We start from the raw sequence: 72,089 nt of genomic DNA on the forward strand, positions 1-72,089 counted from the left end.
TTGAGCGCGCTTTCCTTTTAAGGCCACTAATTCTGCCGAATCCATCTTCCTTTTCTGCACTGACCAAAGCACTGTAAAACAGAGGGGTCTATTCGGCCTGTTCCTCTTCCCTTGGTGCTCCTTCACTGGTCAATGCTGATAGGCCAGTGGCAAATTTGGCTTAACGCTCTCGGGCACTTGGTTTATTACTGTTCCGTGTTCTCCCCACGGAAAGGGCAACCCAGTGTTTAGGCAACCCAGTTTATTTTTCTCACCAATAAATAACCAGGTAATAAACCTGAGAAAATAAGAAGAATACAACATTTCAATTTTCATGTGTATTAGTACAAACACAATTCAATAGCCCAATAATAATAATAATAATATGGAACAATAAGTAACATTAATCAAAATACTAATTATAACAATATTAATATGCTATAATAATAATTTCACAATTATCATATACACGTTTCACACTTTACATTATACACCATACTCAAATCCTACCAAACCTCTACAAGCAAGAAACTACATTTCCCAGAATGCTCCGCGGCAAACCAGGAAGAATAACATTACTCACATTAAATACCGTTCCGCAATTCATACTTCAAACATTTATAAATTCAAATAAAGTAAACAACTGGACATGTCTAGTATAGCGATGTTCTAAGTAAGTCTAATGTTAGCTTTGTCTCACGGTTACCTCGTCAACTTATAACTTTGAAGCATAGCGATATATTTATCAGTCAACTAACGTTAGATTGTTTAGATCTACTGGAGCATAGCATTATCTTTAACGTGAAACGGACAAACGCAGACAACAACATAGCATGGTGACAGCAGACAACATGAAGCGTACATCATAAAGCAGACAAGAAACATTTAAAATTAAGAGAGCTCACCAAGTGGCTGCACACCGGATTGAAGTCATTATAGATTCAATGAATCGCGCTTCCTTTTCACACAGTGAACTCCGGTCACATGTTCCACAGCACACTCATCTCTTAAAGAGGCACTACACCATTAGGCTACTAACCTCAAACATTCCTTATAACAGTTGTAACTTTAGTTTAATGTACACATTTGAATTAAAGATAAATAAATAATAATAAAAAATAACAAAACTCCACAGAAAACACAACAATCACTATAACAAGAGACATGTGTTAGGGATAATTGTGAACCAGGTGACGAGGCTTACTGCTCTCTCTCTCCCGCAGACCGACACATGACCATGCCACATGCCCCCACCGCTGACTCAGGCCGGGGCAACATCCGGCCTGCCTACTCCCCCCCCACAACCATCTGAAAGTCAGCCACAACCATCTGCACCCCTGGTCTGTGGACCACCCTGAACTTAAAGGGCTGGAGAGCCAGATACCAACGGGTAATCCACGTGTTAATATCCTTCATGCGATAGAGCCACTGCAGAGGAACGTAATCGGAACAGAGGGTGAAGGCCCGCACCAGCAGGTAGTAGCGGAGGGTCAGAACAGCCCACTTAATTGCAAGACATTCCTTGATGGTATTATATTTTTTCTCCCTGAAGGAGAGCTTGCGACTAATAAATAGCACTGGCCGTTCCTCCCCCCAACCTCCTGCATCAGTCTGCAAAATAAAGGGGAGAGAGAAGTCAGGTGCATGTAAAAGCGGCCCCACACACAGTGCAGACCTTATGGAAGGCTTGTAGGCACGCCTCTGTCCACTGGATCGGATTGGGAGCACCCTTTTTAGTAAGGTCAGTCAGCGGGCTGGTGACATCAGAATAACTAGGCACAAACTTTGGTAGTAGCCAGGCAGCCCCAAAAACTGCCTTACCCCCTTTTTGGTCTTGCCCGCACACAAATTCGGCAAGCTGATATCTTGGCGATAGAGCCCAATTTGTCCCTAAGTTATCGTACCAGCGGAGACACACGTTAAACGGTCAGATGCCATTAACCCGTCTCCGCCCACATTTGGGACCACATTCTTTAGCCAGAAACCCCGCGTGATGTACTCCATGTCTGCCATTTTGTGCAATCCACTCCTTACACACACACACACACACACACACACACTTGTTGTGTTTCCATGTTTTATGGGGACTTTCCATAGATATAATGGTTTTTATACTGTACAAACTTTATATTCTATCCCCTAAACCTAACCCTACCCCTAAACCTAACCCTCACAGAAAACTTTCTGCATTTTTACATTTTCAAAAAACATCATTTAGTATGATTTATAAGCTGTTTTCCTCATGGGGACCGACAAAATGTCCCCACAAGGTCAAAAATTTCGGGTTTTACTATCCTTATGGGGACATTTGGTCCCCACAAAGTGATAAATACACGCTCACACACACACACACACACACACACACACACACACACACACACACACACACACACACACACACACACACACACACACACACACACACACACACACACACACACACACTGTTTAGTTTGTTGTTGGAAGTCGGAAGTTTGATGAGTTTATCAGCAACGGCGGCTTCCAGTATCCTTGCGAAAGGCTCGTCCTCTGTCTCATGTCTCCTGTGTTTAAACCTGATGTCACAGTCCTCTTAATGCTCAAATAAATGTTCTATTGTTTTAACCCTGTCTTTTCAAGATTTCCTCTGTTTATGAACCTCAGGGGAAAGAAATTATACAAAAATGCATGATATGTCCCCCTTTAATCAGGCTACAGACAGGATTTTGATGTCTGATAAGCAAGCATTGACTGTTCTTAAAACAATACTAATCATTTTGATACGTTTTCAGAGACACGATGTTGTGAGAACTTGTAGCTCTGTGAGTTCTGGCATAGCTTTCAAGTGGTCAACTTAATATGTGTATAACACACTCTAAACAACAAGTAAACACTGCTCAAGGCCACATTTCATATTTGTGTTAATAACCATTCCGATTTGTTCTGAAACCACAGTCTCATTTGCACTGTTTTAGCTGTGGCAAAAATCATGGAAGAGGAGGACAAAATGTTTACCATCACTAATAAAACAACAGAATCTCCAAGAGTGAATAATCTCTGCTTATTTTCTCAGTTGAAAGGGTACACTCTTGTTTGTGTGTTTATTGTGTGTGTGTTTTAAGACTCTTGGATGCAATCTTATTTCAGCACTACAAAGACACTGAAAAGATTATGGTATACAGTATATAACTGTCTAAAACACACAGACAAGTTATTTTTATTAAAAGGCAAAATCAAGATAAGCAACTCTGCTCAATTATATCTAAATCCTATTTCTAAACAGATAGTTTAGTTTAGAAATAAACCACCAAATTAATGTTTTTGTTTTCTCTCAAAAACAATGTGGGAGTGTAATCAAAATGTTACAACAAATATAGACGTGCCACACATTTAATTGATGCATTAAAAATTGTTGATTTAAGTTGATGAATGTTTTTATTCAAAGCAAGCATATCAAAGCAATTCAGTCAAACAACACATCTGAGGTTGACAGAGATTTGCCTGTTGTCCACCATTGCAAAGTTGGATATAGGAATGTAGTGTTTTGGGGATTTTGAAGAGTTATGTTTGTGTGTGTCCCCAAGACAGAAAAATTGATTGCAAGCTATAATGAAATCTGCTCCATTCCATTATCAATAATCCAGCAATAGCTGCTTGTACAGGCCCAAAATATAATATATTGTCCTTGTTTCCCTCCCAAATACGTTAATTCTGATAATGACATGACTAGAGCTATTTTGACTTAAAGACAAAACATTTTAATTTATTATCAGACAATAGGTAGTATGCTGTAGGGACGATAACATATCATCAGCTAATGTTGATTCTAATCAATGTTCTATTGTTTTAACCCTGTCTTATCAAGGGTTCCTCTGTCTATAAATCTCAGGGGAAAGAAATGGCAAAAAAATGCATGATATGTCCCCCTTTAATCAGGCTACAGACAGGATTTTGATGTCTGATAAGCAAGCATTGACTGTTCTTAAAACAATACTAATCATTTTGATACGTTTTCAGAGACACGATGTTGTGAGAACTTGTAGCTCTGTGAGTTCTGGCATAGCTTTCAAGTGGTCAACTTAATATGTGTATAACACACTCTAAACAACAAGTAAACACTGCTCAAGGCCACATTTCATATTTGTGTTAATAACCATTCCGATTTGTTCTGAAACCACAGTCTCATTTGCACTGTTTTAGCTGTGGCAAAAATCATGGAAGAGGAGGACAAAATGTTTACCATCACTAATAAAACAACAGAATCTCAAAGAGTGAATAATCTCTGCTTATTTTCTCAGTTGAAAGGGTACACTCTTGTTTGTGTGTTTATTGTGTGTGTGTTTTAAGACTCTCAGATGCAATCTTATTTCAGCACTACAAAGACACAGACAAGTTATTTTTATTAAAAGGCAAAATCAAGATAAGCAACTCTGCTCAACTACATCTAAATCCTATTTCTAAACAGATTTAGTTTAGAAATAAACCACCAAAACCACTAAAAACAATGTGGGGGTGTAATCAAAAGGTTACAAAAAATGCATAACAGCACATATACAGCACAACAATAGCCGCTAGTACAGGCCCAAAATATGATATATTTTCATTGTTTAACGCTCAAATCTGTTAATTCTGACAATGACGTAACTAGAGCTATTTTGATTTAAAGACAACATTTTCATTTATTATCAGCCAATAGGTAGTATGCTGTAGGGAAATTTACATATCAGATACTATTGGCTTAATAAGTAAACATAATGGGAGGCACTATGCATAAGGAGCAAAAGGGCTTCACGTGAAGATATACAATAGCAGCCAACCTGACATGCAAACCTAACTAATGCTAAGGTTAATAGTTGTCCTCTATGGGTGCTGTGTAATGATATACTAAAGAGCTAGGTGAGAAGAAGTATCAGGTCATAGCTGTTACTTCACTGTGTATTTTAACACTGCTGGAATGCTGAGCAATCAGTATCTGGAACATTTCAATAGATTCTAAATTCATCAAAAGGAAATAGAAGGAACTCTATGCTTGCTTGAATGTTTTTATTCTTTCAAAGCATCAGTGCAATATTTTCATTGTTATCAAACAATGTGTTTTCATAATTTCAAATAATTTCAAATAATTCAAATAATAATAGTGCCAACATTAAATATCATGGAAAGGACAGCATGGTCAGCAAGATTTGTACATAAATATATTTTAAATGTAAAGGAAAAAAGATTTACATTTGAAATAATGAATTTAAAACAGAAATATGTTTGAGTAATGTTGGCTTTAATGAGAATTTATTAAATAATTGACTGCATTAATAAATATATTTTTTAGAACTCATAATATAAAAAGCCATGTTTTAAACAAAAACAATTTTAAAGAGTATTTTAACACAAATAATGATAAAAAGCAAAAAAAAAAATTACTATTGTTATAAAAAACAAATAAGGTGCAATAAAAACAAAAGGACAGTTAACTGCAGGGATTCGAAGGCACTTCCATGGAAAAATATTTACTCTCACATCTCTGGGGTATCTTCTTTTATATCCTTATGACCTGTGGCACATAATTGTGTTACTTAACATTACATGCTGATTATAGCTTAACTGTTTAAATGAATCTTGAAAATATTCCATTACATTTTGTCCTCTTTCCTAAAAATCAACACTGTTACAATACAATTACAGTTGGAAACAAAACATCATACACCTAAATCTGGCAGTAGTTTTACAAGTGAGCCTCTAAAGATTATGAAATTAGGCATGCAAAATAGTTTCCAGCATCTGTCATGCACAGAATCAATGAACTTCATCTTTCTCCACTTTAATGGAAATAACATATTCACATAATAAAAGGCAATTTAACCATTTTAATTGATTCAGAAGAAAACCAGTCTGGAAAAGAGTAATCATAACCTAATAAAATCATCATAATTCACTCGCCCCACCATTAGCCATTCAGAACGGTAATGGATTCTTTCACCTTTCACTAACAAGTTCTCTGAATATCTAATAGCTGTCATCTCTGATTCTAGCATCACAGTTTGGTGTTGAGCTATTCTGACTGCTAAAATTCTCTGAATATGTTTCTAGGAATTAAATGAATATTGTGTGATTCATTTGATTCTTGAGTGCTGTTGTGATTAGCTCTGAATGACAAGATTCTTAGGTAATTACTTTGTTATACAGTCTAATACACAACTATTAAATTATACAGTGAGTCTATCACAAACATGAATTGAATAATAGTATCTCTCCCATAAAAGGTACCACTTGGAATTTTATTTATTTTTCTTTTTCTTTGCAGATCAATGCTTGTGCATTAAATGTGCAAACAATACAGTTGTTGATTTAAGGATCTGAGAATGCTGATAACAACATACATATGAAAAGACAATTGGTTTCTTTAAAACATTTAGCTTTTAACTGCCATTTAATTAGCCAGGACTTGAACTTCTGAGATACTTTGTACATAATTTGCTGGTTCCATTTTGCATGTGTATCACAATCCAAATGTAAAAATGGAATTTAAATGTGACTGGCTTGAGGTTGTTTTCTGCCTGCATGCCTCAAAACATACCAGATGGCCATGATTAAACTGACATTATATATTACTCAATATTTTTTCTAAGGTTTCAGTCAAAGAAACGTGCAAAGCTTTCCTAACAGTAACCGAGAGCAGGCTTGACTATCATATTACAAATGTCTCTCTTTTCTTAAGTCAGAAAATGAGTAGAGCTATTCAAAAACCGAATTAGACTTACTTATAAAAATTTATTCTGAAAGTGTTCTGATTCCATATAGATTTATTACAGCACATGCATCATGGCTATACAATATATTATAAATGACAGTCAAAATTATGTAGATTAAGTGAAGAAATTCAACATCGTTTAATGCTCCGAACAAAATATATTCAACATCAGAAGTATTGCTTTAAAAGGGTTCAAATAGCTTAAATGCTTGTACTTACATGCAGTTTCTATGACTGTGTGCAAAGGGGACTCATAGCTAGTCTCGTTAGCAGTCGTGCACATCTTTTATAATCTGTGGAATAGGAAAAAAGTACATTCAGAATGTCTAAACAGGCAGTCACACTTTGTCTTATGTTGTAACATGATGCAAACATAACCACTTCAAACACATTGATGACATTCAAGGTTTTAAGTGGAGCTCTCATGCCACCATGGCATGACGTATAGAGTGTGAACAAGCTGAGGGTGAGATGGATCCCTGTAAATAGCTTTATCTCTCTGCACCCATAATGTACTTGATGGGCTAAAATGACCTGGTTCAAGCACCACATGGGTCTATCCTTAATGGTGTTTATGAAGTCTGAACATCCCATTGCTGTCCTGTTCCAAGCACTGTTGATATCATTCTCTCTCAAGGTACTAACATGATACATTAGTATATCCTATTAAAAAGTGATATGGCCACAAGTCCAAAGCAGAACATATCAAAAACAAACATGTACCTTTAACAAGCAAGAATTTGGCTGGAATTGCTTTTGATTATCTATTACATGAAAAGTTGGCCTTTTTCAAGTTTACTGCAGTTTAGGGAGCATTCAAGTCATAAAACGGTGAAATAAATGCTTTTGACATAAAGTCTGATTTAGTCATGAATTATTGTGCTTTGGTCATTCCAAGTGTTTCTTGTGCTGCCAATTAATCAAACGCAGCCGGTCATTTTTTTCTCCTTATGCATGAACTTATATTTACAAAGCCAAAAGTAATTTCACAGGTGATTCCTTTGCATAGCATCTCATAATATACATGATGCATTTTGTTTACTGCTCTATGCAATAATTGATCACTTAAAAATCCATTTTTGCATCTTGTTCAGTTTAGTTAGTTAAAATGAGCTAATGAACATGATATTTGAACATTTTGATACAACTCAATATCATTGAGTGAATATACATGCATGATCGTATACCGATTATGCTTAATAAGCCGGCAACGTGTGTTGTCATGTAAACACCTTAAATTTTTTTTTTTTTATTGGGATAAGGTCATAAGTGGCTTCAGCAAAAACGTCATAAAAATGCATAAAAAAATGTGTAATGGTATTTCATATATATATAATATAGAGTGACTTAATTCCCACTCAGTCCATTTTATTTTCACTGCATAAGCATATCTAAATTAATATAAATATAATATAACATAAGAAGATTATAAAAAACCTGTTCAAGCTAGTTGTTTTTTTCTTTGAAAAGGCTTAATGTTATTGGATTGAAAAGTTTTCCTTAATTTAATTAAGTTCATTGAATGTTTTTATTGTTTGAGTAGATCATTGCTTAGAAAAGTAGTATCCAGTTACAGAAGCTAATGTAGAAAAAAAGACAGAGTCTGTTTAAGCAAATAATTTCACAACCATTCTTTCTTTATGAAGAACCACCCATGGGGGCCGTGGAGCAAGTCTAAGAATCAAAATAAATGCAAACGGCTCAGACCGCAACAAGGCAAGTGTTTCTACTTAAAAATAAATAAAAATGATAATAAAATAAAAAACGGAAACAGACAATGTCTAGGAGAAAACAAAAGCATAAATTGTGACCCACAATATAAATCTGATCACCAGTTTCTTGTTGTGAAAAAACAAAACTGAATTTGATTACTTTTGACATGTTTTGCAAGCTCTATATTGAGGAAAAGTTAGAGTAACACTTTAAATTGGCCATTAGATTGGTATTATTTTATGGAAAGGTCCAATCCTCTCCTGAATACTAAAGTCCATTAGGACTTAGGGTGGAGGAGCATTCCTGATGAGTGAAATGAAATGTTTTTTACTACAGAGAAATGGAAACAGGCAGCCTATTTAATATTAAACATATAAAGTACAACAAACATAATCAGTTTAGATCACAACAAGTATGTGGTGAGTTTTTGTCAATTCCAAATTGAATCTAAAGGAGAATCATAAACATTTTACATCACAACTAAAGGTTATGTGTCAACTGAGGTTAAGTCAAGGATATACGTACATGTTGGTTGGGAGCAATCCCTTGTGTTGTAATAAATTCTATGGAAATGTATTCTGCATTCAGATGGAAACTTGACTGGTCCTGCTTGGGGAAAAAAAAGTTTACAGTCATGATGGGGATTTTATAAGATTAGTAACTCTGAAACCACACTGTCATCTTTATCAATTAACTTTTCATTTCAAAATTACTGTTCAAGCATTATGCCTAAACTCAGAGACTCACAGTTCAAAAAAAAAAAAAAAAAGATTATGAAGTTTTTAGTGTTTAATTTAGTGTTTAATAATAAGCGTACATGTGCAATTCCTACCACAATTTGGCTGGAGAGAGAACTCTATTTCACATCCCAGATGCTTTAAAGCACTTTACCAAGGTTAACCTACTGCTGGCTTAATACAGTATATGTGACTGCCCGTTAATGAGATAACAGTTCTATAATGAGCATAAAGTCTGCCAGTGGTTCTCAACTGGTGGGTCGGTTTTGATAGAGCCATGGCAGCTGGGAAAAAACAATGCAACTGCAAATAATTCAATATTTCTTTTGTTATTGACATCAACAGCAGTGTGTCCAATGTAACTCTACAGTATTTTGGCAAAAATGTTATCGTTCACTAGGATAAACGTTGTATGTGCTACCCATAATATGTTTAGTGTAGTGAATGATTTGCTGCCGAGAGCGTGAAACATAAAAACGTAAAAGACATTTAGAAACTCTCAAACAATATATACAGTACATATATTTTGGCAATATTAATGAATTACTATTAATGAATTTAAGGAAGTGTATGACAAACAATATTGGTAATGTGTTGGGTTGCTACTTAATGTCCAATGTAAAATCTGGGTCTTGAAATAAAACCAGTTGAGAACCACTGCTGTACACATTAAAAAATGGATTCACTCAAGATGAAGAATATATGTACTAAAAGTTTATTTTTTTACCTGTAAAATGTTCTATAAATTTGTCTTTCATGGTGTCTCTTGGGACAATCTCTGCAAGAAACAAAAACAAGAAGACAGTATTAAAGTTGACTTAACAATAAAGAGCTTGATATATTACGTTAGAAAATGAAAAGACTTCTACTGTATATCTGATCTATATGACAATCTATACAATATAAGTGTGGAATAGAACAGAAATAAGACACATTATTACAACTTCATTGTCATTGTATTCATTGTGTTTTGGTAAGGATAAAATTATTTAAAATTTAACACAAGCATTTGGGCAGGATATCATTAACCGTAATGTATTTCTAGAATAAAATACTGCTAAGTGTATTTCGTCTGAGAATGATTACATCATCAATCTGCTTCCAGCTGAGTCATTGTATGAGTCTACTTTCCACACTTACTGTGTCTATAAAGGGATATCCTACAGACATCTATGTAATTAAATTTATAATTATAATGACTACTGAGGAACCCTAACCAGAATCCTAACCCTAAAACACAACTTTGGCATTTTTAGAAGTCAATAAAGACATTATTTAGTGTTTTCTCTTAACTACATTTTTAAGGACTTGCCCAAAAGGCTTTGATTGGAAGGTGAGTTTGCAAAACTGAAGATGTAACTTCAATTTGTGACTGCCCACAATTCATGATGAATTTTCAGTGAGTGTTTAGACTTTAGGAACAAATTCTGGTAACAACCTGTTTGCATTTCAGATTTCAAATCTCATGCCTGCATAATGTGCAAACATGCAACAACCTCTCTGAAAATGTCACCTTTCTAGATTATTATAAAACTGATATCAATCACATATGCCATATGCTTGACATGTGTGATGAATACATGCTTGACGCAAGAAAGAAAGACAAGCCCATTCACAGCGTACTAAATGCAATCCCAGACTGATAATCCAGGATTGGGGTCTTTGCTAATTATGTACAGTCTGTGGCCTGCCCGACCCTGAAACACTGTCCCCACATGCAGACTATATCAGTTCCAGCCTTTTGGAGTAAGGAGATTATTTCACACAACGTTGTAATGCCTATCAATGTCAGGTCCACAAATCCATGCTGCAGCTAATTTTAACCTGCTTTAGAAAAAGGGATGACTGACATGTTATGAATGAATTTGAGTTTCCCCTTTATTGAAAATACAGTGGCTTTCTACATGTATATATACAAGGACGTTTATCCTGTAGGTCATTCTTTTGTATTATTAATATGAAATTGTACATAAAATGACTTAACATCTATATTAATGTGCTTTTCTGTTCAGAAGGATACAGTGTGTAGACTGTTTGGATTAAACAAATGTCCGTGATATCAGCATTACCTTGGTTTTCAAATTGATCATGTTTTCATTGTATAAGTCTAGTCAAGTCATTTTTATTTGTATAGTGCTTTTCACAACACACATATTTTCAAAGCAGCTTTACAGAAAATCATGTATTAACAGAAAATGAAACTGTAATATCTATAAAGTGTTAAGTGTCATCATTTTGTAGATTGATTCAATATGATTATAAATTATGTATAAAAATAAAGAATTAAATAATAATTGGATTTATAGCCCCTGTAAGCAAGCTGAAGGCAACTGTAGCAAGGAACATAAAACTCCATAAGATGTTGGTTAATGGAGAAAAATTACTTTGGGAGAAACCAGACTCACAGTGGGGGCCAGATCCCCTCTGGCTAACAACATGAATATAATGCCAATATTAGTTATTTATGTGCCGTGTAAGTCATGGTTTAAAATGAGTATACTATGTGTTAAGGGCCAATATTTAAACAAAGATTTTGTATGAACTGTAAGATTAATGACTAATGTCTTGGAAGTCCATCCTGGATTAAATGCAGAAGTTCACATAGATGCAATTGTCCTTTGTTATTTGGCTTATGAAGGCTTTTGTTGGCAATTAATTGATAGTCTATTCCAGTCTCATTCCAACACTTGAAAGAGAGTAAATAATCTCCAATCAGAGGCCACCCAAATCAGCAATAGCAGATGTTTGTAGGTGTAATGAATTACTGATTTGTGTGTAATACTGTAAATATCAAACAGTTATACATTTGGGTTAGGTCTGAGATGTTTAAATGGCCAATTCTGAAACAACCCAACCAGAAAATTGTCAAAAATAACAAGAAGTCCACAATTGCATGACAATTATTTTTTGCTTTATAATCAAACTAAGTAACAGTGTGAAACCACACAACAGCACAAATGCATGAAGTTAGTCTGCCTTGGTTCAGTATATTTAAATATTCTCTTTAAATATTCATTTAAAAATGCCAAAGTGTCTATAAACACATCAAATAATTAACTTACTAGCTAGGTAGGTAGGTAACAGAACATGTCATTCCATGGATCATTCAGTAGTCGCTGGAAATATACTGTATGTAATTATCTACAAAATATATCAGTGATACTGTACAGTTTATTGCAATTTTCCATATTAGCTATTTTTGGTGCTACCCTGATGTCTCCAGCCTTTAAAGCACAACTGGTATCACTCTTTTGTCAATTATTCACCAGGCATAACCTCTATTATACATAATCATTTAATGCAACTAATCTTCATTGGGTTCAATGAACTTCAACCATATCAAATATTAGCATTTTTTGTTGTTGTTAATGATGATGATGACTGTACTGAACGCCGAGATCATCTCTGTTACAGTTGTCCATTGTTCTGCTGTATGATTGGGCTTTTTATGGCAAGTCTGATGTTTTTTTTTTTAAATAGTAGGAGACTTATTTTATTATTTTCGTACCATTCACAACTGACTGCCCTGAAAGGACATGTGGCACTTCTGTTCCTTAATGGTATCCTTGTGCAACAGACACCATTTCGTTTAGAGAATAGAACTTTCTTGCTTAGCATTACAGAATTGTAGATAAGCCTCTTCACAATCTTCAGGGTCACTCCCTAATAGTGATGGATGTATAATGCTGTCTCAGAAAACAAGAAACTAATTTACAAAGAGGAACGATCATCTGGCTATCTACACCGATGATTTTAACATTATATGATCTGTCTTACAAGACTCTGAGCACTTATTCTACATGATCCTCTGCAGATCAAAAGAGTATCTGAGCAAACTCAGAGTTGTCTTAATATTATTTCATGTCTTTCCAATACTTTTTACAGGACTTTTCATAATGAACCAAAATAATGTCATGTTATTTGTTGCTGTTAATGTAATTCAGACCTGAACATACAGTTATGCATGGACAGGAGACAGCTGTTCATATTTGTAATTGATTATAGGTTTAAAAGTGCTCTAACAGCAGTTAATATGCAGAAAAACTCCCACCAACAGGAAGGAGTTAATGCCAAGGATTACATTAGTATCATCACCTGATCTCAAATCAGCTTACCTATTGGTCTGCGTTTGTCCTCCTTGGACATATGTGCAGTCTTTTCATGTGAAGATAACTTCACATCTTGAGATACAGAGTAGAGGCCACTGGTGATGTGCCTGGATGCAGGCTTGTCCCGCTGGTTGTCCCTGATCACTTGCAGGATTAGATTAAGCAGAGTTTGTCTTTCTCTCTGCTTTACCTCCATGCTGTCCATGCAATGGCTGGAGGTGGTGAGCAAAATGATCATACTCAATAATATGTGCCATCTCTTCTCAGCCCGCATGGCTTTGCACCCTGATAAAACGAACAAAACAAGAAAGAATAGCTGTTAAAAAAAAATCTAAAAATTGAAGTTGAAAAAGTGGTAAGCTGCTATTGTTACCTTAAGGACCTATTTCTACCTGATCTAACCCTTAAAAATAACATTTGTTGGTGCAACCCAGTGTATTCAGGTCGATTAAATGATGATTAAGGACTTAAATTAAACCAGTTAATGTAGATGATACCCACATGAAGCACATTTTTGGGTTAACATATTTTCAGTGTTATAGAACAGCTCTTAAATGAAGAGGACATGCATATTACCTAAATCAATATAAGTAATATATATATATATATATATATATATATATATATATATATATATATATATATATATATATATATATATATATATATATATTTTACTATAACCATACACTTATAGCCTATATCCCATTTACTTGAGCAAATAGGTCACTTACGTAATAATGTTTTGGTAGGTGCTTCTACCTGGAATGATGTGGACTCAAAGTTGTCAGAGAAAAATATATCTTCCAACAGTTCCCGATGTCACGCGTGAATAAGAGCCCGTTGTCTCGCCTCTTTCTTGAGAACATGCGTCTTGTTTTTATACGTCAAGTGCCAAGCTTCTTGAATGTAATACAATCGATTTCGGGTGGGTGGCAACAATGTAGACATCTTTCCCTTGGATTTTTAACTCGTGGTAAGTTCCTTTGACAGTCTCCCCTCCTTTCGTTTCAAAGTCATCACAAAAAAAGTTAAAATAACTTAAAAGTGTAGCCTACCTCAAAACTCTTCTGTCCGTTTTTTAAAAGAGTCAAAGCTTGCAGAGAGTTGGGTGCGTAAATGTTCCTGGAGATACCCATTGCACAATATGTCCCTTGAAGGAAATTATGGTCAACTACAAATACCCATATACACAAGCACGATTTAAATGCACTAGCATAAATGTAGCTATAAGAATAACGTCTGGATGTTTTTTGTTCATGGATGTTTGCGTCTTATGACTGCTCTAAGCGCACTATCCTTGTAAGCCCTGCTTGTTTCCACCTCGCGACTCAAGTTTGTACTTGGCTCTGTGCTGGTCTTACACGCTTGACGCATAGATTCCATGGTTCTTATTTATCTTATAACAAACAAGTAGCCTACAGATCAATCGCCTGATTGGGAATGAATATTCTGAGTTCAATACTAGTTAAGCTCCATCGACAGCATTTGGGGCATGATGCTGATTACCACAAAAATGTATTTCGTCTCGTCCCTCCTTTTCTTTAAAAGAAGAAGAAGAAGGAAAGAAATGAAAAGAGCTAAAGGTATTTGAAAAATAATTCTGGTCATAATGTGTATCAAGATTGAAAATAATAAAAAAAAAATATTTTTTTTATATATATATATATATTCATTGTAATTGGATCAGTCAATGCTTTAAACATTCTTCATAACAAATCTTTTCTGTGGCAACACTGGCTGCACTGCTGAGCGGCACCTGTGAGAAACACAAGGGAGAGAGGAAAACACAGCACATGGGACATTATGAGAGATGGGCTGAGGGAACTATCTCAATCCTGCCAAAACAAGAATAAAACAAGACAAAAGAGGCAGGATCATTATATTTAGAAAAACAATGTGTTTTATTAGGGCCTTCAGCCCCTGCAACAGGGTTTCTTTTACCCCAAATACAATCCTTACACTTATTGGACAGTTATTAAAAAACTTTTGATTTAATCACCTTGAAAAAACCTGACACAAGTATTTTGGCTCAAAATAAATGTAAATCATTTCAGGGATTCTCATTAGCCACATAAATTTGCAACATTATAAAAATTATTAGCATATATATTAGATCAAATTACCTCAAAATCAAACTTCAGACATAGAATCCAATGCATTCAATTATTTAATTGCCGTGTATAGAGATAAACAGGTGTTAAGGAAAGTACTGTGGTAGTTTTTGTTGTAATTTAATGTTTCTCGAGAAAATAAAGTCAAATGTACCTTTTCCCTGGTGGGCCTTTAGCCCGTTGTACCCTACGATGGAAGTGAATTGGGCCAATCCTTAAATATTAAAATACTTATTGTTTCAAAAGTATAGCCACAAGACTCAAAACCCTTCAAAAATCATCCCATTCACTTCAATAATGAGTGCCTCTCTTAACCTAACTATTTAATTACGGTCCGTAACACTTTTCTGTGATTCATTTCAAAGTTCAGTGTAAAAGGACACATTTTGTGAGTTTCAATCACAGTTACTCTTGTTGCTCTTACAGGGATGACACATGAAATATGAAGGACAAGACTTTTCCCCTCATGACATACATATGCACACTTTTCTGAGTTTACTGACATTAGGAACAGAAAAACATAATACTGAAATGAGAACTCCATTTAAAATACAGCTCTGGAAAGAATTAAGAGACCACTGCAAAATTATCAGTTTCTCTGGATTTACTATTTATAGGTAAGTTTTTGAGTAAAATGAACATTTTTGTTTTATTCTATAAAGTACTGACAACCTTTCTCCCAAATTCCAAATAAAAATATTGTCATTTAGAGCATTTATTTGCAGAAAATTACAACTGATCAAAATAACAAAAAGATGAAGTGTTTTCAGACCACGAATATTGCAAAGAAAACAAGTTCATATACATTTTTAATCAACACAATACAAATGTTTTAACTCAAAGAGAGCTCAGAAATAAATATTTGGTGGAATAACCCTGATTTTCAATCACCGCTTTCAGGCGTCTTGGCATGCTCTCTACCAGTCTTTCACATTGCTGTTGGGTGACATTATGCCACTCCTGATGCAAAAATTCAAGCAGCTTGGCTTTGTTTGATGGCTTGTGGCCATCCATCTTCCTTTGATCACATTCCAAAGATTTTCAGTGCGGTTCCAGTCAAGAGATTGGGCTGGCCATGACAGGGTCTTGATCAGGTTGTCCTCCATCCACACCTTGATGGACCTGGCTGTGTGGCATGGAGCACTGTCCTGCTGGAAAAAACAATCCTCAGATTTGGGGAACATTGTCAGAGCAGAAGGAAGCAAGTTTTCTTCCAGGATAACTTTGTACGTGGCTTGATTCCTGCCTCCTTCACAAAGATGAATCTGCACGATTCCAGCCTTGCTGAAGCACCCCCAGATCATCACCGATCCTCCACCAAATTTCACAGTGCATGCGAGACACTGTGGCTTGAAGGCCTCTCCAGGTCTCTGTCTAACCATTAGATGACCAGGTGGAGGATTGGTGATGATCTGGGGGTGCTTCAGCAAGGGTATAATCAAACTAATGCTTGGAAAGAACTTTGGCCTCTTACCAAAGTTGTATCCTACTTGGTGACATTTTGCATTTTGCCTCAGAGAAGAAAGACCAACAACTGACTGTGGCCCAAGACAAGAGAAATAAAACCAGAAACACCAACAGCCACGTGGAAGCTTGGTTAGGAATCGTGAAGAACTCAATTCTTCAAAGGAAGTGAAAAATGAGACCAGCAGGTTTAATCTGCAAACATCATTGCTCTCTGAAAGGTCGGTAAAGGGAGCACATAATTGGACATGTGCTATCATTTCTATCAAAATCCAAAACTGTAAAAAGTATCGTCATTGAGCTGTCAGAAGAACACGGGCCAAACGATTGACAGCCACAGAAAAATCTACATCCTATCAAGTTCTGCTTAAAATACCTAAATATATCTAATATCTAAAGTGAAAAAAAAGAAAGATTATGTGATCATTTTACTCAACTATTCAACTATTTACACAGAATTATACTGCCCCTTTAAATTAGTCTTTTTATCCTTTTAACAACAAATATAAAGACCATTGAATACTACATCCAACTGGTGAGGAATCAGAATAAAACAGCACAATGCATTCTCATTCTCAGTCACTACACTTTAGTCATCATCATGTAAGGAAGTGATGATGCTGTAAAGAGACAATTAATGTCAAAGGTAAATAATATCCTGTGAGTTGTTAACGTCATGCTTGCCATTCTATATTTGATCGGTGCTATTCTCTTATGCCTAAATGAATTATGAGGGTAAAAGGACATAAAAACCTGTAGATCGAAAGAAAGAAGATAAAAAAAAATGCATATGCATGCTTCTGACTATAACAGCACACTGAATGTTAATGACAAAGTTCACCACATTCCTTTGTGAGTGAGCTAATGGCTATGCCCATAGTGGATACATTGGATACCAATTGGTGAAGTCTGTTGTTTTAACATTTCTGTTATTCATATACACAAACTTACTTCAAACGTACTTCTCTGTCTGATCGTATGAATGTGACACATCATAAGAAAGTGTTTCACCACTGTTCAAATGCACTTTGGATCGCATCATTTATATGTATAAATGTTTTCCATCTGAAAGGACTAAATATTAAACGAAATAAATAACAATAAAATGCAAAGTAATCTCTTCAGTAATCAAATACTTTTGAATGTAACTGTATTCTAAATACCAATTACTTAAATTGTAAATGTAGTGGAATACATTTACTTATATTTTGTATTTTACCTACATAATCCCATTACATGTTTTCCATTACTTCCCAACCCTGATCATGAGATACTAAGTTTCACCTTAAATGTTACATTTTGCAATACTAAGGCTAATTTATACTTACTGACTTCAATTTGTTTGCCTGAAATGATGACGAAATGCAGTGACAGATTTGTTCTGCCATAGCAATGGACTACTTTTAAAATGATGCTGTGCATGTTATAAACGCTGGCTTCATTCACTTTGGGTACTTTACTTCGCTCAGGAGAAAAAAGTCCAGATTCTGCCATAGTATGTATTTTATTTTATTTTATTAATTGTTATTATTATTATTAATATTACTGTTTTTTTTTTTTATTCAGTGTGTGATGTTTGTCAACTATGTGGCCTAAGAGACAAGTCATGAACGTCGGGTATGTAGGTATAATATAAACCTCTATTTTGTAAATAGCAATAGAGGAAACAATTAATATAAAAAAAATTTGTCATCCAGATACAGTGTGATAGATACACATATTGACACAAAAATGGCATTGACCTGACTGAGAGGGACATAAAGGCTTTAAAGCCGGACAGCTGTCCATGGTTGTGTTGAGATTTGTGTTTATAATTACCAGATTTGATCATTGTTTAGCGTCATTTTGTGTTTCGTTAGTTGTGTCAAACTTTTTTTTTGTCAACATTTTGTAAATGCCTGTATTACATGGCATAAATGAATGTGTATGAATTTGGTTACTGAGAATTAGAAGCTGTAAATGTTCATATAGAGATTACATTAGTGTCCCGTTGTTTTATCTATTGTTTAATATATAAGGTGTACATTAAACAAATAATACAGCATTCATTTATTTTCTGTCTTGTTCCTCATTCCTCAATCTCAGAGTTCTAAGTATCTTCTGGATGAAAATCTGACAAACACAATGTGCTGAAATCAGCCAAATGGCATTTGTAAAACTTTTCATAAACCTTTATTTCCACATTTCAGATATTCAGGGGTTGCAGGGATTAGATGGATAAAAACTCGACTGTGAATTAGCAAATCAGGGTGGTCAGTTTCAGCATAGTTTAATCCATAGTGCATAACATTCACAGGTTGGCCATTGATTCGTGTTTTTGTTGTCTGCTTGGACAAATGTGTTTTTTTTTCATTGCATAGATGATATAGCAAAATTATGTGCTGAAATGAGCCAAAATGATTTGTGAAAATTTTCACAAATCAAGATGAGCCTGTAATAAGTGATTTTGCATGCTTATTGGTACTTTGTTTATCAGAAATGGTCTGTCTGGTATATATATATAGAATATCAATAGAATTTTAAGAATCTGGTGGATAGAATACGTTTAAACATTTATGGTTTTCTGCTTGAACTTATGGCAAATAGCATATTCCAGTTTGCAATGAGATTGCTTCGCCCCCTTGTGGTCAACTTTTGAAGGTTATCTACAAGAATACATTTTTCGTTGACGTCAGTGCGCCTGTCTATATGATGAAAATATTTTTGTGAAATGTTTTTATCGAGCTTTGTCAGAAATAGATGAAGCTGCATGATACTTTATAATATATTAACCATGAATATAAATTATTTGAAACAACACACACCACCTTCCTGATTTAACAACTTGGAAACATCTGACAGACAAAAAAAGATTTTTGAAAATGTATTTATAACTGGTTGGGAAACACTATCCTATCTTATAGACAGAGCATCACAAGACAATATTTGCTCAGTGTTGGGCAAGCTACTCAAAAATTGTTGCTAACTAAGCTACCAACTACTCAGAAATATTTGTTAAGCTAAGCTAAAAGCTACACGTACTTCAGAAAAAGTAGCAAGTTACACTACAAGCTACATGCCAAAAGTAGCTTGCTACATTTAAGCTACTTCATATTTTTTTCAACCTAGGATGCACAGAGCATACCGTCATAGACAAAGCATCTAAAAGACATATTCACATGATATTTATCAAAGCCATGGTATATTATATTACACTGTATGTAGTGCAATACAGTAAACAAGTAGGTGCAATACGTATGTGCACGTAAAAAAACAACATGTAAATTCATATTTAGACATGCTACCTATACAAAACCATGTAAAACATGTAAAATCCCTATTTTTACATTTTATTTTTCATATTTATACTACTACCTCTTAACACGTGTTCAATATGAAAAATAAAAAAATTACATTTTAGTTTTTATATTTAGACTACACTACCTCTACTAACACATACACATTTAAACGGAATTTCATTTGCATATTTCTGTATAAATACTCAGCGTAATACAGTATACTCTTCATCTTATCCAGTAATTCTGTGTCTATATGTTGTATTTCTGTGTGTACTGGAAGCTGTTGATAAGAGGCCTTTCTGATCTCTCTGAGTCATTCAGATTGAAACGTGAACCGATTCAGACTTCTTTTCTATCACATGTGACCAATGAATTGTAATGAACCGACTCAAATGAGTGATACATTTGTGATCAGACATCTTGAGTTCTGATTCAAAACTGGCATTAGTAAACACTGGGTACCACTGATATAGTGGTGTAGCTTTTGCCAACGCTATGCTGCTACCTTATCAAAAAGTTACAGCGAAGTTAGTCAGCAATGTAAACGACTGATGTATTTAGTTGAAGATTCCCATCGCTATATTTGTATATTTTGCTTTCGGGAGCAGAAAGTTTCGTACTTCTTAAAATAATTTGTCTATTTCCCAAGAACATTGAAACGTGGATGATTTTTCTACAGCTACACATTCTGTGAGAGAGACGCCAAGAGAAAATGCTGCAGTTCAGCGAATTTATAAAAATATGTGTCACATGTTTGTAGGCTTAATAACGCAATGTAACTTGCATGGAAATATTGTCTCGATATATGTACATATTATAACATTGAATTAATCATTCAAGACAATAATTAAAACGGGCAACGATTGTCTATATGATCTAGAGCTATTTATTTACTGTAGGGGTTAATTCACCTAAAAAAGATTTTTTTCTTACATATGCTCAACCTCATGTCGTTCCAAACCCATATGACTTCTTCCGTGGAACTGGATGGTGTGATGGACTGTGTTCTGGAGCTCAAGAATGAAAGGGTAGAAATGTAATTTTTGTAGTACCACTATATAGACGACATCATCCAAGACATAACATTTTAATGGGTCATCGCTTATGCTCTAATGGAATTTATGAAGGTTTTGACAGTTGTCCTAATTCAGCCATTTGTTTCAATGTAATCTCCATCCTTGTTCTTTGTCAAAGGAGGACCTTGAGATTCCAATCCTCAGGTATTTCATTCGTGAGCGGAACAAAGTGCTTCAGGACAGAAAAGAATGTTTGCCACTATGTTCAGCCAAATGAAGACGACTGAATAACCAGAAGTGAGTTTAATTTATTTTGGTTTCTCATGTAGTTCATCAACTGGCAACCTGTCCAGGGTGTCCCCCGCCTTTCGCCCAATGTTAGCTGGGATAGGCTCCAGCCCCCTGCGACCCTGTACACAGGATAAGTCGGTTGACGATGGATGGATGGATGGATGCAGTTCATCATTAAGAGCAATCACTGGATAGTTTTAGACTATTCTCTTGCCTCTCCAAGCCTCCTGTAGTGTGGAAGCTGACCCTGGAGAGAGGCATTAAAATAATACAGGCCAAGTTCATGAAAGAGATCCATAAAGATTCTGATATACAGAAGAAAGCTAAGGAACAAGAGGCAGAACTGACCAGGCTGCAGTTTGTATCCAGAAGGTACAGTATGCTGATACTAATATCTTTGAAATCACACAATACATTTCTTAAACTTATCAAAATCTCTATTTAGGTGTGGAGAGGCTTCACTCAAAGGAAAATGACAAAAAGGCTGCGTGATGAGGAAATTATATTTCTTGGAATGGTACTATGAATTATATATTTATTACCCAATTCATGTACTTTGTATTTCATACAAAGCACGTCATCAAAATAATGTGCCCTGTATAGATAGTTGTAATTAAACCTTAAAGGTTTTGAGATATTCACTGTACTTCTGAGGCTGGACCACAGGTTAAATATGCCACTATCATGTTGGCACCAGTAGATGGAACTATAATACAGGCTTTGGTGGAAACCAAAAAAGGCTTGCGTGCTCCTTCACTGCCCAGATAGCCAATGACCTAACAGGCTGTTTTTGAACAAAGGCATGTTTTAAAAAAGCTAGTTTCAGACAGACTGCCTTGCAAAACACCATAACATCATGTCTTATGACCTAAAACAAATTCAAGAGAGCTTTAGAGATAACCAATAGAAGACTACAATGCTTATTATTTCTTACCACTGTGTTTTACTAATCTCGTCCAAGAGCATAGTGTTTTCCTTTAACAAATAATTAACTCAAGTACTTTTGAAAAGTGATGCAACAAGTTCATTTCCTGACTACCCAGAAGAGGAGGATGGAGGTTCAGCTCTTATATTTGCTGATAAAACATCTGATCAGGTAAACATACATACAACACACAACATATTTACTACTAACTACAGTAGGTGTGGCAAAATGTATCTATTTTAAACAACAAGCCTACTTGGTTGATAGAAAATGCTCAGTAGAATTGGGTCATTCTGGTGAAATGGTATTGCTATTTGTGTGCCTAAAGTGACTTACAACTGATTTAAATAACAGCATACTGAACTTAGTCACAAACTTTAATAGATTTCATTCTGTTTAGTGTATCATGTGAAATACATTTTAAAACACATTTTATATTTTTTTTTTTTATGTTTATTGGAATATCAGGCAATTTGTCTTATGGCGGTATCTTGCCTTAAGGTTGGGAAAATTTCTTGAAAGCTCAGCAGTAACATTATCAAATAAAAATTTCTGGCACCAATTGCACCCTTTCCTAAATGTAACTCAATTACTCACAGTACAGTGTGTTTTGGATTTTCTTTGTCCATCTTGTCGTGTAGTGTTAGTAGTGTGCTACTCTTTTCATGTTATCTTAAAATATGTGTAAAATATGCATTCCTCTAAAGCTGGCGGATGAGCTGGAGCAAGGGAGGAGGAACAAACCAACATAAAGCAAAAAGGAAAGGAGATAAAAGAAAAAGGAAAGAAAGTCAAAGGAATAATAGAAGATAAGGTGGGATCTGAGGAGAGGACCTGATATTTGCACAATTTAAAAAACAAAACTGATAACTAAACAGTGAACAGGAAAGAACAACCACTGAATTTGAGAACAAGTATTTTAATGTCAAGAGAGGGAGTGTAATTATACGATTTGATCTGCACAGGTTTGGTGAAACAGAAATGAGTCCAAGAATTGTAGTCAAAGACATGAGATGGAGCTGATTAAGGAGGAGAATAGACAAGAGACTGAGGTGGAAATAAGTATTTTTGCTCATCCATTGTGTTTACCTGGACATTAGTGCCTTGTACAATATGTTATGACAGTTCAGTGATCACCAGAATTGTGTGTGTGTGTGTGTGTGTGTGTGTGTGTGTGTTTGGGAGGTTCAAACCCTTTCATAAGGATACTGCTCAAAAAAGTTCTGTGCATACGTGCTGCTTTTTCACTTGCTGATGATTTTCATGAAGCTATCTCTGAGATCAAACATGTACTGTAGTTGAAAAGTTCAAAGATCAAACATCTACTTAAAGCCACATTTCCCTTACAATTATTTTAATTTTTATTAACGTTAATCCTAGTTTGGAGAGATGTTGGTCTTTGTTGCTTGTTCAGGTGGATGTGTTGATGAGACAGGAGATGGCTAATTGTAAACTGGCTGCGTATAAGGAAAAAAGTGGGAAGACCAAGGGTACCCCAAAAGTACTGAAAAAACATGCAATTGTCACTACACAGAATTGTATTTGTGTATTATTTACACTTTTCATTTTCATAGAAAAAGAAGGCATCTGAAAGTGGAAAGAGAAAGAAGGACAAAGACCATATAGTGGATAAGCTTTTTAAAAATTATTATTATTATCTATTATAAAAGAGATGGTTTGCCAAATTATTTTAAATCTGTCTTCATTTACTCACCCTAATGTTGTTTTAAACGTGTATGACTTTCCTCCGTGGAACACAAAAGGAGATTTTTGGCAGAATGACAGCCTCAGTCACCATTAATTTTAACTGTATAGAATAATAATTCTTTTTATTAATGAAAATGAATGACTATGTCTAACATTCTACCTAATGTCTCCCTTTGTGTTCCATGGAATAAAGTCATATGGGTTTGGAAAAACATGAGCGTGAATAAATGATGACAAAGTTTTAATTTTTGGGTTAACTAAACCTTTAAGGTGATCTTCTCTACAGTTAAATGCTGAATAACACTGAACTCATATTAATATATTCCTGTTTTTTTAGGACAGTCGCATCATTCTTTGGAGAGCTGGTTGAACAGGAGTTGCTAAAAAAGTCTGATAATGTTAAGCTAAACGATAATCTTGGAATTTATTTACATACTTTTTAAGATTCTATACGTCTTGAAAAATACATATCTGATATAACCTCACTGCAAATTCTTGTTTGCTCCTTTGCTCCTAATTTTTAATTTATAATATATATATACACTGATGAGTCAAAACATTATGACCTCTTGCCTAATATGATGTTGATCCTCTGATTGCCACCAAAATAGTGAGGCATGGACTCTTCAAGACCCCTGGAGGTGTCCTATGGTATCTGGCACCAAGATATTAGCAGCAGATCCTTCAAGTCCTGTACGTTGTGATGTGGAGCCACCATGCATCGGACTTGTTGGTCCAGCACATCCCACAGATGCTCACTTGGATTGAGATCTGGGGAATTAGGAAGCCAGCGCAACACCTTGAACTCTTCATCATGTTCCTCCAATCATTCCCGGACAATGTGTGCAGTGTAGCAGGGCGCATTATACTGCTGAAAGAGAATACCATTGCCATGAAGGGTGTACCTGGTCTGCAACAATGTTTAGGTAGGTGAAACGTGTCAAATTGACATCCACATGAATGGCCGGACCCAAAGTTTCCCAGCAGAACATTTCCCAGAGCATCATACTCTTGTCGTCTTCCCACAGTGCATTCTGGTGCTATCACTTCCCCAGGTAAATGGCGTACACTTACACGGCCATCCATGTGATGTAAAAGAAAATTCCTAGTTCCTACGCTTGTACCCATTATAGGTGCTTTCAATGGTGGACGGGTCAACATTGGCACTCTGACCAGTCTGCGGCTATGCAGCCCCATGCGCAGCAGAGTGTGATGCACTGTGTGTTGTGACATTTTCCACCCGTAACCATCATTACAATTTTCAATAACATTTTTAAATAATCATTCAACACGTTGACTACTAGAACTGATTGTTAGTTTACCATCTGATCTACCCAGACCTTGACATGTGGCCTTGTTACGAGATTATCTCTTTCATTTGCTTCACCTGTGAGTAGTCATAATATTTTGGCTCATCAGTGTATGTATTATATATTAAATAATTTACTGTTTTTCAGGGTACTACAGCTACCTCGGTACAACTCTGCGAAAGATTGACATCGAACCTATGCTGTCTTTATCTGATGTTTGGCAAGTTATAGCCCTCTATGCTGTTTTACCATTAGGTGACTACACCTAAAAATGTATCCCTCTGAATTTACATGTTTTTATTTTAGAAATTCAGTGATATAATGACACTTCAATATGAACTTCTTCACATTATGTCAAACTGAATTGGTCAAAACTAAAAACTAAAACTCGTATAGGTTCCCAGGCAGTTCATGAGAAGGCTCCCCTGTGAAAGCTAGTGGGGCTATCAGGAGTGGGCAAGAAATTGTTGGCCAATGCCAGGAGAATGGAGCCAACCTATTTGACCTTTCACCTTTAAACATAGCTGAAAAAACCCTGGCAAGAGTGGACTGCAGATGATGCTGCTTCTGTTTAAGGTAAAAATCATATTTACTGTAGGGGCTCTGTTATATTGGTCTGTATTGATAATTGAGGTGCTCTGTATTCTATGCAGGTAGCCAGACTGATGCTTTTACTGATGGGTTTAATTCTGTTTCATAGTTAGATCCCAAGTGTCTGAAGAAAGATTTGCCCAAGATTCTCAAGTCCATCAGAGGTGAAGTCAATGTTATTAATATACAAACATTTAATCAGTAGCATTTATCTTTGATAACAAGCTTTCTAGCAAATCATGGGTCCTCAATTTACATATTGTAGCCTAAAAACATTCACCATTCCCTCTATTTTAGCAGTTCTTATTTCTTTCATTAAAGAGCTGAATAATCAAGAGACAGAGGAGGGTAAAATTGTGACATTACACTGTGAGCTTTCTAAAGCTGGAACCCCTGTGGAATGGTTAAAGAGGAAGACGTTCCCTGGCCTGGTGAGAAGTATCAAATGAGACACATAGTTACTATACTGGAGCTGGTAATCAGTAATCCAGTGCCCGAGGATAGTGGAATTTACAGCTGTGTGTGTCACGATCAAACAACCAAAGCCATCATCAAAGTACAAGGTAAGACAAAATTCTAACATGTTGCAAGAATTGGCAAGAATATTCTTTATATTTCCTCAGCTCAAACAATCACATTCAAACAGAAGTTAAAAAATCAAATGGAAACGATATCAGGGAAACAATATCATCTTACACCATGAGATCAAATCCAGACGCCCCTGTTGAATGGAGAAAAGGGAATAACTTGCTCAAGTCCGGAGAGAAGTACCAGATCAGGCAGAGAGGCTCTGTGTTAGATCTGAAAAGTTTTCATTTGATGCAGATGATAGTGGAGTCTACAGCTGTACAAGTGGAACTGTCGAGAATCAGCCAATGTTACTGTTTGCAGTAAGCAGGGATGGATTACCGACGGGGCCAATGGTGCCAGTGCCCAGGGGCCCTTGACTACCAGGGGCCCTTGACTGCCTAGGGGGGCCCTGGGCTTTAAGGTTACGCGATCCAGTTTGGTGATCCACCCCCCCCGCTTAATAAACCCATCAACAATGAAAACGAAACACCGCAATCGTCTTTACGATTTACAGTATAAACTCCATGATACCCTCGTGATCCATTCATGAATATAATAGTCATACACGCACGTCTCATCTCATTTCATATCATATAAATCATTTCAAATTTGCAGATTTTTTTCTCTCAAATAGCAAAGAGCTATTGTTGAGATTATACTTTTCGCACACCTCTCACAGCTGGTGTTCTTTGAGAAAGAAATTGAGAATCAAGAGGCAGTGGAGGGGGATTCTGTCATCTTTAGTTGTTTACTCTTTATCTCCAATGCCCCAGTGACTTGGAGAAAAGATATCAGATCACCAGGGTGGACGATATACCCTGCATCATAAAGGTTCCACTCAAGAAAATGAGAGTGGAAGATGCTGGCATGTACACAGCACTGTCAGAGGCAAGAAGACCTCTGCAACCCTCAGAGTGATAGGTAAACACCCTATCATTGAAGTTGTAAAAAGTTCAATGTGCATCATCTTGAAGCTGAAGTGTGTAATTCTAAGAATTCTGAGAATTTTAAGAATAAACATTATTTTTTCCTCTTCAGAACATATGAGGATTGTGTATAAGAACTTCGTGACTTGATAGTTACTGCTGGCGAGGATGCCCATTTTGTGTGTGAGCTGTCACATGAGAACATCCTTGATGGAGTTTGGTTGCTTGATTCCAGCATACTGCAGGAGAACCAGATTAACCAAATTAGTATCTGTGGCCGAGAACACCACCTGGTGCTCACTATGAACACACTTGAAGAGTCCGATATTGAGTCCTTTCTGGTTATTGAGTCCTTTCTGGTGGGAAATGAGAAGACTTCGGCTTGTCTGCAGGGAAATAGCAAACCTAAAGGTGAACACAAGGATCCTCACAAATTTTGTTGAATAGATTATGAGCGGATGTAATTCAAACCATAAAAACAATTTATTTAGCCAAAAATAATTTATTTAGCTGGCCGTTTAATAAAGATAAGGAAGGAAAGGGCAGATTATGTTTGGTGTGAAGGAAAAGTTAACTCCAAAATGAAAATTCTCTTATAATTTACTCACCCTCATGCCATCCCAGATGTGTAAAACTTTCTTTCTTTTGCAGAACACAAACCAAGATTTTTAGAAGAAAATCTTGGCTCTGTGGATCTATAAAATGCAAGTGAAAGGTGACCGAAACTTTGAAGCTACCAAATTCACACAAAGGCAGCATAAAATTAATCCATAAGACTCGACTTCACATCAGCAGTCTTCTTGGTGATCATGATTTTAAGCAGGATTACACTTCCTAGTGCCATCTAACACTGTTCATATGTCAAGCATTATATGTCAAGTGTAATTGAGCTTGAAATCATGATCGTGCCTAGAGACTGCAATTGCAAAATGAACAGTGAAAAAGGAGTTATATTTTGGTCTGTTCTCACCCAGAATCAATCAGATAATTTTACTAGACATAGATTAAACCACTGGAGTCATATGGATTACTTTCATGCTGCCTTTGTGTTTTTTTGGAGCTTCAAAGTTTTGGTCACCATTAAATTGTGTTTTATGGACCTAGAGTGCTGTGATATACTTACAAAAATCTTTGAGTTCTACAGAACAAAAAAGTTATTCACATCTGGGATGGCATGAAGGTAGTAAATAATGAGAGAATTTTCATTTTTGGGTGAATTTTTTCCTTTAACTACATACTTAAAAATACATTCTCTCTTTATATTTTTCCCTGAGGAGAAACTTGAGGACATGACCATTTTTTAGGGAGATTCTGTCACGGTGTCCTGTGTGACCTATGACCCTTGCATCCCTGTCAGCTGGAAACAGAATAACGTGACCATGCTCCCAGGAGAAAAATATAAACCTCTGAAAGAAGGGAAGCATAATCTTCTAATTCATAGATTAATAAAAGAGGACGCTGGGACTTACATGTGTGATACAGGAGACATGCAGAGCAGTGCTGCTCTTAAAGTCAAGGGTATGAATTGTGCCATACGTGCTTGAAAAGCATAAGCTCTCTATTATTTAACATACTGTACATTTTTACACAATTGTATCACTAATGTATTTCAATGGTTGGTATGGTCCATATACTTAAGGATTACTGTATATGCTTACATCTCAGAATGTCCTTTGTTTTTTAGCAGGTAGATCCAAAACCAAGAAGCAGAAGATGGTGAGATTGCTTTTTGTGCTGTGAACTGTCTCAACCTGGAGTTGAAGTTGAGTGGAAGAAGAGAGCAGTTCTGCTAAGACCAAGGAACAAATATGAGATGAAGCAGGATGGATGTGAGCTACATCTACAGATAAATGATCTCACAAGTCAGGACAGTGCCTACAGCCTACAGATGTTGTGTAGATGGCATTGAGACAAGGGCCAACATTACTGTGAAAGATATGAGCCAAACAGGCATCAAAATAATTGCTGGTCTGTTTATTTCAGCTGATGGTAAATATTTGACACTACAAATATCATTAGTGTGTTTTGGGTCATATTCCTTTAGGATTTAATGGATTGTACTGGTTTCCATTATAGATATGTATTGGTCTCTATTGGTATTTACTAGACATAACATGCCACCAATAGAAGCAAACACATTACCAGTAAAGACCCACACGGACCATTATATTTTCCATTAAAACCAATATAATTAGCATTATACCATTAAACCATTAGAAATTCTGTAATGGTTTCTATTTTTTTTTCAGCAGGGAGACTGATTTATAAACTGGTTCAACCAATTTATTGAAAAGAAGTCACTGAATAGTTTTCCTCGTAAAATAGACATCACTATGGCTTGAAAGTTTTACTTTATATATGTATAGCTCTATACACAAGCATTACCTAACCTATTAAATATTTTACAGCAGAGCATTACAAATTAATTTTCAGTATAGAAATTTCCATGACTTTTCCAGGCCTGGAAAAACGATTTAACGATTTAAAGGTTATTCAGGTTTTCCATGACCATGCCTTCTTTTACTGATTGGTCTCATTTGGCTACCATTGGTATGAATGAATCTCCACTGCCTTGGAAGGAAAGTCTAAATGACCATTATATACAATGTTTCACATACCCTTCACAAATACATTATACCATGTTTCTAGGCTGCCAGCACAGCATCTATAGATTCCACTGTCTTGACTTGTGAGGTCATGGATCTGAAGCTGTAATTCATTGCCTTCTTGCGTTATGCTAGATTTCTTTCCAGGCTTCCGCAGCATTGCACCCTTTGGCTGCAACATACAGTGCCAGATCCATTACCTGACAAGTCAGGATGCTGGCACATACAAGTGTTGCTTTGGAAGCCTGGTTACTACAGCATCTATTGTATATTTACAAGCACCGAAAGTAGCCATAAGCACATAAATTATTTTCATCATATCATGTAGAATCTCTTTTATCAAGGGAAATTGCAATGAAGTGTAAAACTGTTTCAACAGGTTGTGTGGTCCTAAATTATGAGCTTGTCCATTTTTCAGAACAACCTTTGTAATTCAGAAAGACACTTGAGTTTCAAGAAGTAGATGAGGGGGAATCTGCCTTCCTTTGCTGTGAGCTTTCAAAACATATATAATAAAGCAGGATGTTGTGAACTACAGCTTCAGATCTTTGATCTCCCAGGTCAAGACTGTGGTGTCTACACATGCTGCATTGATAGTCTAGTGACCTCAGCATCTCTGGAAGTTAAAGGTACAAAATATTCTATTTTAGTTTGTATTTAGTTGTTAGTGTAACAATGACATACAAGTAACAAGTAATACAATGGGTGGTTCTGGAGAAGGCAAATTTTATTATGACCCAAGTCTTTTACCAGCCTTGAACTCCATCAAGGATAATTTCATGCTGAAAATTCCATGCTTACTCGAGTTTTTGTCCAATGTTTGGCATGTTGAAAAATGCAGTCCTGGATTAAATTGATTTTCATAAGAAATGTAAATGTAAATATGGGGTTTTAATTTTTGAAAATACATGTCAGTATGGCAGTCGCACCTTCTACTTCTTATCTTTAGAGCTCCTCAAAGACAGGCAAAGGTTGCTCTGGATATAGCAAATAACAACCTCCTCGCTCATCCACTCTCACTGCCATCGACAGCAGGGTGGCCTACGGGTACTCGGCGGTCCCCCAGGTGGACAGAGTCTAAATAAATTCCAGAGGCTCCTGGAGCATATGGCATCCTCCACGGCAGTCATGCCGCTGGGGTTGATGCATATAAGATCGCTTCAGCACTGGCTTCAGACTCGAGTCCCGAGATGGGCATGGTGCCGCGGTACATACTGTGTGTTCATCTCCCTCCTGCCGCCAGACTTTCAACTCCTGAATAGACCTCTGTTTTCTGTGTACAGGAGTCCCCCTACAGCAGGTGTCCCGACGCGCTCTGGTCACCACAGATGCCTCCAAACGGGGTTGGGGCGCCATGTGCAACGGGCACGCAGCCACCAGCTGCTGGACGGGGCCCGGCTGGGTTGGCACATCAACTGCCTAGAGTTGCTGGCTGTAATTCTTGCCCTGCGGAGGTTTCTCACGCTACTTTGGGGCAAGCACGTCTTGATCCGTTCAGACAGCACCACCCCGATAGCATACATAAATCACCAAGGCGGCGTGTGCTCTCATCAAATGTTGCAAGTCGCCCACCATCAGCAGACATGCTGTCGCGACAGGGCACGCTCAGCGGAGAGTGGAGGCTCCACCCCCAGGCAGTCCAGCTGATTTAGGAATGGTTCGGCAAAGCACTGGTAGACCTGTTCGCTTCCCAAGAGATCTCCCACTGCCCGCTCTGGTACTCCCTACTGGAGGCTCCCCTTGGGACAGACGTGCTGGCACTCAGCTGGCCCCGGGGGCTGCGCAAGTACTAATTTCCCCCAGTGAGCCTACTTGCAAGGGTGCTGTGCAAGGTCAGGGAGGACGAGGAACAAGTCACTCTAGTGGCCCCCTATTGGCCCACGTGGACTTGGTTCTCTGATCTTACGCTCCTCGCGACAGCACCTCCCTGGTGAATTCCCCTGAGGAAGGACCTTCTTTCTCAGGGATGGGGCACCCTCTGGCATCCGTGCCCAGACCTCTGGAATCTCCACGTCTGGTCCCTGGATGGGATGCAGAAGATCTAAGTGGCCTACCACCTGCTGTCGTAGAGACGATCAACCAAGCCAGAGCTCCCTCTACCAGGCAGCTTTATGCCCTAAAGTGACGTTTGTTCACAAATTGGTGTTCTTCCCAAACTGAAGACCCGCAGAGATGCACAGTTGGGTCAGTGCTCTCATTTCTGCAGATGAGGCTGGAGTGGAGGCTGTCCCCCCTCCACCTTGAAGGTTTATGTAGATGCTATATCGGCTCACCACAACACAGTGGACGGTAAGTCCTTGGGGAAGCACAACCTGATCATCAGGTTCCTAAGAGGCACCCAGAGGCTGCACCCTCCCAGGCCATGCCTGTTCCCCTCATGGGATCTCGCCGTTTTCCTTTCAAGCCTCCAGAGACTCCCTTCAAGCCGCTAGAATCAGTCAAACTCAGAGCCATCTCCTTGAAGACGGCCCTCCTGATCGCGCTCGCTTCCATGAAGAGGGTTGGGGACCTGCAAGCATTCTCTGTCAGCGACACTTGCATGGAGTTTGGTCTGGCAGACACACATGTCGTCCTAAAACCTTGACCGGGCTACATGCCCAAGGTTCCTATGACCCCTTTCAGGGCCCAGGTAGTGAACATGCAAGCACTGCCCCGGGAGGAGGCAGACCCAGCCTTTTCGTTGCTATGTCTGATACATGCTTTGCTTACCTACGTGGACTGCACGCAGAGCTTTTAGATGTTCTGAGCAGTTCTTTGTCTGCTTTTGTGTACAGCGGAAAGGGAACGCTGTAGGGTCGTCGACGCCATCGCTTTGGCCTATCAGACCCAGGCCATGCCCGCCCCCTCATTGGATCTCGCCGTTTTCCTTTCAAGCCTCCAGAGACTCCCTTCAAGCCGCTAGAATCAGTCGAACTCAGAGCCATCTCCTTGAAGACGGCCCTCCTGATCGCGCTTGCTTCCATCAAGAGGGTTGGGGACCTGCAAGCGTTCTCTGTCAGTGACACTTGCATGGAGTTTGGTCCGGCAGACACACATGTCGTCCTAAAACCTTGACCGGGCTACGTGCCCAAGGTTCCTATGACCCCTTTCAGGGCCCAGGTATTGAACATGCAAGCGCTGCCCGGGAGGAGGCAGACCTAGCCTTTTCGTTGCTATGTCCGATACATGCTTTGCTTACCTACGTGGACTGCACGCAGAGCTTTTAGATGTTCTGAGCAGTTCTTTGTCTGCTTTTGTGTACAGCGGAAAGGGAACGCTGTAGGGTCGTCGACGCCATCGCTTTGGCCTATCAGACCCAGGCCATGCCCGCCCCCTTGCGGGTTCGAGCACACTCAACAAGAAGTGTGGCATCCTCGTGGGCACTGGCCAACGGCACCTCCCTAGCAAACATCAGCAGAGCGGCAGGCTGGGCAACACCCAATACCTTTACGAGATTCTACAATCTCAGGGTTGAGTCGGTTTCATCCCGTATTCTCTCAGGTCCGAGCACGTAGAACTCAGGAACCTGGAATGTCTGACCGGGTGTTCCACTTGCACATAGCGCACTTCCCTCCACTGAGGCGATCACATGCACTCGTTTCTCCCAGGAGAGTCAACCAAACTCACGCTCCCTGGATGTCCTTCCTCCCTAGCCCTCTAGTCTGCGAATTCAGCAGAGGAATTCCCGACCAGACCCACTACAGGTACTAATTATTCTACTGGAATAGGTGCTCCAGAAGGTTGGCCTTCACGGTTGAATCGCCCTGCCAACGGACCCACATATCCCTTGGGCAGTCCCCAATGCCCCCGGTTGCTGTGTTTGTAGTAACTCCTCCCTCGCTAGGTAGGATCAGCAGATTGAATCATTCAACACAACGTCGAGTGAGCGACAGACGGGGAACGTCCAGGTTACTGTTGTAACCTCTGTGCCCTGATGGAGAGAACGAGACGTTGTGTCCCCCCGGCCATAACAGTAACCTAGACGTTAGGTCTACCTTGCATTTGAAGTGACTTGCAGTTAAGAACATAAAATTTATATAAACGTTAGCAAGTTTTTCAGTACATATGTATTATTATTCTTATTATTTTAAACAGATTTATTTGCAAACCAAAATAAAAGGGAGTAATATTGTGGCGGTGCTAATCACTGCAGTCCATTACACACCCATTCCAAATAAATTTCCTTTCTTGACAGTTGAGTGATATTGATGCAAAGGATACAGTGGACAGAGATGACAGGTCATTTGGAATGGTTAGAAAAAATTACTCTGCATGCTCGATCCATTGTCCTCCACCTTTCCTGGCTCAAAGATCTGAGAGACCTGCAGCAGCGCAGCAAACACCCCGATTGCAGTAAGTCAGGATACACTGCAGATTGTCACACCTACGACGAAATCTGTTTAGATGCATTGAAATGTTGATTGATTTTTTGAGACACCGTCTGACATGATTTTGTATTTAAAGGTGCCCCATGCTTTGAGCAGCATCTTACGGACTTCGCAGCAAAGTTTGGGCAAACTGTAAAACTGGCCTGCAAGGTCACTGGTACAACAAAACAAGTAATAAAGTTGTTTTAAGGTGTGTTTATATATAACATTGACCAAATAAATTACAATGGGTTGACAATTTTATTGAAAGAAACTTTCAATGGATTCAAATTATGCATATTTTATCAACTTAAGTTTTCCCTGGGAATCTAACTCATGACCTTGTCCAGTTGTACCAGTGTAGCACAAGTCGAATTTTTTGATTTATGCCACATCATGTAAGTACTTCATAAGTGGCCTTTGAACACCTGTCAGTCATATGTATTCTCACATCCTGTTTAACACCATACTTTCCATCCCACTTCCTTTTTGAGTCCCAGAGCAGGAGACTAATGTAAGTGTTCCCACAAAGATGGGGATGCCCCAAGACTTTGCATGCATGTAATTCTGCCTTTCCCTCTTTTACTTTATCTTTTTCACTTATTCTCTCTATTTCTCACTTTCCTTCTACATGTAAATCTGTTTATGTATATGTTGTCACTGTTTTCTGATCAATGCATGCTCAGCTAACCTGCCACGTCCTCTATCTTCAAAGCTGGTTATGTGCTTATTTGTGAGTTCAGAGTTCAAAGAGGCCCACTGGTCATTCCAATGACCAAACTATCAAGAGGGACAGCAGTGCTCACACCAAAGCAAGTCAGTTTAGAGCATAGGGACAGTAGCCCCTCACTTAACCTCTCTGATGGAGATGAGGGATTGACTAGTGGGCCTCTAATACCTTGCCGTAGCCTTATTAAGAGCATCTTTTACTGCAGCCCTGAGCAGCTCTCACCAATCTCTGCTCGCCACATGATGCTTCAGGATAAAATCCAACTGAAAAAGCAAGAGCGTGGTCATAAGCCTCTCTGTTCCAGCCTCTCTGGCTGGTTGAATGAGCCCCTCATAGAATATGTGGAAGATTCCCCAGTCTTGGAGGCTAATCACAGCCAGAGAAGAGGATCAGTGCTTTCATCTATGCTAAAGTCTAGCTCTTTTGATAGTGGAGTGAGTGTTTCCCATCCAAACATACACTCTCAGAGAAGAAGCAGGTCATTAAATGTCTACATACAACACTCTCCAGCTTCAACTGACAACAGGCATGAGGAGAAGATGAACACAAGGCCAGACTGAGCCAAAAGTCAGATGTCTTTGACAAAGATGAGGGGAAAAGTCAAGAGGTCCAAGTGAGAAGAAAATTTTGCCGTTGATCGTCTGTTTCTGCAAGGAAGAGCCCTGTAGTTATAGCAAAGGTGAGAGACCAGGCCCATGAACCAAAATAAGGATGTCAGCTGGTCTCCAGAGGCTCATTGTGGAGCAGCCAATTGCAGACCACAGAAAAATAAGAAGAACATTTGATTGAGGAGGACAGCATGACATCACTAACAGAGTCAAACTCACTTGACCATAGCTCAGAGGCCTCTAGCAAAGTAGGCTCATATGAAGAACTATCTCCCAGTAACCACTCTGTCTCCCAAAGACACCTAGGGGCAACATTAATCTCTGGATCCTCTGGAAAGACCTCTTCATGCTCCCTTCAACAGGACTCTGAGGACGAAGAAATGGAAAGTGTTCTCTTAGCAAGACCTCCTACAAGCCCAACCAATATGCTGCATGCACAGTTCAAGCTCTGGAACAAAGCCTGTGAAGGCTGGAGTAGCAGACAGAGAGAGCAAAGAGGTGCTTCAGAGACATTTTTGCATTGGGGAGGAAGTTTTGAGTTCTTAAACTTGCAGTACATTAAGTCTTAACCTCTTTCTAACAGGACCAATTGTGAAGAACGCCTTCCCTGTCATGCCAAAAAAAAATGACATCCAGCTCTGCCACAATACCAGCTCCCACCTCATCTCGATGTCCTCAGAACAAGTCCTAACTGTTTTCTCTAAAAGTGTTTAACCCTTGTGCATTGTTCAAATTCACTACCCTTTCGTTATGTTCGTGGCTGAAAACAGCCACTACATTAAACTGCTGTAAAAATGTATCAGATAAATATTTTTTTCAAATTGTTTTGCATAAATCTATTAATCAACCTCAGTCCTGTTCAAAACTACTAAAGGTTTAAAAAAAAAAAATCAGGATTTTAACTCTTTAATTGCCAAATTCATAAATGATGTCACTGATTTGGGGAAAAAACATACAAAATGACGTATTTTCAATATAAAATGTGATTGTGGACTGGATTTTTTTTACCTTTTATCACAGTCTTGGACATGTCAAAGATTAGAAACAACATTGGTTTCGATGCATTGTTAGTTTTTGTGCAGCATCAGATTTGAACTTTTTCTCCCTCATTTACTGTTCGTGGCTGTTTTTGCCCCATTGACTTCCATTATAACCACATTTTTTGATTGCAAAGCCATGACACCATATAATCATGCATTTTTGATTGTTTGTGGTTTTCCCTGTTGGGAAGAGGTAAAATTTGTAATTTTTACTGTTGATAACCACGTGGTACCATTAACCCTTTAGATAGGCCTGTGCAAAAAAAAAGCTTAGTTTCTGGCTTTTACATGGAGTTATATGGAGAATAATAGCATATTAAAGTGTGTGTGTGTGTGTGTGTGTGTGTGTGTGTGAGAGAGAGAGAGAGAGAGAGAGAGAGAGAGAGAGAGAGAGAGAGAGAGAGTGTGAGAACTCACCTTGTTGCCTCTGCGAAAATCAAAACATGCACCTCAGCTCTCAGAACTACATGGAGTAAACAAAAACAAAGTGCCTTTTGATGGTGAGAAATGCAGAGTAATCAAAAACAAAGCAAGTGGATTTAAACACTTGCATGCAAGCCTGCTGGTCATTTGATGGTGAGAAGAGCAGCAAGCAACATGAGAGAGGGCTTGACTTGTGAAGTTTTAGAGATGATAATTCAGCCTGACCCCTCCAGCGAGCTGCAGGATGGTCTTCTCCCTCTGACACCACAGACTCAGCAGAGTCAGATCCTGATTTGGATGTGACACCCTCATCATCCTCTCTAGCTTCCACTGAAGGCGTGGAGGATTCGTAGGATCCTGGATCTGGGTGGATTGGAAGAAACGGCGAAGTGTGGTTTTCCACCAACGCGGAGACAACTCCTTTCTTCAGCCTGCCAGAGGCGTGACTCCAGGGCCGACGCGCTATGCCATCGCAAGGGTCCAGAACATGGATTCTGTGTTTAATCTGTTTTTCACAGAGGAGATGATTGACCTCATTGTCAGCAAAGCAGTGGTGACAGAGGGACCAAAAAAGAAGCCAGAGATAATTGCAGATTACAACCGCTGCAAGGGAGGTGTCGACAATCTAGACAAGGTATGTGCCATTACACATTTGTTACTACATGCATCCTATTCCTGTTAATTTTTACTTTAATTCATGTGCTTGTTAGAGATAAATTTAGGAGATACTGTTTGTGTTTTGACAATGTTTGCATGATTATTCTCATTGTCATGTGCAGCTTCAAAAATACTTATTATGAAATCTGTACTTATTCTTTTCTTGTTATTTTATTTTTGTAGGTTGTCGGCACCTACAGCTGCAGAAGGAGGACCAATCGGTGGCCACAGACGTTATTTTTTAATATGCTATTATTCTCCATATAACTCCATGTAAAAGCCAGAAACTAAGCTTTTTTTGCACAGGCCTATCTAAAGGGTTAATGGTGCCACGTGGTTATCAACAGTAAAAATTACAAATTTTACCTCTTCCCAACAGGGAAAACCACAAACAATCAAAAGTGCATGATTATATGGTGTCATGGCTTTGCAATCAAAAAATGTGGTTATAATGGAAGTCAATGGGGCAAAAACAGCCACGAACATAACGAAAGGGTAGTGAATTTGCCCACAGTGTACTGTTGAGTTTTTTTAAATTTTCAAAGCATTTTCCTAAAATATGTGTGAAAATAAGATTTGTCACCAAAAATCGTTCCATTTGCTGAAACACGGAGAAAGTTATGGCCAAATTACGACTCAACAGTACCCCCTAGTGGCTGAAAACATCCCGAACAGCACACAAGGGTTAAGAAAACCAAAGGTATAGAGTGATTTGTTAGACAGTCTGTGGTAGGGCGGAGGGTGAATGTTGATAAAAAAAAAAAACTCGTCCCTGCTTTTCTTTAAAAAAGCAAAGTTACAATGAGGCACATGCAATGGAAGTAAATTTTTTTTTTTTTGGACAATTTTTTTTATTATTTCATAAAAGCACTAACATTTCATTTTTATACTTCATACGTTTTTATTTTTACAGTAATATTAGGGTTTGTTGACATTACATCGTCATGTCGATGTAAATGGCTCCAACTTTACACAGAAAAGGTTAGTAAGATATATTATCACACAAAAATCATGTTAACGAATGTATTGATAGTGTCTTGTGGCTATACGTTTGAAACAGTGTGTCTTTTAACGTTTCTGTATTGGCCCCATTCACTTCCATTGTAAGTGCCCCAGCCTTTTTTTCAAGAAAATTATGGGTAATCTTATTTATTTATTATGGTAGTCAATTTTATGGCACAAATGCTATCAACTGATCTTTAGCTTGTATTGAACCCGAAATATTCCTTTTACTGCAGTATTTTGTTCATAATTCTGTTATTCATCAATATATAATTTTTCTCCTGATCCTGATATTCTGTGCAAATATAATAGCATGTGTAAGACTTTTGATTGGTTTTGGGGATGAGATGGTTTGTTATGCATGCATGCATGTTTTTTTTCTGCATTATTTCCCAAAATGGCTTGATCAAATAAATGGATTTAATGACACTGTTAAACCTGTTCTTTTGTAGTTTGTTTGATGCTTCCTTCAATGACAAGGGGTCTATCAAAAACACATTAAAGGGATGGTTCACCAAAAAAATTAAAAATCTCTCAAATTTTGTTCACTCTCATGCCATCCCATTGTGTATGACTTTCTTCTAGTGAACACAAAGATTTTTAGAAGAACATCTCAGCTCTGTAGTCCATACAATGCTAGTAAATGGTGACTAGAACTCCAAAAGCTCCAAAAAGGAGATAAAGTTGGCATACAAGTAATCCATAAGACTCTAGTGGTTTAATCAATGTCTTCTGAAGCAATCTAGTTGGTTTTGGGTAAGAACAGACCATAATATAACTTACAATTTTTCACTGCACATCTTGGTTGATGTACATCTTACATCAACATGGTGATTTCAAGCTCGATTACACCCAATAGTGCCATCTAATGCTCTGCGCATGCGTCAAGCACTAGGAAGTGTAATCAAGCTTGAAATCATGATAGCGTCTAAAGACTATAGAAAAGATGTACAGTGAAAATAAGGAGTTACATTTTGGTCTGTTCTCACCCAAAACCAACTGGTTCACTTCAGAAGACCACTTAGTCTTATGGATTACTTTTATGCTGAGTTTATCTCCTTTTCGGAGCTTTTAGAGTTCTGGTCACCATTCACTTGTATGGTGTGGACCTAGAGTTGAGATATTCTTCTAAAAATCTTCAGTTGTGTTCAGCAGAAAAATAAAGTCATACACATCTGGGATGACACGAGGGTGAGCAAATGATGAGAGAATTTTGAACTATCCTTAGCTAGAATAGGACACTGCCATTTAGATATGCACTAGACCCATTTGGCCAATACGCGGCGATCATGTACAATGATGACCGAAGGCGTAGAGGATCGAAGAAGAGTTTTACATCCGCCGTGGATTCGCCGTATTCTTTAGCATTTCAGCTAACACTATATCGTTATTTAAAACAAACACGTATTATTTTTAGTTATACAGACTGCGTGTATCTTTCTCAGGTAAGAATAAATCTTGCCTTCGATACACTTGCAGTTTGTCAAGATAGTTCTGGGAGCTTTTGGCTATTCCCCCTGTCAGTTAGCCTGTAAGGTCATTGAGTTCGAGCTTCGTTGTGTTTGACAACACTTACGCTCAGACTAACTAATATTACTACACTGCATACTGTAAGCGTTTTTGTGACATCTTGGTCCTCTGCTACTATGATTTATAACTATATATTACCCTTGCCCTCTACCTACTCAGTCAGACCCATTATATTGTTTGAACTTCTAACGATGATGTATAGACTAGTGTTTGGAGTAATAATGGGTAAATGAAGGCCAAATAAATGAATTGGCAGCAGTACACCTTTCAACAAAGACTGTCCTTATATGTCTGTTATCAAATCAAACCAACCGGATCATAATATCATAGGCTCTCCCTTTCTGTAGTTTTAGGTCATTTATTTTTTTAAACAGCTGGTCACCATGGCGACCGGTGCTGATGTGAGAGATATTCTGGAGCTGGCAGGAGGAGACAATGATTCAGGACCCATCAGCAAGAAAGACATCATCAACTCAGACAAGGTAACCCGTCCCTGTAGCAGATGAGAACAAACACCTTCAGAGACTGCATGTTTAGTTGCATAGGATTTTACTAAAGGTCTTAGACTTTAAGCTCAATCAACAGTTTTAACACACACACACACAATTTGACTCATCCCAACCTTTCTTTATAAAAATAAAATCACGATTAAAGTGAGACACTTACAATGGAAGTGAATTGGGACAATATTTTGAGTTTTTTTTTTTTTATAAAAGCACTAACATTAATTATTCTGTTGAAACTCATGTATTTGAGCTGTAAAGTCATTTTGGGGTGTGCTTACATTGCATTGTCATGGCAACGAAGTTGTAAAATTAGAAATAACTTAACACAGAAAAGGTTAGGAAGTAAATTCAAGTTTACACACATAATGTTTATGTCTTGTGGCTATTCTTTTGAAACAGCATTTTGACATTTACAGATTGGCCCCATTCACTTTCATTGTAAGTGCCATGCTGTAACCCAGATTTTTGCTTTTTAAAGAAAAGGAGGGGCAAGTCAAAATAAGTTTTTGTGGTAATCAGTATTATACCACAATTACCATTGATTGAGCTTAAAGTCCGACCGATGTGGGATTTTTGAGAACGATACCGATTTTAGAAGGGGAAATTAAGTGATCATTAAGTGATATGGTGACTGATATAGTTATTTTTTGAGCTAGAATGAATCAGACCTTTTCTATGTGGATTGTTCATCGATATGACTTTGCAAAGGTACTGAGAATGCTGCATTCTTAAACAAATATTTTTATCAAAGAACATTTTACATTATTATTATTATACAGTGTCACAAATTTTAGAAATGAACACTGACAAAAAATAGCTTAAAAAATTTTAATAAAGAATAAATTCTAATAAAATAAATAGCTAAATAAACATCAGTACTGTATGTTTATTATCAGTCATATGCTGACTATTTTAATACTGCCAGTCAATTAGTGGCAAATTGTAAAAAAAAAAAAAAAAGAAGCATTTACACCTGCCAAGACAAGAGAAAAACAGCGATGTTACACTATATTCTGCTATACAAGTTCTGGTGAAACTTTCAACGGTGTTAAACCAGACTTTTAAATATTACATTGTATAAATGCGATGACTGGAATTGTTCAGTTCAAGGGGGGTACCAAACTGTGAATCCTGAACAAATCGGTTTTGTGAATACATGTTTACACATTAGCTTCCACTCAGCTGACAACCAAAGAAAGTATGTGGTTAGCTAGTTAGCTATAAGCTCGTTGTCACAGAGAGTAAAAGATGGACAAGCATTGCGTCTCACCAACTAGGTAACAGTGTAGCATGAAATCAACACTCAACAGACACAATCCACCACCGCACCGTTGTCTGCTGAACTGCAAAAAGTTACTGACTGCACTGACATACTATAGCTGGCTAACATAGCAAACAGATGTGATAAACATGAGTGACATGGTTGTCAGGGACAGGGTTCAAATTATATTTGTTATATTGAAAAGGGAAAATTATGCAGTCATTGTTTATTAACTTTCCAGTATATATTTCACAAACTAGTTAGCAACATACAGAAAAGACACCACTCAACTCTGCACCGCTTAACTCCACCCTGTCTGCAGATCCACCGTCAGCTCAGATTCAGCTCTACATTTACATTTTACATTTATGCATTTGGCAGACGCTTTTATCCAAAGCGACTTACAGAGCACTTATTACAGGGACAATCCCCCTGGAGCAACCTGGAGTTAAGTGCCTTGCTCAAGGACACAATGGTGGTGGCTGTGGGGCTCGAACCAGCGTCCTTCTGATTATTAAATTACAAGTTATGTGCTTAGACCACTACACCACCACCACTCCACAGCTCTGTAAACAATGGAATCGGAGCACGCTCTGCTGGACAAATACCAATATATCGGTCTGGCACTAATTGAGCTTAACTTGTATTGAACCCAGAATATTCCTTTAAAATAGTACAATTGAAACAACTGTTATTCTTTTTGTTTTTGCAGAAAAAAGCCAAGAAAGTGACAGAGACCTTGACATTCAAGAGACCGGAAGGAATGCACAGAGAAGTTTATGCCTTGCTCTATTCTGACAAAAAGTATGACCTTTTTTCAATTACACATCACTGTCCTATTATGCCGTGTTATGAGATTTCACCTGTATAATTGGTCTCTAACAATCATGATTTTCATGATGAATAACTGCACTGATGCTGTTTAAGGGTTAAATGCTCTCCTGTTTTCTATCATTGGAAGCTGACATTGTTTCATTGACTTTCAAATGGTTTCTCTACTCAGTCGAGATGCTCCTCCGCTACTGCCTAGTGACACTACACAAGGATATCGGACAGTAAAGGCAAAGCTGGGCTGTAAGAAGGTGCGACCCTGGAAGTGGATGCCATTTAGTAATCCAGCCAGAAAAGATGGAGCCATTTTCCATCACTGGAGACGTGCAGCAGAGGAGGGAAAGGATTATCCATTTGCTCGCTTCAGCAAGGTAAGGAAAAAGAGAAGACCATGTTGCAAAGGAGAAGAAACGAGGGATAAAATGGATAAACAAAAGTGAGGGGAGATGAAAGCGTTTATTTATGTATGCGAAAAAGTTAATTAAGATTCAACTTTATTGTCATTGTGCAGAGTACAGGTACAGAGCCAATGAAATGCAGTTGTTTTTGCATATCCCAACTAAGCTGGGGTCAGAGCGCAGGGTCAGCCATGAAACAGCACCCCTGGAGCAGATAGGGTCAAAGGGCTTGCTCAAGGGCCCAACAGTGGTATCTTGACGGTGCTGGGGCTTGAACCCCCCACCTTTCAGTCAGTAACCCAGAGCCATAACCGCTGAGCCACCACTGGCCCCTATAATCCATGATTTAATATTTTAAGGTAGTATTTTGAGTATACAAAAGTGTAAATTAAAGTATTATTCCTGTTCCAAGACTGTTCAGGTTCCTGTGTACTCAGAGCAGGAGTATCAGATGTATCTCCATGACGACGGATGGACAAAAGCTGAAACGGATCATCTGTTCGACTTGTGCAAACGTTTCGACCTGCGCTTCATTGTTGTCCATGATCGCTATGACCACCAACAACACAGAGTACATTTCACTTCATGGTTCTGCATTATTTTATTCAACAGTTAGATCAAATAATCACACTATAAAAATTAAACCTGACCACATAATTTTTTGTTATTTGTGAACATTTAATTTCATAGTTGCTATATGTATTAGGATGGCTGATCTGATTTCAATTTGTTATTTTTGCAGAAACGCTCTGTGGAAGATCTTAAGGAGCGTTATTACAACATTTGTGGCAAGTTAACAAAGGTTCGATCAGGAACAGGGACAGAGCCCAAGATCTACATATTTGATGCTGGTCATGAGAGACGCCGGAAAGAGCAGCTAGAAAGACTCTTCAACCGTACTCCAGAGCAGGTGAGACTAGAGCTGTCGGAAAAAATCATCTCAGCGATTCATACTCAAACGATTCTGAATCGATTCTCAAAAGAATCCGAATCGATTCTGTGTTCAGTTAAATCACGGCAGGGCAGCGGTGCACCCCAAAGACATGTAGAAACAAAGATGTGAGTTAAGTGCATACACTAAATTCAAGTGCATAAACCCAACTGTTTGCAGACCAGCTGTATCAAACACATGACCATTGGTGTCCGAATGAATCTATGATCCCGAAATTCTTTCACAAACCCATGCACATAGCAAGGAGAGCGTTTTTTCCTGATAAGAAGGCAACAAACAACATGAAAGACTAGCTTGCACCCATAATTGCACTGATTATGCACTCCCCCCCCCCCCCGATGCCTTTCTCTAATCTTGCGCGCTCTCCATTTCATTGGCTTTTGTCATTGCCGATCACTCGTTTGTTAGGACAGTACGTACACCTGATGATAAAGGTTTTATCTTCTACTCACAGAGCAAACAGATAGAACAGTGCATACGGGACGCTTGATACATTTCTGAAGCAACAACTGCGATATTTAAACCGCTTTACTATCACCTGTGCATGTGAGGAGAGGAGAAGCTGACAGCTGCACTCTCATAGACTCTCAAAGCAGATATATCTCTCATCCTGGGCCAGCAACTTCCATTTGTGCTTAAAAATGAAAATGAATAGCATGGCATAGATTAATTTTAAATAATAATGAAATACTATTAAATGATTTACAATGCTTAAACAAAAATAAAACTAATAATATAATCTTTTGAAGTAATAGTATTCAGTGTGTTTTGATAGAGAACCAATAATTGTTTTGTGCTTTTAAGAGATTTATTATAAGGTTCTAAATGTTCCATGTTTTCTTCACAGATCTTACTGAATGTAAAAGGCCAGTTTATGTAATGTGACTCATTCTGATTTTCAAAACAGCTGTTAAATAAAAAGCTAAAAGGGAAAAAATAGAGTAAAAAATACATTTTGAAGAAACTGGAAAAAGAAAGATATTGAAGGACAAGATTCATCGAGAATCGTTTTATAATGGAATCATTACCCTTTAAATCGTAATCGAATCGTGAGGCAATGAAGATTCACACCTCTAGGTGAGACCATACCCAAAAGCTGCTCCGCATCACAAAAATCAATAAAAATAACTGATATCTGTGCCAGCTCCTGGTGGTATAAATAAATTAACTAATTTAAAAGTCTCAAAGGAATATTCCAGGTCCAATACAAGTTAAGGTCAATTGACAGCATTTGTGGCATATTATTGATTACCACAAAATACATTTTGACTCTTTAAGTTTTAAAAGTATAGTCACAATTCATGCATGTTACCATAATTTTAATGTGATAAAATCGCCTACTAACCTTTTCTGGGAAAGTTATATGCAATTTTACAACTTCATTGCCATGATGATGTAATTTTAACAAACTAAAAAATTACTGTAAAAATTACAATTTAAACAACTTTACAGCTCAAATAATACAAGCGTTTTAACAGAAGAATTAATGTCATTGCTTTAAAAAAATTATAAGCTTCACATTTGTACCTTTTATACCCTCCAAAAATTGGTCCCAAATCACTTCCATTGTATGTGCCTCACCGTCAGTTACCCACAGTTACCCAGATCTTTGTAATTTTTTTTAAGAAAATATTTTTTTTGGTAATCAACATTATGCCACAAATACTGTCGATTTAACTTAACTTGTGTTGGACTGGAATATTCCTTCAAGAAGACAACTTGCATGTGTGCAAATGCAGTTTCGAGTGAGTTATTTGATATATAAATTAAAATCCCATATACATTTACACCCCTTCAGTCCTTAAAAGTCTTTTTTCTTTTCTTTTTTTTTTTTGTTAAAATGTATTCCCCCCCCAAAAGTGTAAACACTGTTGCTCTGTGATGCTATCAAAACATTGCTCTGTTTGTTTGAGTTTTCCAACCATCCCGACACTGCAACACTGGCTCTACCAATAGATGAAATTACTCTGACATCACACTGCAGGAAACCACACTTCCAGCAGCAGATTTCAATGGTGGAAATAGGCAGCGCTGCAGTTTTAATAATATTCTAAGCTTTATGGAAATTAATAATGTATTTTAATGTTAATAAACGTTATTATAAATGGTTTATCTATGGTTTACAGTGAAGAAAGTATGTGGGTTCTTTTCTGAAATATCGGCAAATCAAGTTTAATCTTGGTTCAATGAGCCTGTGTGATTATGTCATACATGTAACAGGTTGATGTATACACATCCTAAAGAAATTAAAACTACCATCAGATATACAATATCTGTCTTAACTGCTTAAATTATTAACCCACATACAATATATAATCATATTTGATGTCATAATTATCATATTCCATATAAAAACTTAACAGACATTTTCGATTGAACAATATTATTTACTGCATTCAAAATAAATGCAAAGACATCATTTTCACAGTATGACATTATTTTTATTCACTCATCCTTTCACAAACAGTAGCCCATGTGCTGCAGTGGTGGAGACGTGTCCTTGTTCCCTTCCGTTATATAGTAAATGGTGGTCTTGATCATATAAGATCAGATTAGATAATATTTGACCTCATATCTGTAACAGTGACAGCACTGTGGAAATTAAAAACAGCCATTTGCAATCAGAGTTCGCATTATTTCTTCGTTAAAAAAGTTAATATCGACCAACAGCTGCTGCGGGTCAATTGTGCAATAGAGCAGAGATGACAATTCACAGGTCACCGTCATTATTATCATAATTTATGTTAAATCCCATTTACCTTATTCTATTTTTGTGCGTTTTTTTTTATCCAGCCTACATAACAATTATTACAACAGTGATCAATTTAATGGGTGTCAGTGTAGTGTGAAGTACAAATTCCTTTTCTCATTTAGACTATGGTCATCTTTTTCCTTCCTGTAGGTGGCAGAAGAGGAATATCTGGTCCAGGAGCTGAGGAAGATTGAGACACGCAAGAAGGAGCGTGAAAAGAAGGCCCAGGATGTGCAAAAGCTCATTACAGCTGCTGACACAACCACAGAGATGCGCAGAGCTGAACGCAAAGCCACCAAGAAGAAGCTGCCACAAAAACGAGAGACAGAAAAAACAGTAATTAACTCCTCATATCCTCATTGCACTAACTTGAAATTCAAACTTAACCTGCCTTTGTAAGGGGCTGTTTATACAAGATGTTTTCCTGTGTCCGGTCTGTGCTAGTTTTGAAGTGTTTGTCTATGTACACGTGCACACTTTTGCATCTCTTGTGCCATAAGTGCTGCATTTTTAAGACACCATGTAAAGTTAAAAAAGTTTTAAAAATGTGTCTGTGTTGTTCCGTTCTGTAGCGCAGAACACAAGAACACATCCTGTGTGAACTGCCCCAAAATCCTGTCATGCATGAGGGCATAATTCATGACAACCTATTTTCAAAAGCTGTTATCTTGTGTAATCAAGCACATGCATGACCTTTCTGTAGTTTTGGTGTCCATATTTTTAGTTATACATTTTAATAGCAAAATACTGTAATCTCCATGCTATCTAACAAGAAACATTGCAGAACTTCTAATAGCCTCTCATCTGTCCACTTGCAGGCAGTCCCTGAAACCACAGGCATCAAATTCCCAGACTTCAAATCTGCTGGTGTTTCACTACGGAGCCAGAGGGTGAGATCAACATACATGCTTCAGTGATGCTGACCCCTGATCCATTTTTTAATATATGTTTAACTTCTCTCATTAGCCAGGAGTTGATTGATTCACACAGTCATAGGTAGACTAATCTATCCACAGGAAGGCATTTCTCTTAAAGAGTAATGAAGGGAAGTCGCTCTATGTAAAACACATTAAGGCCGGTACTGGGGCTAGTGTATGACTCAGATTTGGCTGGTCATCTGTTAGTCAGACTTGGGTGCATAAACGTGTTTTGATCTGCCCTCTCTGAAGTGCATTTCTGGGGTATTATGAATGAAAGATGACCCCATTTTTATTCCATTGCTCCCACTTCTTTCCACCATGTAGCCATCTGAGATTAAAGGTGTTAATGTTCCATCTAGAATTCTCATGGAATTCAGATTGGCTGATTTGTACCAAAGATGTACTCCCTATTTCAGTCTGGGCACATAAGCAACACTTACGTTTTCAAAAAAATATAATCTGTAGATTTTGCTGACGTGAATGGATTTTTTGTTTGTTTGTAGATGAAGCTACCTAGTTCAGTTGGACAGAAGAAGATAAAAGCGATTGAACAGATCCTGACAGAGCAAGGAGTGGGTGAGTAGCATTTAAATTGACTGATTACAAGCTTGTAAGGCTTTCTCTCTTCTGACTTCCTACTTACCATATAGCTTCTAATGCATCAGTATTCCTCATCCAAGGCCTCTGAAATGTAATCTAAAATAAAACAAGAGAACGGTTCTTAACCCATATTTTGTATTTAACCATCTAATAACTTATCTTTTTTCTCTTTCAATCACAGACCTTAACCCTATGCCCACAGAGGAGATAGTGCAGATGTTCAATGAACTCCGCAGTGACCTGGTTTTGGTGTACGAGCTGAAGCAGGCATACAGTAACTGTGAGTACGAACAGCAGATGTTGCGGCATCGCTACGATGCTCTGCTGAAAGCAGGGGGTGCTGTCACACCACAGAGCGAAAGCAGAGGAGCCCCTGACAGTCAATCCTGGCCCGGCGCTGATGACATCAAAACCGAAGCCAAGGAACAGATTATCGATGTGGTTGGAGCTCCACTCACTCCAAATTCGGTGAGTATTTGAAGGAAAGTAGCTACAAGCACCACCCTGTAAATTATCATTTGGTAAATGTTTTGGCTTGGTAATTTATATAATATTTTAGAGAGGTTGGAGATTAAAGTAGTGCATCATATAAAAAGTTCTGCAAGCATTTTAATGCAATTAAAAAAAAAACTTTTACAATTTTCATTAAAGAAATAGTCCAGGTTCAATACAATTTACGGCATTTGTGGCATAATGTTGATTACCTTTGTCTCGTCACTCCTTTTCTTATAAAAAAAACCCAATGAAAGTTAGTGAGGCATTTACAACGTAAGTGAATGGAGCCAATATTTGGAGGATTCAAAGGCAGAAATGTGAAGCATGCAATTTTATTAATACAGTAACATTAATTCTTCTGTTAAAACTAATGGATCATTTGAGCTGTAAAGTTTTTTTTATTTTTTATTTTGTGGCTGACAACTAAATTACTTGGATTACAGCAGTTTGTTGTCATGACAACAAAGTTGTAAAACTAGATAACTTTACACAGAAAAGGTTAGTAAGCGATTTTATCACACAAAATAATGTTAACAAGCATATTGTTTATGACTTTTGGCTATACTTTTAAAGTATTTTAATGTTTACAGATTGGCACCGTTCACTTTCATTGTAAGTGTAACCCAGATGTTTGCTTTTTCTTCTAAAGAAATGGAGGGACAACTCAATTATTTTTGTGGTAATCAACATTCCACAAATGCTGTTGCTTGAGCTTTACTTGCATTGAACCTGAAATATACCTTTTAAAAATCTATTCAGCAATATGTAGCAAATGTGTAGGGTTGGACAGACTCAATCATTTGAGTCCTGTGGCCGGTTTGACGAAAATGTTCTTTAGAGAGAAAAAATCAAGTTAAAGTTATTTTATGATAAATTATGAGAAGTGTGTAAGAATGTTCCTAAGTGCAATTCTCAAATATTTTGTTAAGAATGTCAAAAAATTTTTATTAAGTATAAAAGGTCAGGCTTTAACATTCTCTGATCATACTAGCCTGCTCATTAGGTTTCCTTGTAATATACATCAATTTCAATACTTCAATAAATATCGGTACAATAAATGTAACCTTTTTTTTTTTTTGTTATACATTTTTTTTTATGTATCAAGCATCTCACGATAATATTTTTAAATGTAAAGTGCGTGAGATGTGTTGGTTTAGCAGCATAAGCCGTCATAGGAGAATTTACCTGCTGTTAAGCATTTGACAACTTTTAAACTGACATGGAGAAAAAGAAAAGAAACAAACACTTTTGTAGACAAGAGCTAGAGGTTTTCATTGAAGAAATTACTACAAGGAAAAAAGTTCTCCTTAGGAAGCTTGATAATTATATCATTTTGGAAATTAAGAAGCGGGCATGTGAAATAATTATTATGTTTCTATGTATTCTAATGATTGCAGAGTGAGAGTGCATAGCCGCGCATCCATTTGATTTGACTAGCATGATTGGTCACCACATTGAGTTTCAAAACAACATTTACATGGTTTGAAAGTTGAAAATAAAAAATAACATAAAACACAAAAAGGTAAAATTGTTTTGGTCTAAAATCACTTTGTGACTTCTGATTAAATTAAGAAGAAAATGGTAGTAAAGAAGAATTTTCTTAAAGGGGAACTATTATGCAAAATTCACTTTTACATGGTGTTTGAACATACATTTTTGTTGGCAGTGTGTGTACAAAACCACCCTATAATGATAAAAATCCACCCAGTCCTTTTTTTAAAAAATCCCCATTAATCATAAGCACTGTCTCAGAACAAGCTATTCGCAGATTCTGTACAAAGTGACATCACTTTGTACAGGCCCTGCCCACAACTGTTGACGGACACTGCCGACAGACATGTTTGTTTGTGTTTCATTATATCACATAGCGAATGTTGAAACAGTATTTGTATGTGTGTGTTGCTCATCCATCATTGCAAAACTGCTGAATAAAACTCTACAACAAATAAATAGATTTATCAAATAACCATTCTGAAAATTCCTGGTTCATTCTCAAAGTTGTTACTTCTGACGGAGTCTCTCCCTCATCAGTGTCTGACTTTGGTTCACACATAATGCTGAATACCTTTATTTTCGCTGTCAGTCATATTGCTTATGGTGTCTAGTTATCCGATGCAGAGATGTCAAAACTCCGCCCTATTTTGGATATGGGTAGGGGAGCACCAGCTCATTACATCACAAACAGCTCCTTTTTATTCCCACCCAAAAATGGGCATTTTCAACATGGTATAATAAATGATCTGTAGGGTATTTTGAGCTGAAACTTCACAGACACATTCTGGAGACACCAAAGATTTAAATTACATCTTGTGAAAGGGGCATAATAGGTGCCCTTTAAGAGCTTTTCATGAATCCGGCTCCTGGGATAGTTTTCCTTAATAACTGTTTACACAATACATTTGATTAATAATATTTACAAACATTATAATGCTCAACCGATCTTTTCATTTATGCACATTTAGTTAAGTAGAAATATAATTAAACTTGGATTCATATACAATATATTAATTTGTACATGAATTACTGATCTGTTAAGCATTATAAAATGTTTGCTTATATTGTACTAATAAAGGTGAATAGAAAATGTTCCAAACGTCTTTTACAAAATTCAGTACAAATGCAGCGTTGATGGCATCAGTACTATAATATGATTTTGTGATTGTTCCTTTTTGCACAGCGCAAACGCAGAGAATCTGCCTCCAGTTCCTCATCTATCAAGAAGGTGAAGAAACCATGAAATATAAATGATTTTTTTAACTCAGATGGACATTTTGGGAAGAGGAGAGAGAGGTTTCTGGGTCTCACTTAAGTGATTGCCTGCTTTGGTCAGGTTCAAAGGGTGAGGTTGAAGATGTAGGTCATCTATTATTTGCTCTTTTGACGACCAGTGTCTGGCTTTCTCCGTTAATATATTCAGCACAATGACTACCCATCTTGTCCACCCCTCAATCCTGCCTGCCTCTCTCGTCTCTCCATTCTCTGGGCCAAACCTGTGCCATGACACAGACCACCCTTGACATCCTATTCCATTATACCGCCTCCTGTCTCCTGCCAGGCGGCCCGAAAACCAGATGAACTGTAAATTGGCAGAGAGAGCTAATCGGCACATGACAAGACCGAAGCAAGGAGGGTGGAAAAAATAATTGTCCGCATGTCTGTCTGAAAAAAAAAACGTATGCTGGACAGATTGTATGAGCAAGTCTGGAACCTGTTGTGAAATTTATTGAAAGAGTGTTTGCTTTTTCATTGGCTGCTTCTCGAAACAGCAGGCTCTGGAAAAATGTGTCCCTGTCTAACGGGCATCTGTACATCTGCCATTCTAATGTGCTGACTTTCACCTATAATCCGGCATTAGAAGATTCTTGCTCAGAGAGGGTCACCTCAATCTCAAATAAATGCTGTCTCTTCAGTCTTCTATATCCAGATCCTGGCCTGTAAAATGTCTTTGTGTAGAGGTTTAATAAATGTAGTTTTTTTTGTTCATGTGTTTTTCCCTTAATCAGTTAAAATAATATATTACAGATTACTACTTCAAAATGCTCCAGTTATGTGTAAATTTAAATGATATTTTTGTATTCTACCATTACCATCTTGGAGCTAGAATGAAAATTCCATGTTATGTCCTTGATTTGATGTAAACTTTAAATGGCGAGGGTTCATATTTGTTGTACATAATCATACATAATGGGTAGTTGACATGACAAAATTTTGGAAAGTTGACACATCTTGTGTAGTGACATGCTATACTCCATATAAAACTATTTTAAACAGAATTTTGCTATTGTTTTATTTTTATTACACATGTAGCTTCTCATTTTAATGAGACTTTTTGGGACATTTGTATTTTGACAAATTAAACATGGCAGGAGGTGATTAGTTTCAGGATCCTGATGTATTCACTTTGCCTTATATTTGTATACCTTTTAACCTTAAGTTTTGATGTTGAGTTTAAAACCAATTGACATGTTATGCATCAACTACCCTAATAGAGAAATCCTTTAATTAGGTAAAAGATGTATCCCAAAAATTCCCAGCTACAATTATAGTTTAATATTAGAAACTATACTTCTCCCCATTGGTTGATAAGAATAACTTAGTCAAGAGACACAGGCGTTGATTGTTCCGTAAGATCCGGTATCTTGTTTAATGTTAGTAGAGCATGCGGTGACTTTTAATCTATAGCTGTCAAGCGCATGCATCGATAACATGAACTGCTTTGCTGCTCGTCAACACCACTTCATGAATTCACCACGATAAAGACATCTCCAGTTAATTCATAACAATATTGAAAATGACTGCCCATCCTGAGATAAATTCATCCCAGACAGTAAAGAGCAGTAAGTCAGCCTCTCACAACATTCATAAAACCCTCTGACTTGACAGGTTTCCTTGTCTTTGTAACCCCTGACTATGGACACTCCATATTAATGTGTTATTAATATATAGTTTAATAAATTTGAATAAATTGCAGGAATTGCTAATTTGTAGATGAAAATTGATGGTCTCAGAAGGATGAGTTTATGGGTGAGGAAGTTTGTCAAAGAAGTTATATTCAAAAGATGTAGGCCGAATGTATAGATAGTCCTCCGTGTAATACAGAAGTGTGGGGAAATGCATTAACTTAGCACTATATTAGGAACACTATGGTCCTACTAAAGTGCCCAATGTGGTCTTCTGCTTTTGTACCCCGTCCGACTCAAGGTTCGACTTGTTGTGCATTCTGAGATGCTATTCTGCTCACTACAATTGTAGAGGGTGTGGGGGTATCTGAGTTACCGTAGCCTTTCTGGCAGCTCGAACCAGTCTGGCCATTCTCTGTTGACAACAGCCAGAACTGCCACTCACTGGATGTTTTTGGCACCATTCTAATTAAACTCTAGAGACTGTTGTGCGTGAAAATATGAGGAGATCAGCAGTTACAGAAATACTCAAACCAGCCTGTCTGGCACCAACAATCATGTATTGTTGGTGCCATGGTCGAAATCACTGAGATCAGATTTTTTTTATGAGATGTGAACATTAACTGAAGCTCCTGACCCATATCTGAATGATTGTATACATTGCACTGCTGCCACACAATTGGCTGATTAGTTATTTGGAGTAAAAATGAATTTCATGCCCAACTTAAGCAGTTGGCTGTCATAACTCAAAAGTAGTGAATGAAATAACCTTGGATGATCAGTTTATGTCATCTATACTCCGGTGAAGCACTGTAAAAACAAAAAAAATTAAACGACTCTGTGAAGTATTGGCACTATAGAGCCACACGTTTTTTTGACAATTTCTACAAATCTAATACTTTACCCGCAAAGAATAAACGCAGATATGGATGAACCACTGGAGACCGGTGGAACACTTTCACATTCATGAAAAAGGTGGATATAATATGACGTGAAGGCTAATAAACATTACTATACATAAATAGGTTTTTCATGTATAGTTTATTGGCCTTCATAGAATGCATTTGGCCTCTGTCACGTTAAACAAATGGTTCGCTCAAAAATGAAAATTCTCTCATCCTTTAGTCACCCTCATGCCATCTAAGATGAGTTTAACTTTCTTTCTTCTGCAGAACACAAATTAAGATTTTTAGAAGAATATCTCTGTTCTGTAGGTCCATACAATATAAGTGAATGGCAACCAAAATTTTTAAGCTCCAAAAAGCACAAAGGCAGCATAAACGTAATCCATAAGACTAGAGGTTTAAGGTCTTCTGAAGCAATCTAAGCAATTTTGGGGGAGAACAGACCAAAATGTATCTTTCACTGTACATCATGTCTTTGCAGTCTCTAGGCAGAATCATGATTTCAAGCTCAATTACACTTTCTAGTGCTTTCTGGTGCTAAAGGATGTGTAATCAATCTTAAAATCATGATAATTATATTTATGCATTTGGCCGATGCTTTTATCCAAAGCAACTTACAGAGCCCTTATTATAGGGACAATCCCCCTGCAGCAACCTGGAGTTAAGTGGCTTGCTCAAGGACACAATGGTGGTGGCTGTGGGGTTCAAACCAGTGTCCTCCTGATTACCAGATTACCAGTTATGTGCTTACACCACTACACCACCACCACTCCATGATCACCAAGGAGACTGCTGATGTCAGTATTAATAGTAAAAATTAGTTTTATTTTGGTCTGTTCTCACACAAAACCAATTGGATTGCTTCAGAAGATGTGGATTAAACCAATGGAGTCTTTTGGATTGCCTTTATGCTGCCTTTATGTGCTTTTTAGAGCTTCATATTTTTGGTCACCATTGACTTGAATTGTATGGACCTACAGAGCTGAGATATTCTTCTAAAAATCTTTGTTTCTGTTCAGCAGAATAAAGAAAGTCATACACATCTGGGATGGCATGAGGGTGAGTAAATGATGAGAACTTTCTTTTTTGGGTGAACTATTCCTATAACACCAATCTATGCACTTCACCCTGTATTCAGGACAAATATAAGCAGTGGCCCGTGGAAGAAATGTATAGAGGTTGAACAAAAAGAAAAGGGACTCTTCACACAACCTTCATCTTTTTCAGAAAAACTAATACAGGTACTACACTCAAGTAGTGAACTGGATCCAAGATCATTCAATGAAGATGATATTTTTTTTTTTAAATTGTTTATTTCTGGAAACCTCCCTTAACATTGTTTTAAATATGAGTGGCCACTGGGAAGGAATTAATCCTCTTCATCTTTTTTGTCTGACTGAAGATAATAAAGTGGCTTCAATGGTACCTGAGAAGAGCCAGTAGCTGTGATCTGTTGAGAGGAGAGAAAGTGAAAACAGTGGTAAAATTGATTCTTCGTGTCTATATTTCATGTTGGAAATTGGCTCGTAAATCTTGCATTATAATCTATGGTGGCCATCCTTCGGGGGGAAAAAAATCAGTAAGTGTGTAATTTCTCCCTTGACAGAACACAGCCGAAAGACGATCCTTCTTTTCCTCTCTTCAAAGTCTCTTTTCATGACTTTGTGATGGCTCCATCTCATTACAGAAAATCCATTTATCAGATGTGGTACTAAGTAAATCTCATACTAAAATGTTGAATGGGCATTCTCAGGTGAGTCTCTGGGTTCGTTCCATTTTCTCGTGCATTTTCTGAGGGCCACTGTTTATATGAGTCTTGAATACAGAGTCTTGCATTCATGTCTTGGGTCAAATTTAAATTTTGTTGCCCAGACAGGATCATTGCGTTGCTACCCATGTGAAAATGATGTAGATGGCTGAACATTCCTCCTCAGTGGAACACCAGAAGTAGGGGATGGAGTGGTAAAAAGCAGCAGGCAGAACCCTTGCAAAGTGGTTTATTATGCCAACGAAGAAGTGATGGTGTGAAACGAGAGCTCTTTATCAGAGGCACTGGAGTGGAGGAGAGCTTTTTAATCATGGCCTAAGAGGGGTGAAGGGTTTTTATCATAATTGAAGTCTTTCCAGGTCTAATTGTGGCTTTACATCATTGTCTGTGAGCACGCCTAAGAGCAGATGTGGTAGAGATATGATGGAAACGAGTTTGTCAAGAAAAAGACGACTTCGGGTCTGTCATCAAGGGAGTGAAGCTTCATACAGTTTTCATCACTCTATCAAATTGTATGGATCTCCATCACAGTAGGATGATGATAATGAGGTTTCATTAAACTCCAAAGCACATGTTCTACAAGGATGAAACTCATTTAAAAATGATCATCTTATCCCTAAAAGCTGAATTGTTCTTTTTTTTTCTCTCTCTCTCTAATAACACAGGTGCATACATCGCCAGGAAAGACAATCAAATGAATGTTTTATTCAAGTTTCATGTGGCCTGGTTACTGTGAACATCTCTGGCCTGAGGTTGTTTGACTTATTAGAGGAGTGATAGTGGCTGGCTATGGGGAAAGGACACCGTATAGCTCATTTCAGCTTCCTTTACCAAATAGATGAGGTTACTGTCCAAGTCACCTGTTAGTAGTCATGCTCACGGCCAGTTTTAACCACCCCAGTCTGCTTTGGAGAGAGTTTCCACATGCCCTAAAGACAGCAGTGCATTTAGAGAAGAATGTGATTAAATGGGGACACTCCGTGTCTCTCTGGGGAAAGATTTGTTGTTCACACTGTAGGACACATAGGTATAAGGTGGGAAAATAACTGGGGACAGACATAATGCACATATCCAGGAGAAGTTTAAAATCTTATTTAGATTTTTTACTGAATTCAACTGATTATATTTGTTTTAGCATTCTCAAAATACAGTATTTAGAGTAGACTGGGGCTAGTTGTCACACTTTTTATTCCAGTGAATATTTTCTCAGTTTAGGTTTAGTTTTGAAAGTCAGTTTCTGCATTGCCACACACCTTGAAGTCTTGGCTACAATAAAAGATATTGAACATTTTCACAGTTATTGCCCAGGAAAAAAAGATACACTTCACTGAACACACATTGTCCTTTTATGACAACATAGTCCATTAGCAGTGCATTGTAACACTGTATGGGGCACTAAACCAAAGGGGTCTTCACCAAAACAAAATCTACACCTCTCTTTAAATCTACACAATATACACCTCTCTTTAAATCTACACATGCATGAATTCATGAAAAAACTAAAACGGGGAAAGGTAATGTACAAAAAATCAAAACATTATTTTGGCTAAAATATATTGTAATGTATACATTTTATAAATCTATGACTTTAAAACACACATAACAACCTGCCTCCATAAAAATATCATAATAACATGCCCCAACCTGACAAGAAAGATTAATTTGTCCTAAGATCACATTTAAACCTCAGTAAAAATCTACCTTCATGATATAGTTAACCCTTGCTTTCATGTACGCCTGTGTGGTCTGGTTAATTACACTTGCTTACTCAAGTGCTAAAACAAAAATATTATTATATTGCACTTGTATGCAGCTTTTTTACATAGAAAATAGCTGCCAGGGAGAGTTCCGAAGATGACTGCCAGTGGAATGACTTGCTAGAAAGACTTTGAGTGGCAGAGAGTAGTAACGTCTATGGAAGGTGACATTGGAGGGTATTAAAATAGTATAAAGGGAATGCATTTGAAGTGACATTGACAAGCTTTTACTCACATTGTTAAGTAAAACAATGTTTAGTTCATTGAATGAAGGCTGTTTCTGTCCCATCTATACCACCCAAGCCAGTGAAGCAGATGGCTGTGAGCAAGACAGAGCGTAGTTATTCTACTCCATCCCTTTGACCAGAACTGCTTCAATTATCAGACTGATGTTTCATTAGCTTCTGCAGCTGATGCCACAGTGGAGGAGCACTGAACTGTGGTGGGGAGGAGAGAAGGTAAAAACAACTAATGCTGGTTGCTAACTATAGACCTTTGCCAGCTGCTAGTTTAGAAACTATCACATTGAATACCCCTGTCGATCCAAACATAACTAAACCAAGGTTAAATCTGCTATTAAATTCTTTGGAAATTTAGTTGGTGTTGTAACAGTCTTTGGGTGTATACTGAGGAAGGTTATCGCAGGGCTGAGCCGGGAAAGTGGCAGATTTAAAGGATTCCACCCCAAGATGCTGCTGAACTATCACGGGTGACAAACCTCTTCCTCTGCTGTCAATTTCAGCAAGACATTAAACCAAAGAATAAAGCTTGGGCCATAAAATATGAAAGACTTTGGTACCTCTTGACATGTCTTTCCACATCTGACATAATTTAAATTTCACTTTTGAATTCCATGATATTGTTTGCTTTTCTATGTACACTTGAAAATAGATTGGTGTTGACAAGGCCTCCGGTGAAGTGAGGTTGACTTATCAATTCACAAAAGGCAATGTCCAGTGTAATCTTCAATCCGTCTCAATGTGAGAAAATCAATACTTTCTGCTGGAATCCTGAGCAGAGGGGTTAATAACAGTTAAGGGTGCACAAAGTCAGAAAAGATGCATTCAGACCTTAGATTGATTAGATTTTGAAAAATTAATGGTATATTCTGGGTTCAAAGTTAAGTTTAATTAATAGCATTTGTGGCATAATTTTATTAACACAAAAATAATTTTGACTCACCCCTTGTTTATATTAGGCTATGGTAAGGCGCTTACAACAAAAGTGAAAGGGGATAATCTGTAAATGCTAAAATACACACCGTTTTAAAGTTACAGCCACAAGATAAAAAAAATTATACATGTTAGCATGATTTAAGTGTGATAAAATTGCTTACTAACCTTATCTGTGTAGAGTTATATCTAGCACTGGGATTGCAGATATCATTGTCACTGCAACTAAATTGTAGTATTGGATATAACTTTACATGATTTTATCACACTAAATTTATGTTAGCATGTGTACTGTTTACGTCCTGTGGCTATATTTTTGAAACAATGTGTATTTTACCATTTATATATTGACCCCATTAATTTCCATTGTAAGTTCCTCACTGTAACCATGCTTTTTTTTTTTTGTGGAAATCAACATTATGCCACAAATGCTGTTAATCGAGCTTAACTTGTATTGAACCTGGAATTTTCCATTAAAGATGTTGTATAACATTTAACATGACACAAATGTTAATAACCACGCATGTTGTTGTAAATCTATGCTTTGGGAAAAAGTTTTAGCATGCTAAACATCTGAGACCTCATAAGCAAATGTCTTTGTTTAAACATTCACAGTTCATTATTAAGCTATTACAAAATGATGACAAAATAAGGATATAATTTGCCATTTCCATTTTTTAAGTATTTGACTTATATTGAATGAGGGCAGAGAGGAGAATTAGAGTTTAAGAAAGGCTCATAAAGTCCTTATTAAGGTGGCTCTAGAATTGGTTTAATGATGTCTAATAGAGGGAGCAATCACACATTTAATGCAAAGATCCCTTTTGGCACAGTGCATAGAAATGAGTTAATTATGTATTCATTAGAAGCACAGCTAGACTGCAAGTGCAGTGTGAATCACATGAAGTGTTTGTCTTTATAGTGTTGTTTAAAAAGCTACTAATAAAGATCATACAAAAACTGTTAAATTTTGACCAACCCACTGGCTGTATTCTGATTTAGGCTAAATTGTATAGTATTGAAGGCTAGGTACGAAATAATTACGTAATATACTTGATACATTGGGTGTTTCACTTTTCCTAGAGTTTCTGAGTAAACTGAGTACATTTTGAGGATGTGGGCTATACTTTTTTCATATTTCTTATTATTAATGTTCTCTGGTCTGTGACAGGGCACTGGATAATAGATCCTTTCTCTGTTTGGGAAAAACATGTATGATAGATTTCGAAGAGTATGATGTGTTTTGTGTAATTCAAAAGTGCTTTCAGGTCAGACTCTTGCTGGTATTTCAATCTCTCAAGCTCTTTTTTCATTCTTTCTCACTTTTTCTATTTCTTTCTCAATACCCCTCCCCTGCCTTCTTGTGCTGTCACCCTCTACGTTATCCATAGACGGCGCACACAATTACAGGCTCTGATTGCTATCAGCCAAGGTTGGGGGGCTTACAAATTAGGGGATAAATAGGATTTCCTACATGCCGGATGGCAAAGGCCAGGGAATGGTAATGAAAAACTATACATCACAATCAGCGGGACAATTCTATTCATACAGCCAGGCATTACACTCACTCTTCATAATAATAGCCAAATGACAGTCATGGCTTTAAGGCAGGAGCGAAACGCTCGTCGCAACCATACCCTATAAGCATCTCCCTGCTGAACAACATGTAGCCTATGCTCTGGCTTTATTATTATGCTGCAATGTGATGCCATTCGCATGCTTTTTGAGAAAACTTGATTTATTTCTTCATTGTCATCTCCTGTGGGTTTATGGGAGGGCTTTCTGTGGGTTTCTCGTGGAACTGGCTTGTGGTTTATTGAAATACAGCATCACATTCTGCGGATTGTTTCTGATTTAGGACTGTTGAAAAATGCCTCTGTCTCGTTAGGAGAGAAAATATAGCTGTACTACGATTTTAGGATAAAGTCTGTTATGTTTATAAACATTCGGAATACTTGTTTGTCATATTGTTGCATGCTGATACCCTGAAACACTCCTTACTCCTTAAGTATGACAAAATATGAAGAAAGTTAACTTTTCACACTGTGCTGCACATCTCGTATGGTTACTTTATTTTAAGCTTCAATTTGCATTGCAGAGCCCTAAAAGTAACAGACAGAGAGACAGGAAAGTTAACAACTCTTGCTTCTCTGTCACTCTGGCTGAGGGACGGACATTCTCTAGTAGATGAAGACTCATTTACTTCCACAATCAGTCGCAGAAGAGCCAATCTGTCCCCTAAAACACACACATACACACTCATTCACACACTCAGAGGTTGGCAGACTGCTGTAGGGCTGAATCCACAAACCCACTCTGACCACAATTGCTTGCACTATAATGAGAATCTAGAATTTGTCCACTTCAGAATCAGACTGCCACTAGGAGGAGATGGAGTCAATTAGAATGCACTGACAATGCAAACTCATTCGCTTAGCCTGGCTATTGACAACCTATCATGACATCCCTCAAGAGGATGTTGAAGTAATTGGCTCTAGTTTTATTTTTTATTTATTTTGGTAGTCAGTGGTCTAAGAAGCATCACAAAATGTTTTCTCTTCAGGACATCTTTTCAAACTTGTGTAGTTTCTCAAAACTAGTAGAGCCTATGATTTCTGCGTTGCCTAAAACATGGACGGAATCGCGGAATCTAGTCAGAAAACTGATTCAACTATATAATGTGGAATGTCCCGGAATTTGACATATTTGGGATGAAATATAAACCCACAATTAATCCATTTATAATTGTAATATGTCCTAGTATGACGATTAAACCACAAAAGGCTGAGATTTACGGTCTGCACGAGCTGTGTGCTTTAACAGTAAGTGAATGTGAGAAGCCATGTTTCTACACTAACCGCATCATAGACCTTTTCACTGTGATGATGTGTTTCCACCTTATTTATCAGTGTAAATCTATCATTTCTTTATATTATACATTTTTATATATTGGGTGTACATTTATAACATTGCACTTTGTGTTATATTACCCTGGAATTAGTTTAAAAAACGAATTACCACAGCTGCGAGGGGGTTTCTATTACAGCTGCTGAGAGTGACAGTAAATTTGACATCTCCCATTTTACTGTCTTATTTCAACTCTCTCTATTTTTTTTTTTTTTTTAACTCTTCTGGACAGTCATTAAAACATAATAGTGGATTTCTATACCTTTGGTCTTGGAGCAACTGGATAAGTGAAAATAATATGCTGTGATCTCCCATTTACTCCTATTCACTGCTGTCGAAGTGTGAAAAAGGTCTATCAAAATCATGTGCGCTCTGTGTGTACATTAATGACAAAGATCAGGGCACTTTATTCACTGTGAAGTGCATAGCACATGCAGACTATATATTTATATAATTAAATCATAGCCTTTTGAGGTTAAGTAACCACATTAGCCCGTGTAGCGAACTGCTTTTCCGGAGGTGAGAAGTGAAGCTGTCAAAAACATCAAATTTTCCGCCAAACACCAAAATAAAAGCTCCATTCAACCAACCTGTGAAATAAAGAAAGAAAAAAGCGACAGAAATATATTACTTCTGTATAGTAAAATGTAATAGTCAATATAGTAGTAGTAGCCTACTTGTAATAATAATGATAATGCTAATATATCAATAACAATTTTATTATATTTAGGAAATATCTCAAGCAAGGTGCTCTTCATGTAATAAAAAAAATAATGCAATAGTATGTTGAAAATAATTTTTTCTGTTTCTTTCTTTCCAAGAATTCAGAGAAAATAAAACTGAAAACTCACAATTTTGGGGGGAAAAAATAAAATAAAACAGTTCATAGGGCGCTAAACTTGTGGTTTTGTAAAGTTTTGAGTCACTCTGATTCAGTTTTAGTTGAGTGGTTGGCTGATTTGTAAAAGCATTTCTAATTACATTACTGTAAAACAGTGTGTAGTGTTAGTCCTTTTTATTTACTACAAAAATTGCTTGTTTTGTCAGCCTCATTTCATAATTATTTTTTTTTATTGTGGTGATATTTTTGTTCAATTACGTTACATGGTTCATCATCTGTATCGCAACAACCTTGCTGTAAAATGTCCACTGTGTGGTGCTAAAAGCAAGTTTAATGTTCTCCCCAACATAATACGTGTATTAGGTTACTGCACTATCGGGTTTTAATTCATTAAAACATAACTTCCTAACCTGATAATTTCATAAAAAGCAAATGTGACATGAAAAAAACATTTGCTGAAGCAACCACAGCATTTTAAGGTGCTACTGACACTTTTATCTCATGTGTTGACTTTTGTCAGCTTTTCTGAACTCGTGCTGCAGTCCTTCTCTTTGAAAGCGCAACAATCTATCAGTTTAGCTACAGTGCAAATTCATAGTTGGTAAATGTATTTGGTTATGTAAATCTAAACATTAAAATGTTAAAAGTAAGTGTTTGTGAACTGATATTCTGCCATTTTACTTGTGACATGTGTGAAAGGGTATAAGAGTCATAAGGAAACATACACAATGATCCAAGTAAAAATCACTTTGTAAAAATGTGGGTATAGTAACGTGATTCTTTGAGACCAGTTTGTGTTTTTGTTGTCTCTCCCATGTAGTTGAATTGATGGTTTTCCTCCATGGTTCTCCCTAAGTAATGCAGTTATTTGCCTTACTTTCTGAGTGATAAAAGATGGTTCCTTGATTTCCTTTTTGGGAATTATCTGATTATGAGATGATAAAACAATTGCATCTAGGGCCTGTATAGCTTCTGGCAACCTCAAAAGAGATCAATGACATTTGATAAAATTCCGAGAAAGATAAAAGTCACATTGACACACACACACACACACTATAATTTAACACTAAGGTGACCAAAAACCCGACAGCATTTCAATCAATAGCATGAAGAGTAATCACTGATAGAACAACATGGAACAATGGCCCTTACTTCCCCTTGTTTGGCTTCGAGGGAGGCCACAATAAATTGGCTGAGGAATCTGATGCCACCAAGACACTGATGAAGAGACTTAGATAAAGGAAAGATGACAAACATGTCCCCCAAAAATGTTTAATCTAGGACAGCAGAGGGATTTTGTAAAAAACCATTATCACATGTTTGACTCTCCAGATAAAAGTGCTTATCTGACTGCTTACATTTAAGGATTGTGTGTGTGTGTGTGTGTGTGTGTCGCGCATGTGTGCATGCATAAAATATATTTGTTGCCTTACAAAGCTATTACAATTTTCTTTTTCATAGAACATAACACCTGAAAACATCTGACCTGAATATGAACCATTAAGAACCCCCCTTGTTCATATATACGAGTTCTCTGTAGAAAAGAACATAGTTTGGAGGATACTACCTTTTTAATATTTTCGACATAAATGGGAGATTTGAAATCGGTCTTTATTTAGCCAATTCTCCAGGATCAAGTTGTGGCTTCTTAATAAGCGGTTTCTTGGGACATGTCCTAAGGATAGCGTGAGTTAATAATATTAGGAAGAGGGTCTAAGATTACAGGTAATACCTCTTTTTTGAGCTTTGTTGGTATTGGATCTAACATCCATGTTGTGGCTTTTGATGTTTCAATCAGTTTTGTTTGCTCTTCATGACAGTGAAGGACTGAAGTTGCATGTGAGGAAAATGAAGAGACACTGTTTTCTGAGGTACTTTGACAGATGATTGCATAATTCCAATTTTATATCCGATTTTTTTAATTGTATCAGCAAAGAAATTCATCAGTCATTACTCTTGTGCTGTGATAGAATATCTGGTTCAGTTGAGGCTTTATTCCTAACCAATTTAGCCACAGTACTGAATAAACAGGATTGTTGTGGTTATTTTCTATGAGTTTGCAAAAATATGCTAACCTGGCAGCTTTTAGTGTCTGTCTGTAGCTACAGACACTATCCTTCCATGTACTGTGAAATACCTCTAATTTTGTGTTTTTCCACTTGCACTCCATTTTCCGAGCTGCTTGAGTGTGATCATTGTACCATGGTGCAGGGCTTTTTTCTTTACTTTTCTTATCAAGAGTGCTAGAGAGGACTGTATTTATATTTTCTGTTATTTCATCAAGTTCTTCTTGAAGGACTTTGGGGCTTACTGAGTGTATGAGATAGATCTGGAAGATTATTAGTGAAGCTATCTTTTAATGGAAAGAATAGTTTTACCTGAATGATAGCATGGTGTAGATTGAGTAACATTAGATGATCGCAGCATACAAGAGATGAGGTAATGATCTGATATGTCATCACTTTGCTATAGAATTTCTATAGTATCAACATCAACACCATATTACAGAATTAAATCTAGCATATGATTATTACATTTTGTCTTGACTCCAAGAGAGTTGAGAATATCGATAAATGCTAATCCCAATGGGTCATTTTCATTATGTATGTTAAGTCACCAACAATTTAACGTCTATCTACAGTAAATACAAGAAAAAATTTAAAAATTTAAAAAAATTGCAAATTCACCAAGGAAATCAGAATAAGGCCCGGGTGATATATATACTGTAGCAAGGGTAAAATACGACAAGTATTTAAGAGGTTTTTTTTTTTTTATATATCTGACAGTGTCACATTAAGCATTATTAGTTCAAAAGACTTAAACTCATATCCTGTCCTCTGAGTAACACCAAAAACTTCACTGTAAATTGTAGCAACACCTCCTTCTCGACCTTTCAGATGAGGCTCATGTATATAACAATAACCTGGGGGATTAGATGAATTCAAACTAATATATTCATCTGGTTTAAACCAGGTTTAAGTCAAACAGAGCACATTCAAACAATGATCTGTAATAATTTAATTTACAATTTGTGCTTTGGTAGAAAGAGATCTAATTTTTAGTAGCCCTAACATCATGTGATGTTTATCTTTAATTTAATTTATTTATAAGTTTGACCTTAATAAAAAGTTTCTAAATGATTTAGTGAGAGTTATGTGTTTGGCAGTTCGGGGAACAGACACAGGCTCTTTGTGATATCTAGGTGATACAGTCTCTTTGTGTTGTAGTTTATGTGACCTGTGTGATGTATCAAAGCAGCTAGCATACCTTCGGATTAACCAGTTTGTCTGCTTCCTGACCTGGGCCCCAGTTAGACAAATACTTTCATTATTAAGAATATGATCCAAATTATTAGGGAGGTGAGTGGCACCTTCACTGGAGGGATGGAGTCCATCACTCTATAGCAGGTCAGGTCTACCCCAAAAACTATTTTAGCTACTTTTTGATACAAGAGTTATGCATTTAATTGCATGGGAATTCATAATACACAATGTTCAGTCACAAGGTGCTCTTTACCAGCTCAGACCAGTATACAATACATGTCAGTACATCTCAGTGAATCATTATTCCATCACCAGTGAGTAGAGAGAGTGCATGTGTGTAATGGACTGTGGGAAGGGCCAGAGATGAGACTCCTTTCTTGGGGTATGTTGGCTCATAGTCTTCATCATATTGTCCCAACAGAGAACGGACTCATCCATCAGTTCCCCTGCTGCTCATCCATCAAAAACCACAAACATGCACACACAAAAATATGCACCTGACTTGCCTCTGGACCAGAGGAACCATGAAAACAGCAGGGATTGCTTAATGTCACACTTGCTCACTTTCACGCTTTCATTCACATGTGTGGTGAGATGGATGGAATCATTATAACTTGTTCCCCTTACACTGAAACAGGATGTAAGCATACCCATCTCACTGGTGAGGTCAGGATACAGCCAGTGGGTTGGTCAAGAAAGTTTTACACTGCTCTTGACCAGCGTCACCTCTGCTGCCCTACGCAGACAGAAATCGATCCACCAAAACAGTCCAGTGAAGAGATGAGCGAACTGGCTAATTCACTATCGATCTGGACAGGGAGTGATACTTCTCTCTCTTCTGTTGTTATGGAGTATCTGATATGGTTCAGTTCTCGAACCGGGGCAGAGAAAGTGATGGAGAGAGTATGTTGTGTCCCACAAAGTAGCTCCTGATCTTTAAGTATTTTTTGGAATCAACTCTCTGATTAACATCTGGGCTCAGTAATTTAGTTACTTTGCTTATAACGGTTCGAACTTAGAAATTTAGTTATACAGTTGGCTTAGCTTATGAAGAGTCAAGCGGCTTCCACATGACTCACGTCAGGGCATCAATTCTCCGTTCAGTGGCAGCATCAAGGGCCGCTTTACCGTCCACATGATAAGTGCTTCAGAAAGCATCACAGAGAGGCAACTTTGCGAGTTTGTTGGCAAGAATGTGGGAGGTGTGTAAAGTAAACATTGAAAGCATGTTTTTGGAGAAGAGGAAAAAAGTAATGGCTATTGCTTTGATACATTCATTGCAGAAAGTCATATGAAGAATTGTTTTTGTTAAGGTCTTAGGATGTTCTTGGTGAATTTAAATTAGTTCAAGAACTGAGGTCTCTGGATGCTTGAAAACTAAGGTAAATATGTATTAATACAAATAATGAGACATTAAACATCTGCGCAAGTTGGATAGTTTTTTTATATTTCTTGTTGCTTTGTACTCTAAAAGACAGAGGTATAGTGAGGTATAATGTTTGTGAAAGTCACTACTGTGTTAAGTTGAACCTGTTGTTACAAAGACAGACTTAATATAAATGCTGAATTGTCTGACAATCATTGGCTGATGCTTTAAAAGGTCAGTGCCAATGAGGTAAAAGTTTAAATTGTTTGAACTATGCCCACCGTGTTTGATGGACACTTGATGGAAGCACAACGCTGCATCAAGGGAAACACTGAAGCTAACATTTCACTACAAATAGATCAATTTAACTCTGCAACTTGGATGTCAGAATGTTAACTTTGCTCTTTTACATACAATGAAAGCATACAGTGAACAGGGGCTATCAAGCTCCAAAAAGTAAATAAAAGAGCCTTACAATAGCTGTGTGTGAGGAACAGACCAAAATTGAAATTAGGGGTTTGCATGGATAGTCCACAATCGTTCGACGTGCCTGTATTTGAATAACAATATCACAATTTGGTTATTCTAAAAGTGCAATAGAGGTCTTCAACCCGATCCGAGCCTGATGGTACCAGAGAAATGATGGTGTTTTTCCATGTAAATGCGGTGGATGGGCTTCTTTGACCGTTGTGCCAAATCTCGCTTTTTTCAGCATCTTACACATAAAAGCCAAATTTTTAGACACTTTATACCTTATAAAGGCATCTAAAGTCACCTGTGTTCTGTTTTACCATTCGTTGCGCTGCATCTTGCTTTTTAGCAAGATGCAGCGCAACGAATGGTGTCACAAGATAAGTACAACATTCTAAAGAAATTCTGGTTGCAAAAAGGATTTCATGTGACTGTTACACATGTTTCAAGATTGTTTTTAAATGGCAAAGTTTCAGAGCTTGATAAATGGTAAGTCAATTTGAATTTATTTATTTTTTTACTTTGGTGTGCAGACTAATTCTACCAGTTAAATGCTAAACCATTTAAAAATCAAAGCATCCTGAAGAGGCTAATAAATTGCAGCAGTGTAAATCCATGCACATGACAAAACTAGCATTTGCTGCCTCACAGGAATGTGAACCCTCACAGTTAACTGAATATTAAAAATGATTACCATGCACATTCCTAATTGAAATTGTTATTTGCTTAAAATCATTCTCTCTGTAACAATCCAATCTTCTTGGCATTTCAGCACATTTCAACTTGGAGCATCTTGTTCAGTTACAAGCCAGATGAGAACCAATGCCATTTAGTGTCACATTTTGGCATCTTTTAATGCACCAAAGTCTTTTATGCGTATGCAAGGCCATCGATAAGGGGGGACAATTTGTCCCGGGGGTGGACCTTTTGTCCCGTGCCCAGGCTTGAGGGTGGCCCAGAGGTGGGGACCACAGAAAGCCTTTTCCAAATTGTAGAGCACATCTAAACGCGTTCAGCGGTAGACGCGGACATAAACACGTAAACACTCAAACAGCAAAAGCCATCTGGGTAGCGCATGCTGATGGAACATAGCAAAAATTGTTTATGAATTGATAATCTGCGGTATCACTTGTGAATTACGTGAAAGGGAATAAAAGATAATAGGTACAAAGAGCTTACAAAAATGTTGGTATACTAAGTAATGTGATTCTATTAGACCAGGTTGAGCACACAAGTCAAATGAACTATGGTACATATATGCTGCGTTTTTTGTCCTTATTGGAGCTTGCCAATTCTGTTTTACCATTCGTTGCACTGCATTTTGCTTTTTAGCTTTCATTGTATAAAAAAGAGCAGCGTCAACATTCTACTTATACCACTTATACCACAGATCTCTTAAATGCTCTGATTGGTTGACAGAAGTTATATGGCATGCAATTATTTTTCAGTAAATGCATAGCTATAAAGTAGTTCCAAGTCTTGACCGCACAACAGCTCCATATCACTTCGCCAAATTATTTCCATTATTTTAAAGTGCTGTACATGCTACCACAGCAAAATGACCAATTAAAACAAAGACACTGATAATTACAAACAATGTCTATAATCTCCTAAATGTATTTAAATGTCTGTTGAAAAGTGCCCTTTTGCCCCCTCTCTCTCTCTTTCACTCTAAGCCACAGAAGAAAAAATGTCTTACAGGTTTGTAATGACATGACGGTGAGTAAACAATAACAAGTTTCATTTTTGGGTTTTAAGTCCTGGTTTGTTTGTGCCAGTCATTTTTAGTTTTGTCAGAATATACATAATCTTGCTGTGTTAGACATGTTGCAGTTATATTAATTTATAGTCTGCCACAATGACCTTATCTGCATGAGGTGGTGACATCCCGTCAACTATTATTAGAACTGTGCCACCAAGTAAATGAGCAATCGTCAAAACACAGAGGCGCGCTCACCTCTGACACTACACTGTCAAACAATTTCCTGACAAACCCACGGCTTAACATTCTGAAGGGGAGGATCAACTTCATCTGCTACTGGAGTCCTATTAAAGACCGGGGGAACATTTTTCAATGGTTGTCTCCATTGGCACCTTAAGACCCAATGGATTATGTAGTTCCTCTGTCAACAGTGGTATGGGGATTCCTGCAATGTGACATGGGATTCCTGCAATACATCTCAGGATATTTTGATTTGGTCCAATCCAGGTTCTATGTAGAACATTTATTTATGGCAATTAAATAGATAGTGTAATATGCATTTTCAGTCAGTAAACATATGTTTTTTCTCTTCTTCTCTGTCCCTCACGCTGTACCTGCATTCATCTTTGCATCTCACCCCAGCTCTTCTTTTTGGCATTGTCACCTCTATCACAGTCTAATTGGAATTCTGTCACAAGGTAAATGCTTTGTGACCAGTTAGTGACAGGTGAGTTGCCCCACCACGAGAATCCAGGAGACAATCACCATCACCTGGACAGCACAGATCCAAGACAGAGGCATTAGAGCCAGGGGGGTACTCAGCACTGACCTGACACCTCCATCAGAACAGTATGAGCCAGTACGGAATGCCAGTGTGCCAGTAATAGACTATGTGACTGACTGACTGACTGACTGACTGACTGACTGGGTACATACCAACCACATCCCTACTCATTTCCCTTGCCAATTAAATTGAGGGGATGTGATGCCAGTCTACCTCTCAACCGTCCTCCTCCTCAACCGTCCCCTATCTTCACACAGGATAACATTTGGTACCCTGGTCCTCTCTGTTCTGGAGAGGATTCTTGGTGCCCATCATGGCTTCTATTACATCCACAGGGCAGAAAGTGGACAATATCTTTTGATTTTTCAAAACTAAACTGAATAAGGACAAATATGCAGATGGAGATTTAAAAACCAGGGTGGAATTATATTGACTTATCTTTTCTAAACTCGACTACTGCAATTCCTTGTACTATGGAATTAACTCCACGGTTTTATTTATTTTTTATTATAAAATTATATAAAAATTATATATTTTATTATAACATATTACTCCGGTATTAGCCTTATCGCAATGGCTACCTATTCATTTTAAAATTGTAATATTAGTTTACAAATCTCTCTCTTTTATATCTTTGTACTCTTACTGTATATTAACAATTGTCTTATTTGAGTCTTTTTTGTTGTTGTTTCTCTAATTTCTCCTGCAATATTAATATAAACATCTGAGAAATAACCAGAGACAGCTGAGACAGACTACTTGTATGAAACTACATTTGAAAAATGTGAATGCCCAATATGATGGTTGAAGGAAAGGAAGTCTCACCTTACAAGTAAAAGAGCCAATCACCCTTTTTATAGAGACATCGCCTTTCAGTTAACCTGGAGAATGCACATACGCATTGGCTGGACCAGTTTGAAAATAGCTTTTTTGTGTCATGTGAATGAAAGGAAATTATACTGTACCACTGTTGTCAGATTTTACTTCTGATTTGAAATATGTTATTTGATTTTAATCTTGACCAACAGTTTTGAAGATTTCAGTCTTACCCCAGTCAAATAGATAGGAGCTTTACTTGTAAGCCCCCTAGCTGTTTGGGAGCGTTCACAAGATGGTCACTGGATGGACTGACTTTCCTTGAAAGGGACTTTGGACATATCTCCATCAAGTCTACATCAAAGCTTATGTTTTGCATGATCTTCATGTGAGAACAGCAGTATAACAGGTCAGTATGGCATATGCCACAAGGTTCCTGACAATTCTCATCTTGAACACCCCCACCCCCTTCTGTGACATTGCCTTTAGGGTCAAAGTTGGTCTCTGCTAATTCACAGTGACGTATGATAAGGCCGCCCTTGCCATGCATTGGCAAAGGCCACAGGCCTCATTATGACAGTGAAGTGATGTGCCACAGCAGCTTGCATGTGCTAACATGCAGATGTCCTTAGCATTGTGGTAGTTTGACAGGAATAGCTTCCCCTGAGGTTGTCCGTGCTCCCAATTAACATTTCACACAAGCCTGAAAAAGAGCAACAGACTAAGATACACAATTCCTTAGATATAGTGTTAGTATATGTGGCTTAGAGGAACCTGAGCACTGAAACCCAGGGGGAACACAGCATTAGTCACACACAAAGAGAAA

General features: G+C 37.5%; 2 protein-coding genes, 1 long non-coding RNA gene and 1 pseudogene across 3 annotated transcripts; 3 read left to right on the forward strand and 1 right to left on the reverse strand.

The window, feature by feature from the left end:
- Positions 1 to 5,404: 5,404 nt before the first annotated feature.
- LOC127620556 (ALK and LTK ligand 1-like) lies at positions 5,405 to 14,055 on the reverse strand. Its single transcript, XM_052093705.1, has 6 exons — positions 13,997 to 14,055; positions 13,269 to 13,547; positions 9,881 to 9,931; positions 8,942 to 9,022; positions 6,923 to 6,996; positions 5,405 to 5,506 (listed from the first exon to the last, which is right to left on the reverse strand). The coding sequence occupies exons 2-5, from the start codon at positions 13,534 to 13,536 to the stop codon at positions 6,932 to 6,934; spliced, it is 465 nt and encodes a 154-aa protein (XP_051949665.1). The 5' UTR covers positions 13,537 to 13,547; positions 13,997 to 14,055; the 3' UTR covers positions 5,405 to 5,506; positions 6,923 to 6,931.
- Positions 14,056 to 21,083: 7,028 nt separating this feature from the next.
- Positions 21,084 to 26,407, forward strand: LOC127620683 (dynein regulatory complex protein 11-like; annotated as a pseudogene).
- Positions 26,408 to 27,329: 922 nt separating this feature from the next.
- On the forward strand, positions 27,330 to 29,414 carry LOC127620559 (uncharacterized). The gene is made up of 4 exons (XR_007967752.1): positions 27,330 to 27,449; positions 27,567 to 27,865; positions 28,729 to 28,972; positions 29,139 to 29,414. It is a non-coding gene; the product is annotated as an uncharacterized LOC127620559 (long non-coding RNA).
- Positions 29,415 to 40,182: 10,768 nt separating this feature from the next.
- Positions 40,183 to 52,878, forward strand: LOC127621124 (DNA methyltransferase 1-associated protein 1-like). The gene is made up of 11 exons (XM_052094590.1): positions 40,183 to 40,311; positions 40,744 to 40,878; positions 42,876 to 42,967; positions 43,167 to 43,365; positions 43,805 to 43,963; positions 44,135 to 44,302; positions 47,247 to 47,432; positions 47,915 to 47,986; positions 48,520 to 48,592; positions 48,798 to 49,084; positions 51,789 to 52,878. The coding sequence occupies exons 2-11, from the start codon at positions 40,780 to 40,782 to the stop codon at positions 51,846 to 51,848; spliced, it is 1,395 nt and encodes a 464-aa protein (XP_051950550.1). The 5' UTR covers positions 40,183 to 40,311; positions 40,744 to 40,779; the 3' UTR covers positions 51,849 to 52,878.
- Positions 52,879 to 72,089: the final 19,211 nt, after the last annotated feature.

Source organism: Xyrauchen texanus, chromosome 27 (genome assembly GCF_025860055.1).
Source record: "Xyrauchen texanus isolate HMW12.3.18 chromosome 27, RBS_HiC_50CHRs, whole genome shotgun sequence".
NCBI classification, from domain to species: domain Eukaryota; kingdom Metazoa; phylum Chordata; class Actinopteri; order Cypriniformes; family Catostomidae; genus Xyrauchen; species Xyrauchen texanus.

Coding starts and splice junctions, on each gene's coding strand:
- LOC127620556 (XM_052093705.1), bottom strand. CDS start 13,536: ATGCGGGCTGAGAAGAGATGGCACATATTATTGAGTATGATCATTTTG. Junction 9,023..9,880: donor ATTTATAGAACATTTTACAG/GTAAAAAAATAA, acceptor TTCCCCAAGCAG/GACCAGTCAAGTTTCCATCT. Junction 6,997..8,941: donor GGATTGCTCCCAACCAACAT/GTACGTATATCC, acceptor CCTATTCCACAG/ATTATAAAAGATGTGCACGA.
- LOC127621124 (XM_052094590.1), top strand. CDS start 40,780: ATGGCGACCGGTGCTGATGTGAGAGATATTCTGGAGCTGGCAGGAGGA. Junction 42,968..43,166: donor TTGCTCTATTCTGACAAAAA/GTATGACCTTTT, acceptor TTCTCTACTCAG/TCGAGATGCTCCTCCGCTAC. Junction 49,085..51,788: donor CTCCACTCACTCCAAATTCG/GTGAGTATTTGA, acceptor CTTTTTGCACAG/CGCAAACGCAGAGAATCTGC.